The sequence below is a fragment of the Salmo trutta genome, chromosome 29 (genome assembly GCF_901001165.1).
Source record: "Salmo trutta chromosome 29, fSalTru1.1, whole genome shotgun sequence".
NCBI lineage: Eukaryota > Metazoa > Chordata > Actinopteri > Salmoniformes > Salmonidae > Salmo > Salmo trutta.
Genome location: NC_042985.1, coordinates 41,697,106 through 41,769,194, shown reverse-complemented (window position 1 = coordinate 41,769,194; position 72,089 = coordinate 41,697,106).

Genomic DNA, 72,089 nt, shown 5'->3' with positions numbered 1-72,089 from the left:
CCTTACGACAACCGTGACACATGGGCTCTGGGATTTGCAACAATTATCCTTTTTCACTCAACTCCACACTTTTCCAAAAACACACCACCTTCCATCCTCACATACTGTGCCTTCTTTTTTAAAACTTTTATTTAACATTTGATTTAACTAGGCAAGTCACTTAAGAACAAATTGTTATTGATAATGACGGCCTACCAAAAGGCAAAATGCCTCCTGCGGAGATGGGGGCTGGGATAAAAAAATATATATATATGACAAAACACACATCACGACAAGAGAGACACTACAACACTACATAAAGAGAGACCTAAGACAACAACATAGTATGGTAGCAACGCAACATGATAACAACATGGTAGCAACCCAACATGGCAACAGCACAACATGGTAGAGGCACAAAACATGGTACAAACATTATTGGGCACAGACAACAGCACAAAGGGCAAGAAGGTGGAGAGAACAATACATCATGCGAAGCAGCCACAACTGTCAGTAAGAGGGTCCATGATTGAGTCTTTGAATGAAGAGATGGAGATAATACAGTCCAGTTTGAGTGATTTTTGCAGCTCGTTCCAGTCGCAAGCTGCGGAGGAGCGACCCAGGGATGTGTGTGCTGTGGGGACCTTTAACAGAATGTGACTGGCAGAACGGGTGTTGTATGTGGAGGATGAGGGCTGCAGTAGACACCTCAGATAGGGGGGAGTGAGGCCTAAGAGGGTTTTATCAATAGGCATCAACTAGTGGGTCTTGTGATGGGTATATAGAGATGGCCAGTTTACAGAGTAGTATACAGTGCAGTGATGTGTCCTATAAGGAGCATTGGTGGCAAATCTGATGGCCGAATGGAAAACTAATATCTAGCCGCTAAAGAGCACCCTTACCTGCCGATCTATAAATTACGTCTCCGTAGTCTAGCATGTGTAGAATGGTTATCTGAATCAGGGTTAACTTGGCAGCTGGGGTGAAAGAGGAGCGATTACGTTAGAGGAAACCAAGTCTAGATTTAACCTTGGCCTGCAGCTTTGATATGTGCTGAGAGAAGGACAGAGTACCATCTAGCCATACTCCCAATTACTTGTATGAGGTGACTACCTCAAGCTCTAAACCCTTAGAGGTAGTACTCACATCGGTGGGGAGAGGGGCATTCTTCTTACCAAACCAATTACCTTTGTTTTGGAGGTGTTCAGAATAAGGTTAAGGGCAGAGAAAGCTTGTTGGACACTAAGAAAGCTTTGTTGTAGAGTGTTTAACACAAAATCCGGTTAGGGGCCAGCTGATTATAAGACCGTATCTGCAAAAAGTAAATGGATTGGAGAGCTTCCTACTGCTTGAGCTATGTTGTTGATGTAAATTGAGAAGAGCGTGGCACCTAGAATCGAGCCTTGGGGTACTCCGTTGGTGACAGGTGTTGGCTAAGACAGCAGATATTCTGACTTTATACACTGCACTCTTTGAGAGAGGTACTGTAGTTAGCAAACCAGGCCGAAGACCCCTCAGAGACAGCAATACTCCATAGCTGGCCCACAAGAATGGAATGGTCTACAGCATCAAAAGCTTTGGCCAAGTCAATAAAAATATCAGCACAACATTGCTTAGAATCAAAGGCAATGGTGACATCATTTAGGACCTTTATGGTTGCACTGACACATCCATAACCTGAGCGGAAACCAGATTGTGTAACCGAGAGAATATTATAAACGTCACTTTTGATAAACAGGGAAAAATATAAATTGCCCTATAACAGTTAGGATCAGCTTGATCTCCCCCTTTAATTAATTTTTTTTCTCCACTTCCTGTCTGAATGACGTGCCCAAAGTAAACTGCCTTTAGCTCAGGCCCTGAAGCCAGCATATACATATAATTGGTACCATTGGAAAGAAAACACTTTGAAGTTTGTGGGAATGTTAACATAATGTAGGAGAATATAACACAATAGATATGGTAGGAGAAAATCCAAAGAAAAACCAACCAGAATCTTTTCTTTGAGACCATCCTCTTAGAAAATCAAGAGAATGGTCATTTTGTAAATGAGCTCCCTGGATGCAATTCCTATGGCTTCCACTGGGTGTCAGCAGTCTATGTTCAAGGTTTCAGGCTTGCAACTTCAAAAACGAATAAGAAATATCAGTTTTAGAGGAAGAACACAGTCTTGGAAATTTGTGTTTGCGCACGCACTATGAAGACCTTACTCACCTGAAGACATTACTTTCCTATTGAACATACTTCTTTCCGTAAGAAATATTATAGTTTCATTACATTTTAGGGTATCTGAGGAGTTAATAGAAACGTATTTTGACTTGTTGAATCAAAGTTTAGGGGTAGATTTTTGGATTCCTTTCTCTGCATGTTGAACGAGTGGATTACTCAAATCGATGCCGCCAACTAAACTGACTTTTTGGGATATAAAGGAGGATTTTATCTAACAAAACGACACTACATGTTATAGCTGGGACCCTTTGGATAACAAATCAGAGGAAGATTTTCAAAAAGTAAGTGAATATTTAATAGTTATTTGTGAATGTATGAAACCTGTGCCGGTGGAAAAATATTTAGATGCTTGGCACTGTCCTCAAACAATTGCATGGCATGTTTTCCCTGTAATAGCTACTTTAAATCGGACAATGCCGTTAGATTAAAAATAATGTAAGCTTTCAGCCAATATAAGACACTTACGAGTACATAAATGTTTAAATCCATATTATTTATGATAATTTATTTGAATTGCACACCCTCCAGTTTCACCGGAAGTTGTCCCGCTAGCGGGACCCCTAGCCCTAATTAAGCATGTCCCAGTTTGTCACCTAGTAGGACAAAATCAGACTTAGTGTAAGGGACCAGGAAAGAGCTTAGGGCATTAGGCTACAGGCCGGTGCTGATGGTAGCTGATAAAACCCAGCAACAGTCAACAAAGAGTTATTTGAAAGTTGAATGTGTAAAACCAGCAAATCAAATTATTTGGGGGCAGACTTGGTGGAGACAACCCGAGCACTGAAGGTGTTCCTTGGTAAAGATTGCCACTCCACCTCCTTTTGAAGATCTGTCTTGCCGAAAAAGGCTATAACCTGAAGGGTTAACATCAGTGTTCAAAACACTCTTTCTTAACCTCTCTAGGGTCGGCGGGACGAAATTGCCCCACCTACTCAACAGCCAGTTGAATCCCATGGCGCGTTATTCAAATACCTTAGAAATGCTATTACTTCAATTTCTCAAACATATGACTATTTTACACCATTTTAAAGACAAGACTCGTTAATCTAACCACACTGTCCGATTTCAAAAAGGCTTTACAACGAAATCAAAACATTAGATTATGTCAGCAGAGTACCCAGCCAGAAATAATCAGACACCCATTTTTCAAGCTAGCATATAATGTCACATAAACCCAGAAGACAGCTAAATGCAGCACTAACCTTTGATGATCTTCATCAGATGACAACCCTAGGACATTATGTTATACAATACATGCGTGTTTTGTTCAATCAAGTTCATATTTATCAAAAACCAGCTTTTTACATTAGCATGTGATGTTCAGAACTAGCATACCCCCCGCAAACTTCCGGTGAATTTACTCAATTACTCACGATAAACGTTCACAAAAAACATAACAATTATTTTAAGAATTATAGATACAGAACTCCTCTATGCACTCGCTATGTCCGATTTTAAAATAGCTTTTCAGTGAAAGCACATTTTGCAATATTCTCAGTCGATAGCCCGGCATCACAGCACGCCTCCAACTCAATCATCAAGTTTGCAGACGACACAGTAGTGGGCTTGAATACCAACAATGATGAGACAGCCTTCTGTAACGGTTGTCGTCGGGAATGGAGGACCAAAACGCAGCAGGAATGTGGATGCTCATCTTGTTATTTATTTTAAATAAAGGTGAACACCAAAAATAACAAAAGAACGAAGAACTCACGAACAACAAAACAGTCTTGTCATGCTCACACAGGCAAAACAAGAAACAATCTCCCACAACACTACACCAAACAATTACCCATATATAGGACTCTCAATCAGAGGCAACGAGAAACACCTGCCTCCAATTGAGAGTCCAGCACCCAAACCTAAACATAGAAAACCTAAACTAGACAGAATGCAGAAATACAACCTAGAACATACTAACCTAGAACATACACCCAAAACCCAGGAACACATAAATCAAACACCCCTCTACAACACACACACACACAAAACCCCCACCATACAAAACAAACATCCCTCTGCCACGTCCTGACCAAAATACTAAACAACTACTCCCTCTGCTGGTCAGGACATGACAGTACCCCCCCCTAAAGGTGCAGACCCCGGACACCTCATAAATAATAAAAAAAAAAAAAAAAAAAAAAATTCCCCTAAACTAAAGGGAGGGAAGGGAGGGTGGCTGCCGTCACCGACGGCACTTGTGCTACACCCCCCCTCCCCAACCCACCTATACAGGAGGTGATTCTGGCTCCGGCCTACTGTCCTCCAGAATGCAGACAGACTTGCTCAGTTTCGGGCCGTAGACAGACTCCCCTCGTTCCGGATCGTAGGCAGACATCTTCCGTTCCACACTGTAGGCAGACTCATTTGATACGCAGTTAATCATATTAAGTTCCAGATCGTCAACAGACTTACTCAGTTCCGGGTTGCTGATAGACCCTCTTGGTTCCGGGTCATAGGCAGACTCACCCGGTTCCGGGTCGCAGGCAGACCCCTTCGGTTCCGGGTCATAGGCAGACCCCTTTGGTTCCAGGTCGCAGGCAGTCTCCCTCGGTTCCAGACTAGACACTGTTGCCGCATACTCTGGACTGCACACTGTTGCCGGATACTCTGGACTGCACACTGTTGCCGGATACTCTGGACTGCACACTGTTGCCGGATACTCTGGACTGCACACTGTTGCCGGATACTCTGGACTGCACACTGTTGCCGGATACTCTGGACTGCACACTGTTGCCGAACTCTCGAGGCTGGGCTGACGCACTGGAAGCCTGATGCGTGGTACTGGTACTGGATGTGCCAGTCTGGGGACACGCACCTCAGGGCTAGTGCGGGAAGCGGGAACAGGCCGAGTCGGACTGGGTTGACGCACTAGAAGCCTGATGCGTGGTGCTGGAAGTATCAGCCTGGGAACACGCACCTCAGGGCTAGTGCGGGGAGCGGGAACAGGACGAGTCGGACTGGGCTGACGCACTGGACCGTAGAGGCGTACTGGCGGTCTCGAGCACAGAACTGGCATCGCTCTTGCTGGCTGGATGCCCACTTCCCCCTGGCAAATGCGGGGCGCTGGTACTGCGCGTTCTGGCCTAAAAATACTTGGCCTCGCCACAGTACCCATTACCCCGAAGCACGTGACCTGTCCAGTCACTGGTTGCCCAAAAAAGGTACAGGGATTTGGCCTGGGGCTCACTCCTCGCCCAGCCAAACTACCCGTGTGCCCCCCCAAAAAAAAAAATCTTGGTGCTGCCTCTCGGGTTCCCTTAAATCCTCCACTGCCCTGGAAATGCCTCTCCTCAACTCTGCCCATGTCTCCTTTTCCCGACAGTCCATATCATATTCCCATCGCTCCCTTCTCTGCTGCTTGGTCCTATTGTGGTGGGAGATTCTGTAACGGTTGTCGTCGGGAATGGTGGACCAAAACGCAGCAGGAATGTGGATGCTCATCTTGTTATTTATTTTAAATAAAGGTGAACACCAAAAATAACAAAAGAACGAAGAACTCACGAACAACAAAACAGTCTTGTCATGCTCACACAGGCGAAACAATCTCCCACAACACTACACCAAACAATTACCCATATATATGACTCTCAATCAGAGGCAACGAGAAACATCTGCCTCCAATTGAGAGTCCAGCAACCAAATGTAAACATAGAAAACCTAAACTAGACAGAATGCAGAAATACAACCTAGAACATACTAACCTAGAACATACACCCAAAACCCAGGAACACATAAATCAAACACCCCTCTACAACACACACACAAAACCCCCACCATACAAAACAAACATCCCTCTGCCACGTCCTGACCAAAATACTAAACAACTACTCCCTCTGATGGTCAGGACGTGACACCTTCAGGTAGGAGGTGAGAGCTCTGGGAGTGTGGTGCCAGTAACAATAACAATAACATCTGCTAAACACATGTGTATGACCAATAACATTCATTTTGATTTAGGTGTGACACCCACTTGAGAAAAGCTTTCTCGGGAGGTAGATTCCTTGTAGAAAAACCCATGCTAGCTAGATAACGTAGCTAGCAAATCTCTGTCCACCGTATTTTCCTCGTGGAAATGGACGTTGTTAGCTAGTTATATCTTTTCAGTTTAGGGCAAATTTTCCTTTCCGACGTCCAAACAAAGTTGTCCTGTGGTTGTTTTATTTTGTAGATTTTGAAGAGGATAGCTTCTCTGCACAGATGGAGGGGGCTTCAAAGCCCTCTGCATTTGAGTAGGCGAGGGGCTGTGAAACTCTCCTGCCATTGTTAGGCTCAAGAGTTTTCACACCTCTCACTACACACTTCAGTGCTAATTACCGTCAGTTTCTTTCCGAGCAGCTTGGTAGCTTAGTAGCCTTATTTATTAAGCTTTATATAACACATTTTCCTTGAGATTGTCTTTTAATTTTTGGCTTCAGAAGTAAGTTCAGACTGAACATTACTCAGTTTTGTGTTGGATGGTATTTCCATGTTCCGCTGTGTCTCTGCAGGTTTTGGTTTGTTAGAAGTTTTTTTTCTTGATTAACCTTGGTGGTAATAGTCCATTCAGGTAAATTTGTCCAAAATCAAGGTTTTAGGTATGGAATTGTGATTTAGAAAGAAGGTTTTGATGTTGAGGTTAGTATCGTGTATAAGTCCTTGTGAAAAAAATCAAGTTCATTTAGATTTATCCAACTCTAAATCCTATATTTTTTGTTTTGCAGAAGAACTCAGTAGCCCATGCTCTTTGTGTCTGTTCGCTCTTTCGCTCTATCTATATCCTCTGTTTGCTGTGTTTTATCTCTACCATGTTGATTTAGTACTTTTGTCTTCCAGTTTCTTATATTTGAAGATGTATTATTTCGCTAATTATCCTTTCTTCTAATGCTGTCTTATCAATTTATGAAATACTATATAATGGAAAGTCTAATACTAATAATTTTCCAACATTCCCTATCTAGAATGGTATAGTCTAGTTGTAGTGTATTTATTTAACAATTGTTGTATTTTATTGCTTTTCTATATATTTTTTTATTACAATCCCTAAGATGGCTAGTATTGGGTGTTCCATTATTTGACTCCTCTATGGGAACTTTGTAATATTTAGAATAGCCATAGAGTAGTCTTTGTGTCTCGGAACATTATCAATATACCGTTTATCGACTACAAGAGCTACACGTTTCCGTTTTAATCTATTCTCCTTGAAGATTGGGTACTGAACTTTGAGCCGTTCTGCAATTTCATTTGGAAACCGATCATTCATGTCTATTTTTGTGCCAGCAAGTACTTTACCCAGGCTTTTAACCATTATTTTATCTTTAAAGAAAGCACATTTTGCAAAGATTGGGCGCTCATTTCTCTATCCCCGCTGTCCGAAACGGTGTACACATTCGAGCTGGATTTTGTCGACAGCTTCGTGTGGGATTTGAAACGCTGTAAGGAGGAAATCCCTCACTACACCCTCAGGAACTTCTCCTTCTTTCTCTTGGATACCAGTTTGTACCAGATTTTCTCTCATAGATCTAGTCTGTATGTCAAATAAGACTTTTCTCAGAAAGATGTTCTCCTTTTTCTTTAACGTCCTTTTCAATCTTATTGACTGTCCCATTTAGCTTGTTTCTTTCTTTCTCTATTGTTGCATCTTTTTCATCACTCATCTCGAGGCACTCCTTCAACTCCTTTTTATCTTTACTGACTAATTGAAGTATGCCCAGTTTGTCATTTATCAATATGAACAGATCGGTTTCCACCCTTACCATTCTCTGTGGTGAAAAGCTTAAGTCGTCTGTGTCCGTCAAGGAGTCGCGTTTTCTTTTGGAGATTGGTTCTCCTTGTTTACTCTCCATCATGTTTGGGTGTTGCTTGTTTTCATAATATTTGTTGATACATTTCTCTAGCCTTATGATTTGTTTTGTGTTGTTATCCAGATTGAAGGTTATTACCCATCAGTATGTGAAGTGCTAAGATTTAGTCTAACTTACATATATTGAGTTTTTACGTTTTTATCCTGAGGTGATTCTGCTCTGCTATGTTCGCCATCTTTGATGAGAGGCACCTGAGCTCAACATATTGTTTCTTTCCGAGCTTCCGGTTATCTTGAATGCACTGAAGTCGGAGATTTCTGATGTGCTTGTGGTAGTTTGTCTGAGTTAGTTTCGTCAGATCATCTTTAGGTCTTCAGGGACATTCTGCAATGTTTATATGTCAACATGATGTAAAACTTCATGTTAGCATTTAAATCCAGGCGTTACAGACCTCTCAACTCTCCTTGTACACAGTGCATTGAATTTGTCTGCTTATATGGCAGCATGCTGTGATTTTGTCTTGTAGTGTCACAGGTTCCAACGAGAGTGGCGCCCCTCCTCGGTCGGGCGGCGCTCGGCGGTCGTCGTCGCCGGCCTATTAGCTGCCACCGATCATTGTTTCTGTGTCGTTTAGTTTTGTCTGTCTGTTCCGCACCTGTTTTGTGTATGTCATTAGTGGGGACTTATTTAATGTGTGTTTTCAGTTGGGATTTTGTGCGGGATTGTTTATTGTCTACATTGTGTTACCGACAGTTTTGTCGAGCGATTTACCGGCTGCGCTCCTTGCGCATTGTAATTATAGTTTGTGTTTTATGGGCGCAGTTCAAAATACGTGAACTTTGTATAGCGCCCTGTGCTTTTCGGCGTTTGTGTGTGTCAGTTGTATTAAAAGACACTCACCTCCAGCACCTCTGTCTCCTGCATTTGATTCCGCCTATCCGCCAGTCCAAATCAGTCGTGACAGAATCCCGCACCAAAAAACTGATGGAGTCAGCAGGAGCAGAAGCGCCATCCATGGCTGAGCAGGTCTCCCAGCATGCCGGCCTCCTCCACCGCCTAGGCTCGGCCATGGATCAGGTGTTGGCCCGGTTGGAGAGATGGGAGAGAAGTGCCTCCCCAGCAGGACCAGTTCCGGTCCCTCACCCTGCGCCCCTACCTACATCCACTGAAGCGGGTGCCAGCGGGATCCGGATTTCACCTCCCAGGGAGTTCGATGGGACGGCCGCTGGGTGCAAGGGGTTCCTCCTCCAACTGGAACTGTACCTGGCGACCGTCCGCCCACCTCCCTCCGACGAAGAGAGGGTGAGCGTCCTCGTCTCGTGTCTCACGGGTCGAGCCCTGGAATGGGCCAATGCGGTCTGGGATGGTCCAGACTCGGCCCGGGGTGACTACCCTGAGTTCACCCGCCGCTTCCGGGCGGTTTTCGATCATCCCCCGGAGGGCAGGGCGGCGGGTGAGCTACTATTCCATTTGAGACAGGAGACGAGGACCGCTCAGGATTTCGCGTTGGAATTCCGGACTCTCGCCGCTGGATCGGGGTGGAACGAGCGGGCCCTAATAGACCACTATAGGTGCAGCCTTCGTGAGGACGTCCGCCGGGAGCTGGCATGTAGGGACAACACCTCCACTCTGGACCAACTGGTGGATTTGTCCATTAGATTGGACAACCTGCTGGCTGCCCGGGGACGTTCCAGTCGGGGCCTGTTCGTTCCACCTACCAGTCCTCCCGCTCCACAGCCCATGGAGATAGGGGGGGCTGCACCGAGGAGGACCGGAGGGGGGGGTCTCTCCTGCACCCGATGTGGACGCAGAGGACACACTGTGGACCGGTGCTGGAGAGGTCCCTCCGGGAGTTCGGAGGGCAGGCAGAGCACTGCTTCGGCCCCCCAGGTGAGTCCGCACCAACCACACCCAGAGCCCCCTGTCGACCACTTGTACACCTCCGTTTGTTTTCCTAATTTTTCCCCTCACTTCCAGTATAAGGCGCTAGTCGATTCAGGTGCAGCTGGGAGTTTTATGGACCATGGGTTAGCTGAGAGGTTAGGGATTCCCCGGGTTCAGCTGGACCACCCCTTCCCTGTGCACGCCCTAGATAGTCGACCGCTAGGGTCAGGCCAAGTAGGGGAGGTCACCGTGCCACTGGTTATGCAGACGTGGGGGGGTCATGTGGAGCGTATCAGCCTGTTCATCATTGACTCCCCAGCGTTCCCAGTGGTACTGGGAATCCCCTGGCTAGCCACACACAACCCCCAGATTTCGTGGAGACAGAGGGCTCTTACGGGGTGGTCGAGGGAGTGCTCAGGTAGGTGCATAGGAGTTTCCATCGGTGCGACTACGGTGGAGAGTCCAGAGCAAGTCTCCACCGTGCACATTCCCTCAGAGTATGCCGATTTGGCTATCGCCTTCAGTAAGACGAAGGCGACTCTATTACCACCCCATCGACGAGGGGATTGTGCGATAAACCTCCAGGCCGACGCGACCCTTCCGAGGAGTCACGTGTATCCTCTGTCTCAGGAGGAGACAGTGGCTATGGATACATACGTCACTGAGTCCTTGAGACAGGGATACATTCGGCCCTCTAAATCCCCCGTCTCCTCGAGCTTCTTTTTCGTGAAGAAGAAGGAGGGAGGTCTGCGCCCGTGCATTGACTATAGAGGTCTAAATGCTATCACAGTGGGTTTCAGTTACCCGCTACCTCTCATTGCTACGGCAGTGGAGTCATTTCACGGGGCGCGCTTCTTCACGAAATTGGATCTCAGGAGTGCGTATAACTTGGTGCGTATCCGAGATGGAGACGAGTGGAAAACCGCATTTAGTACCACATCGGGCCATTATGAGTACCTCGTCATGCCGTATGGGTTAAAGAATGCTCCCGCTGTCTTCCAATCCTTTGTGGACGAGGTCCTTAGGGACATGCTCGGGCAGGGTGTGGTGGTGTACATCGATGACATCCTGATCTGCTCCGCCACACGCGCCGAGCATGTGTCCCTGGTGCGTAAAGTGCTTGGGCGGCTGCTGGAGCATAACCTATACGTCAAGGCTGAGAAATGTGAGTTCTTCAAAAGAGCCGTCTCATTTCTAGGATATCGCATTTCCACCTCGGGGGTGGAGGTGGAGTGTGACCGCGTGACGGCTGTGCGTAATTGGCCAACCCCAGCCACTGTGAAGGAGGTGCAGCGGTTCTTGGGGTTCGCTAATTATTATCGGAGGTTTATCCGGGGTTTTGGCCAGGTAGCAGCTCCCATTACCTCACTGATGAAGGGGGGGCCGGTGCGGCTACGATGGTCAGCAGAGGCGGACAGAGCCTTCCATCGTCTGAAGGTTCTGTTCACCAATGCACCTGTCCTGGCGCATCCGGACCCCTCTTTGCCATTTATAGTGGAGGTGGACGCGTCCGAGGCTGGGGTAGGAGCTGTGCTTTCGCAGCGTTCGGGCGTTCCACCGAAGCTCCGCCCATGCGCGTTCTTTTCTAAGAAGCTGAGCCCGGCGGAGCGCAATTATGATGTGGGGGACCGGGAGCTGTTAGCCGTGGTCAGGGCTTTGACGGTGTGGAGACATTGGCTTGAGGGGGCACGTCACCCTTTTCTCATCTGGACCGACCACCGTAACCTGGAGTATATTCGGGCAGCGAGGAGGCTTAATCCCCGTCAGGCAAGGTGGGCCATGTTTTTTACGAGGTTTAACTTCACTCTCTCGTACATTCCAGGTTCCCGGAACCGGAAGGCTGACGCACTGTCGCGTCTCTACGACACCGAGGAGCGGACCATCGATCCTACTCCCATACTTCCCGCCTCCTGTCTGGTGGCACCGGTGGTATGGGAGGTGGATGCGGACATCGAGCGGGCGGGTCGGTCAGAACCTACTCCACCGCAGTGTCCCGTGGGCCTGAAATACGTTCCGCTTGGTGTTCGCGATCGCCTGATCCGATGGTCCCATACTCTACCCTCCTCGGGTCATCCTGGGGTGGAACGGACAGTGCGGGGCCTGAAGGGGAGGTACTGGTGGCCCACCTTGGCTGAGGATGTCCGGCGTTATGTCTCGTCCTGTTCAGTATGCGCTCAGTGTAAGGCTCCTAGGCACCTACCTCGAGGGAAATTACAGCCCCTCCCTGTTCCACAGCGGCCATGGACTCACCTCTCGGTGGATTTCCTTACGGATCTCCCGCCGTCTCAGGGGAACACGGCGATCCTGGTCGTTGTGGACAGGTTCTCTAAGTCCTGCCGTCTGCTCCCTTTGCCCGGTCTTCCTACGGCCCTGCAGACCGCGGAGGCCCTGTTCACTCACGTCTTCCGGCACTATGGGGTGCCCGAGGACATCGTATCTGATCGGGGTCCCCAGTTTACATCCAGGGTATGGAAATCGTTTATGGAGAGGCTGGGGGTCTCGGTCAGCCTGACCTCGGGGTTCCACCCCGAGAGTAATGGGCAGGTAGAGCGCATCAACCAGGATGTGGGCAGGTTCCTGCGGTCGTATTGCCAGGACCGGCCAGGGGAGTGGGCGCAGTTCGTGCCATGGGCTGAGATGGCCCAGAACTCTCAGCGCCACTCCTCCACTAATCTGTCACCCTTCCAGGTGGTGCTGGGTTATCAGCCGGTCCTGGTGCCATGGCAACAGAGCCAGACAGAGGCTCCTGCGGTGGAGGCATGGGTGAAGCGCTCTCAGGAGACCTGGAGCACGGTCCAGGAATGTTTAAGGAGGGCGAGCGAACGGCACAAGGAGAGCGCTGACCGCCACCGCAGTGACGCCCCCGTGTTTAACCCGGGGGATAGAGTCTGGCTCTCGACCCGGAACCTGCCTCTCCGCCTGCCCTGCCGGAAGCTGGGTCCGCGGTTTGTGGGGCCGTTCAAAGTCCTGAGGAGGATAAACGAGGTGTGTTACAGGTTACAACTTCCTTCGTATTACCGTATTAACCCCTCGTTTCATGTGTCTCTCCTCAGGCCGGTGGTAGCTGGTCCGCTGCAGGACAGTGAGGTGCTGGAGGCCCCCCCGCCCCCCCTGGACATCGGGGGGAGCCCGGCGTACACAGTCCGAGCCATCCTGGACTCCCGACGTCGGGTAGGGGGCCTGCAGTACCTCGTGGACTGGGAGGGGTACGGTCCGGAGGAGAGGTGCTGGGTTCCGGCGGCGGACGTTCTGGACCCCTCTATGCTGCTGGACTTCCACCGTTGCCGACCGGATCGGCCGGCGCCTCGCCCTCCGGGCCGTCCCCGAGGCCGGCGTCGGCGCGCGGCTGGAGCCGCGCGTCAGGGGAGGGGTACTGTCACAGGTTCCAACGAGAGTGGCGCCCCTCCTCGGTCGGGCGGCGCTCGGCGGTCGTCGTCGCCGGCCTATTAGCTGCCACCGATCATTGTTTCTGTGTCGTTTAGTTTTGTCTGTCTGTTCCGCACCTGTTTTGTGTATGTCATTAGTGGGGACTTATTTAATGTGTGTTTTCAGTTGGGATTTTGTGCGGGAATGTTTATTGTCTACATTGTGTTACCGACAGTTTTGTCGAGCGATTTACCGGCTGCGCTCCTTGCGCATTGTAATTATAGTTTGTGTTTTATGGGCGCAGTTCAAAATACGTGAACTTTGTATAGCGCCCTGTGCTTTTCGGCGTTTGTGTGTGTCAGTTGTATTAAAAGACACTCACCTCCAGCACCTCTGTCTCCTGCATTTGATTCCGCCTATCCGCCAGTCCAAATCAGTCGTGACATGTAGTATATTACTTTGCGGTATAGAGTGAAAATGAAAGTATATCGTTTTTTTTCATCCTAGCAGGTACCAATGAAAAGAATCTTGATGTATGTAATACTTCTAGTGGACAAACATTTGAGACCTTTCTGCGGCTAAAAACACAATTGAGAATGGATGTTCCCTCCTTTCAGCGCCTGAATCAGACTTTCTTTGCCTTGTTGTTTTTGCCATTAAGACTGGCTGTCCTACCTGAGGCTGCGTTCGACCTGTAAGTTAAACACAAAGCATGCTCCCTGAGAGAAGAGGAGAGCCACTTGCCATGCCGTGGCCTTTTAACTGCCTGCTGCAATCACATTCGATGCTCCTTAATTACTTCACATTTTCCTCTCCTCAACCCAGCCATGGAGACAATGCATTTGCTTACCGTGCCCCCTCCTAAGTGTTCTCCACCGCATGTAAATTAATCTTGATTCAGTTTACCCTGTCCTGCTGAGTGCTACAAATTTCCCTATAGCACCGGAACAGTACCAAGGAGAAAACCCAAATCGCTGCACTTGATACTAGGAGGCTCTCCTGCTTTATGCCAGTGCATTAGCAGTTCATAATGAATACTGTGTTCTGAAAAGCATGGAGTAGTTGGTTTTTAATGGAGCCTGTGTGTGTGTGTGTGTGTGTGTGTGTGTGTGTGTGTGTGTGTAAGCCTCCATTGGCGGAAACGTTAATGACAGAGGGCTTTCTGGATAAATATGAGTTGAGGCTTTCAGTAAAAACAACAAAACAATCTCTCCATTTGCAGGAGAATGACAAAAGTACCTGGCTTTGTTTAACACTGATTCTAATTGGCAGAGGAAAACAGGCTTTTAACACAAACACAACTGTCACTTATCCTGTGTTTGCCACTCTACACAGGCAATTGGGGAAGGTTTCCGATTTTATTTCACAGACTCTCTGGCCAGACGTACAATCACCCTACTCTTACTACAGCCACTGGTCTGTGAAGACTGAAACCACTCTCTTCTCTTTTTACTCTTCTCACCTTATACTGCATTTACTTCTTTGTTTGTTGGAGTCAACTTTAGGTTCATTATAATAAATGTACTTTAAATGTACTTTTTAAGAAAACAAGGTGCTATCCAGAACCTAAAGGGGTTATTCGGCTGTCCCCATAGGAGAATCCTTTGAAGAAATCAAATCAAAGTTTATTTGTCACGTGCGCTGAATACAACAGGTGTGTGTGTGTGTGTGTGTGTGTGTGTGTGTGTGTGTGTGTGTGTGTGTGTGCACGTGCATGCATGCGTGTGTGTAAATCAATGGCAGTGGATGGGAGGAACCCCTCTACAAACCCTCATCTTTCATCCTGAATAACCGATAGCGTAAACAGACGCTACTCATCAATCTCATCTGTGCTCCGATACTGCAATGGGCGGCAGGTCTATTTCCCTCTTTTCCTCTTTAGGCATGACATTTACAAAGTATCCCTTTGTGTGGGAGTGGGTGGGTGCGTGTGCACATGCGTGTTTGTGTATTTGTTTATACTTGTGTGTTTGAAGGAAGAATATTGTAATGTTAATGTTATTTTGATATCTTTAGTATGTGGACACGTTACACCTTAAAATGGGCATTGGTTTACAGCAGAGCTGCCCAACCCTCTTCCTGGAGAACTACTGTCCTGTAGGTTTTCAGTCCAACCCTAATTTAGCGGTTCTGATTCAGCTAGTTAAGGTCTTGTTGAGCAGCTAATTAGTAGAATCAGGTGTGTTAAATTAGGGTTGGACTGAAACCCCACAGGACGGTAGATCTCCAGGAAGAGGGTTGGGCAGCCCTGGTTTACAGTTTCTCAATCGCTTTGGCTCATTTTTGAAACAGTCTTAACATTCTAAACTTTAAGTGCATTTGTCACAACTGTTTTATGGGACATCACAACTCTATTGCATGTCTGCAAAATGTAGTAACGCACCCAAAACATTTAATTCATGCTTCAAAACCTAGTTATTGTGTCAGTAAATTGGCCAATGCCACCAAAATGAAAGGTTGTTTCCACCTCCATGCTGAAAAAAACTCTATCGTATTCAGGAATGGGGAGTATGGTGGAAGGAACTCCATTGTTATCCTTTCAACGTTGGAAGCTGACATTATCCCACACAATTACATAATTTGGCAAATTTGGTCTAGCTAAACCTCCTTCGTGTTCTGGTATTAGGTCTCTGTAAAGTGTATTTAGGAAGGCCAAGAGAAGTTGAGTGTTATAAGGCCCAATGTGTGGAATATGTGTGCTTACACCATTCTCCGAAATGGGAGCACACATTGTAATATTGCCCCCATGTTGACCCCGTGTACCAATTGTGGCTCGGTGTCCAATGAGATTACGGCCACGTCTCCTGCCTTTGGCCAGATTGAACCCAGCCTCAGCCACAAAAACAAGAATTGGTCATTTCATGTCCTTCCAGCTCCATTATTCTCAATATAGTAACACAGAAACAAAATATAAAGTTAGTTTTACATAGCCTATTCTAGAATCAGACAGTTTAGTAAAGTAGAAATGTTTTGTTCTTATGGGTATCTACAACTTCAAGAAGTATATACAGGCATCATTGAAGTATAGTAAAACTCCCTGTTCAATATACCATGTGCACACCAATGGTTTACCTGGACATACTGGTACCGCAGCTCCTTCACTCTGTCACTATTCCTCTCAAATGGCACCTTGTAGAGTTGTTTCATAGTCATTAGATTTTTTCAAAACTCTGTCTATAGTGGAAATGCTGACAGGATTGATATTTGCGAAGATATTGTCGTCATTTATGATTGCAATTTGAATCTCTCTCTTAGCCTGATGGAATTGTTGGCTATGACCATGTTGCAAATTTCTTGTTCTTGCTGATGGCTGAATACTGCTGCTCTGCCACCAGCATGAGGTCGTTGTGCAGTCCTATATATGACATGTAGAATTCACAAATAGATCATGTTACAGAGATTATATTATATTCAAATTGTGCTGTATTACTGTATATTCCTCATACATTTCTTACGATACATTGTGATTTTCAGACTTGCATTTACCTTTACAATAGTTGCTGTATTGTTGTGAATGAAGTGCTGTAACAAAAGTAAAGAACAAGTACATATTTAAATGTTTTCCCTACGGAATGTTTGCACAATTGTTGACACCTTGGACCTGTTCACATTAGGCTCTACTCTCCAACCAGCCTCTCCATTGTGAGGACATAGTTTCATCAGGGATTCTCATTCTTTACCTTCTACCTCTATTATGTCTTCCCCAAGCACCACCACCATGCATTCTTACACATCTTCTCATTTCTCTTCCACAAGCATGTAGCTGCTGTTCAGTGTTGTGATGTTCTTCCATGTTCAAAAATGGTAGTGATTGTGCTGTGGGCAAGCTCCATATATATGCTTCCAAACTTGATTGGTTGATTTGTAAGATTGTGATTCCTATTTCATTACTATGTCACCTGGCAGGTAATTTGCCAATTTATCAGACATCACAGACATTCCATGTCATAGATATTTATGGAACATACATGTATGTCTGACAGATTTTGATAATTTAATGGATCATTTTGCATGTGATGCCTCACACGATGAAAGAATGTTTAGAAGTTGTGAAGAGTATGACAATTTTACTGAGAATCAACTCATCAGGTTTGATCAGCAAGCCATGTGCATGTAGTTATTGTGCAAATTGTAGAAAATTGTACTTACTCTTTTGCACACGTGCCAAAACACGTGCAATTTGCTTAAATTAATAAGAAATTCTAATCTGGTGTGAACAAGAAACACATTTTTCTGAGATTTGAACTATTGTTTAACAACAAAAAAAATCTCATTCGAGGGTTGAGCAAAAGCAATTGACAAAAACTTTAACGTCCAGCCCACTGGGCAAAAACTGATTGAATCAATGTTGTTTCCACTTCTTTTCAACCCCCCAAAATCTTTGTGATGACATAAAACAAAGGTGGAAAACTATTTGGATTCGCAAAAAGTCATCAACACAAGGGCATTTCGTCTTTTTTTCACCCAACTTTTAACCTAAATCCAATGACATGGTGAAATGTTTTGTTGATTTCATGTTGAATACACTCTAGTTGACAACTCAACCGAATGTAAATCAAAACTAGATGTTGAACTGTCGTCTGTGCCTAGTGGAAGGTGTGTCCATGTACCACACCATCTGTTTTGCAGAACACAGAAGATATCTGATGACCTCAACTCCAAATGAATATGATGTAAGTAATGTACAAAACAGAATGTACCAGTTGCAGATATAAAAAAATATTGAGGTTGAACACAGGGTCTTAATTATTAGGGCCCACCGGAGCAAAACGTTTCGCAAAGGAAAACAAAGATGAGTGTTTCTCATAGGAAAAATTAATGTAGTCCCTCCCTCGTGCATTCGGTTTTCATCCGTTTGGTGGCTAATGAATACGACACAGCTTCATGAGTAGAGGTGGGTGAAGTCAAATCAAATAAAATGTTATTGGTCACATATACATTTTTTATTTATTTGACCTTTTTTTAACTAGGCAAGTCAGTTAAGAAAAAAATCTTATTTACAATGACGGCCTAGGAACAGTGGGTTAACTGCCTTGTTCAGGGGCAAAACAACAGAATTTCACCTTGTTAGCTCAGGGATTCGATCTAGCAACCTTTCAGTTACTGGCCCAACGCTCTAACCACTAGGCTACCTGCTGCCCCAATTATTAAGTTACCCTTAGAGGCTGATTTTGGGTCCCTACAAATGCTTAAAGTTAGGATCGGGGTAGGGGAAGCTAAACCTAGATCTGTACCTAGGAGAAACATCACCTCTGACTATCTGTATGAGCAGGAGCTGTGACATCACCTCAACCTAGAGCATAAGCGCCTGCAGTACTGTGTCTTACCACTGAGTGACAGCACTGCTGTGTCTTACTTCCTGGCTGTCTGTGTGTTCTCTGAGGGCTCAGGATTCATACAGGAAATCAACCTCGGGATAAATCAGCAACACCAGCACACATGAAAAAGAGGTCAAGATTGCGTTATGGTTAACGATGTGATCATGAGAGGAGTGTTTTTATTGTAACGAATGATAAAAGTGTGTTTTTAATGAGGAGTCATTATTACATCACAGACATTAAAGACATTATTATATTAAAGACATTTAACATGATTATGAGGTTCTTGGCTGAAACAGAACAGAATCATTTTGCAACCTTCTGTCCAGTTCCATTGAAGCTACTTTAGATGATGACCACCTTTTCTACTTCTTCTAGTTATTAAGAGTGTGTGTATGTATGTGTGTGTGTGTGTGTGTGGGGGGGGGGGGGGGGGTGTTTAACACAGTGCAAATAGTGTTAGTGTTTAGTCCTTGCCAGAGTGATCCCAGGGAATACCAATTGGCCAATAAGGCCTGATTTCAAACCCCATCTCATAATATTCAGAGAGGAGAGGAGAGGAGAGGACACAAGAGGAGAGGACACAAGAGAACAGAAGAAAGAGGATGGTCCGTTGTCTTCCATAGTACAAGATAATAATATGGTGTTTTATAGTTGTATATGGTTTTGAGTCTTCACAATTTACATACACCTAACTGTATGTCCAGACAAACAATGTAGTGTCACCTGTCTTGACTGTCAGGGCAACTATTTTAATCTATATCAAATGCCTGAAGAGTATCCCCTGGTCTCCTGGGAAAAGAACAAAGACCATGGGCTATGAATTAGTGTGCACTGTATATCTTGCTAAACAAATTAAGTACACTTCAGATTCTAAAAATAATCCATTAAAAGGCTCTGCATTTCAGGAATCACAGTAGCAAGTACAAAACTGTTAATTTATTTAGCTATTTAAACATTTTTTTAAAGAAAACTCAGTTTTTGCCATAGCCTTCACTGTTTTTTATGCAATTTAAACGTGAGCTTGTCCGAGGTGTCGGACTTGACAATAGTTGCTATCTATTGGAGCTGCAATTGGTTCTGGGGCAGGGCTTAGCAAAGAGTCAACTTCAGCAAAAGGTTACTAAAAGTTACACTTACTCACTTTCACTCAGTAGTTATTACTCAATTATAAATTATTGTACATTGTACTCAATTAGATTAAGTGTAATGGAAAGAACAAATTAGTTAGATGCAAGCTCTTTCAAGTTTGACCTTGATTATGTCTGATTTCATGCATGTTGCAATCCCAGGCAAAAACCTGAGAAGATTCCAAACAGGAAGTACCCTCTCTGACCATTCCTTGAGCTTCTTGGCTCTGTTTAAAGAAAATTTAGGATCTTTGCTGTAACGTGACACTTCCAACGGCTCCCATAGGCTCTCAGCTGAATGATGAACCTTTGATGATCTTCATCAGATGACACACCTAGGACATTATGTTATACAATACATGCATGTCTGTTCAATCAAGTTCATATTTATATCAAAAACCAGCTTTTTACATTAGCATGTGACGTTCAGAAAAAGCATACCCCCCGCAAACTTCCGGGGAATTTACTAACAGTTTGCTAAATTACTCACGATAAACGTTCACAAAAAGCATAACAATTATTTTAAGAATTATAGATACAGAACTCCTCTATGCACTCGATATGTCCGATTTTAAAATAGCTTTTCGGATGAAGCACATTTTGCAATATTCTAAGTACATAGCCCAGCCATCACGGGCTAGCTATTTAGACACCCGGCAAGATTAGCCTTCACCAAAATCATATTTCCTATAAGAAAAATGGTCTTACCTTTCCTGTTCTTCGTCAGAATGCACTCCCAGGACTTCTACTTCAATAACAAATGTAGGTTTGGTCCCAAATAATCCATCGTTATGTTCCATCAGCGACGTTTTGTTCTTGCGTTCTAGACACTCTCAGAATTGTAAATCACGGTCATGAGCATGGCGCAGAACGTGACAAAAAAATTCTAAATATTCCATTACCGTACTTCGAAGCATGTCAACCGCTGTTTAAAATCAATTTTTATGCAATTTATCTCGTAGAAAAGCGATAATATTCCGACCGGGAATCTGCAATAAGCTAAACAGCCGAATGAAAATACTCCACGGGGGCGAATCGCGCACGCGCCTAGTTCTATTGTCACCTAATGGGACACTTGGAAAAGGCGATAATGTGTTTCAGCCTGAGGCTGCCTCGTCATCGTTCAGGTTTTTCCCGGGTTCTGAGAGCCTATTGGAGCCCTAGGAATTGTCACGTTACAGCTAAGATCCTTACTCTTCAATAAAGGCAAGAAGAACGACTCCTTGTCAGACAGGCCACTTTCTGCATGAAACCTTCTCAGAATTTTGCCTGCCATAGGAGTTCTGTTATACTCACAGACACCATTCAAACAGTTTTAGAAACTTTAGGGTGTTTTCTATCCAAACCTGAACAATAATATGCATATTCTAGCTTCTGAGTTGGTGTAGGAGGCAGTTAAAAATGGGCACATATTTTTTCCAAAATTCTCAATACTGCCCCCTAGCCCCAACAGGTTAAGCTTGAAAGGGCTGGTAACTGTGACAGCATGGAATTCAAATGAGGAGATAGACAGATGGGTCAGGGGAGAAAGAGAGAATGTCCACTTGGGAGAGATGAGGATTCCAGTGCCACCACCCCGCTGGCTCGATGCTCTAGGGGTATGCGAGAATACGTGGGCAGACGAGGAGAGAGCAGTAGGAGTAGCAGTGTTATCTGTGGTAATCCATGTTTCCGTCAGCGCCAGGAAGTCTAGGGACTGGAGGGTAGCATAGGCTGAGATGAACTCAGCCTTGTTGGCCGCAGACCGGCAGTTCCAGAGGCTGCCGGAGACCTGGAACTCCACGTGGGTCGTGCGCGCTGGGACCACCAGGTTAGAGTGGCAGCGGCCACACGGTGTGAAGCGTTTGTATGGCCTGTGCAGAGGGGAGAGAACAGGGATAGACAGACACATAGTTGACAAGCTACAGAAGTGTTGTTTCTTGTATTATTGTCTCTTGTGTCTTTAGAGAACTGTTTCACTTTGATATCCTTTTTCTTCTGTCCTGATTTTCTCTTTCTTTTCTTCTGTTAACTAGATATTCTTTGTTATTCTTCGTTAGCTAGCTAGCTTCTTCCAAAAGAGTCCCTAGCAACTGCTTAGCAACCGGTAAACAATTCAGCTAGCTAAGATAACTACAATTTTATGAAAAAATAGTAACTTTTTTCAAAAGCCTATCTTCTTTGTTTGTTGCTTGTTTTTTCTCCTATTCAGTCTTGCAGTTTTCTTTTGATTTTTTCCGATGTACCTCACTCTAAAAACCATGAGGAGTACACAGGAGGCTGTGAAGGAGGATGGCTCCCTTAATTGGGGAGAACGGGCTTGTGGCAATGGCTGGAGCTCAAACAGTAGAATGGTATCAAATACATCAAACACATTCCATTAGCTCCGTTCCAGCCATTATTATGAGCCGTCCTCCCTTCAGCAGCCTCCACTGGTACTGGACAATTTACTGGTGCCTCTGCATTAGCATTATAAATGACCATATGTTCAGAGTTGAATGTATTGATCAGACATTTATATGATAATTTACAATAGGCCAGAATAGCCTAAACATTGATCAACACAAACACTCATGAGAAATAAAGGTGAGAAATAATGGTGAGACATCATTTAACATAAAACATATATATTTGTGCCGTAAGCCTAATATAGGCACCTGGCCGCCCTACAGGACTCCATTGATTTGTACAATTTGAAACACTCATCTCCTGTTCTAATGCTTGAAAAAAAACAGCCTGTCTTCACAGCATATCCTCCCATCTTTGCCTTGGGAAAGCAGCATTCCTGCTGGGGTGGTTGCCTGGGAGTATATGTTTAGTTTTCTAAAATGTCTATCATTACATTTTGATGATAGTGGAAAGAAAAGTGGAAAGTGAAATATGATTAGCCCAATGACACAAGCTACATCAACTGTAAGAAAACAACCCACACAATGGAATGGCATGATTTTCAGGGGTAAATTACAAGTACTATACATACAACAATTCCCTTTGTTGAGTACATTCCTTCATGTCAGCTGTGTGCTGGCAGTTCTCAGACTGAATGTGCTTAGGGATGGAAGAACAAAAAACATATATCTAGTGACTGTCAGGTGTGTTACAGAAAATATACCATTTACAAGTCAAAGCAGCCGCAGCCACAGCTACAGTTACAGCCTTAGCCACCGTGTCAGACTCATCAAACTTTGATACTTACTGTATATTATGGTCAGTGCTTGGAGCTGTTTTTTTGACACAAATATTATATGATTTAACATATTAGTTATACTGAATTCAATTGTGATACTGTGTTTCCAAACTTGTGAAAGTACTGCTAAATACTGTCCTATGCTGCCTGTCATTTCCAAATTTAGGTGTATGCAAAGTTCCGGTGAATCACAAACCAGAATTTGCCGAACACCTAAGCTGCGCTCGACCGTCGCATCCCTTTTTTGATAACCTTGTACCGATAGAGGGCATCGAAGACTGGGAGGACCGCTGACGACTTGATTGATATTCCGAGGTGTCATGAGCTAGGCAGGTAACATATGACAGAGGACTCACATCTTTAGGGCACTGCACTTAACGCTGGAATCAGATCTGGGTCTAACGCCAAGATCAACTACTTGTTAAACCTTTAAAGTATAATAGTATTTGAAAGGCAGCTAAGTGTTTGCCCCTAATTAAATTAAACCAAGCCCACCACTTATCAAAAGTGATTTTATGCTAAATATACAAATGTTTCTCTTTTGGATATTTTGTCAATTTTTACCAATGTAAGAATTACTGTTTATGTTCCAGGTTAGATTTGTAAGCCTATGTCATAAAATGTATTTCTGATGATTTCCACAAAAGGTGTACAACAGTTCTCCGTGATATTTCTGTGTTGCTGCATCAGGAAGTCTTAGTATTTTTCATAACATGCAAGTTACTGTAGATTTCTTGTCATTCTGGTTACTGTTGATTATTGTGTCCATTCCCAATTAACCCACCCCTAGCTCCTATACACTTGTAGTGATCTGAGAGGATTAGATGGGTGAGTATGGTGGATATATTGCTATATAACATGTCTGTGTAGTATTCTCATCTCAAGTGCACATTCAGGTGGAGGATTCTGGTGAGCCAGAGCTTGGTGATGCACCGGTCACCCTACTTACAATCGTCACTAAATCAATTCCACTACAATCCAGTTAAGATCTCTGTTGTCCTGGCGAATGAAGTTATGGTGACCGACCTCTCTAGACTGACAAACGCTTAACTGGTAATGTTCGGTCTGATCTATACTCTACATGTCAGGTACTCCAAATAACTATTGATCACTTTCGAGTTCATTCAGAAAATCCTACATGCTTAAGAAGATGGGAAACTTAAGCCAAGGATGAAGGGTCTGAAGAATGATTTGCTGATGCATGTGTAGACATTGACCAAATAACAAACACTCAAAACACCCTTTGTCCTTGTTTACAAATGTGGCTTAAAGATGGAATTGTATAGATTTTTTGAAGGGTTGGATTCAGTAAGAACTGTTATGTTGAGGTGTATCTAGAAAACAGTGCAACTTATAAAGTTGCCAAAAGTATTTGTGAAGCCATAGTCATAAATGAATGCCTACATCTATACTTTTGAGTGACTATAGGGTGGAGAGCCTCAATTGCGGTTCCTTGGCTCCTCGCGTCCTCTCTCCTTGTCTTTTTCTCAAAACTCATTGGATGAGAAGGTTAGAGGGGAGGGAGTGAGGAGTGAGGATACAATGAATCAAGGAAATCATCCAAGAAGTTAATTTGGTATTCAGAGGAGGATGGAGGATATTTCTTTGCTTTGTACCTGTTCTTTGTCAATGGGAGAATCTCAATTGCATTTCCTTGATTCCTTGTGTCCTGTCTCTTCGTGTCCTTCTCAAAGACTCCTTCTCAAAGACCATTGGAGGATGCAAGGAATGAAGGAGAGAGGATGCGAGGAATGAAGGAAATGCAATTGGGATTCTCCCAATTAATATTTTCTGTCTTCGTATTGCACAGATTCAATACGGGCCTATGTAGAACTAATCAAATCAAATATATTTATAAAGCCCTTTTTACATCAGCAGATGCAGAAACCCAGCCTAAAACCCCAAATAGCAAGCAATGCAGATGTTGAAGCATGGTGGCTAGGAAAAACTTCCTAGAAAGGCAGGGAACCTATGAAGAAACCTAGAGAGGAACCAGGCTGAGGGGTGGCCAGTCCTCTTCAGGCAGTTCCAGGTAGAGATTATAAGAGTACATGGCCAGATCATTCTTCAAGATGTTCAAACGTTAATAGATGACAAGCAGTGTCAAATAATAATCACAGTGGTTGTAGAGAGTGCAACAGGTCAGCACCTCAGGAGTAAATGTCAGTCATAGCTGAGCATTCAGAGTTCAAGACAGCAGGTGCGGTAGAGAGGGAGAGAGAAGGAGAGAGTCGAAAACGGAAGGTCCGGGACAAGGTAGCACATACAGGTCAGGGTTGAGCAGTTCAGGGTTCCATAGCCTCAGGCAGAACAGTTGAAACTGGATCAGCAGCACGACTGGGGACGGGGACAGCCAGGAGTTATCAGGCCAGGTAGTCGTGAGGCATGGTCCTAGGGCTTAGGTACTCTGGGATGGGAGAGAAAGATAGAGAGAAATGGCAAAATTAGATGGAGCATACTTAAGTTCACACAGGACACCAGATAAGACAGGATAATTACACCAGATAGGACAGACTGACCCTAGCCCCTTGGCATATAGATTATTGCAGCATAGAAACTGGAGGCTGAGATGGGGGGGTGGGGTGGGGGGGGGGGGTCGGGGGACACTGTGGCCCAGTCCGACAATACACCTGGACAAGGCCAACCAGGCAGGATATAACCATACCCACTTTGACAAAGCACAGCCCCCACACCACTAGAGCGATATCATCAGATCACCAACTTACTACCCTGAGACAAGGCTGAGAATAGCCCACGAAAGATCTCCAACACCGCACAAGCCCGAGTTGCACAAAACCAGACAGGAAGATCACGTCAGCGACTCAACCCGAGTAGAGCAAGAAAAGCCTGGCAAAACGTGACGCACCTCTCCTAGTGACTGCATGGAAGTGCACTAGTAAGCCAGTGACTCACCCCCCGTAATAGGGTCAGAGGCAAAGAATTCCAGTGGAAAGAGGGGAGCTGGCCAGGCAGAGTAGGCAAGGGTGGTTCATCTGTCCAGTGCCTTCCCGTTCACCTTCGCACTCCTGAGTCAGACTACACTCAATCATAGCACCTATTGAAGAGATGAGTCTTAAGTGAAGACTGGATAGGCAGACCATTCAATAAAAATTGAGTACTATAGGAGAAAGCCCGCCTCCAGCTGTTCGCTTAGAAATTCTAGGGACATTAAGGAGGCCTGCGTCTTGTGACCGTAGCGTACATGTACGTACATTGCCTTCAGAAAGTATTCAGACCCTTTGACTTTTTCCACATATTGTTAGGTTACAGCCTTATGCTTTTTTTCATCAATCTACACGCAATACACAATAATGAAGAAGCAAAGACAGGTTTTTAGACAGCAAAGATCCTCAGTCTTCAATAAACAGAGACAAGAAGAACAAGATCTTGTCAGAGAGGGCACTTCCTGTAAGGAATCTTCTCAGGTTTCTGCCTGCCATATGAGTTCTGTTATACTCACAGACACCATTCAAAAAGTTTTAGAAACTTTAGGGTGTTTTCTATCCAAAGCCAATAATTATATGCATATTCTAGTTACTGGGTAGGAGTAGTAACCAGATTAAATCGGTACGTTTTTTATCCGGCCGTGTAAATACTGCCCCCTAGCCCTAACAGGTTAAGCCATTTTGCCACAACTTTGGAAGTATGCTTGGGGTCATTGTCCGTTTGGAAGACCCATTTGCGACCAAGCTTTAACTTCCTGACTGATGTCTTGAGATGTTGCATCAATATATCCACATAATTTTCCTCCCTCATGATGCCATCTATTGTGTGAAGTGCAGCATTTCCTCCTGCAGCAAAGCACCCCCACAACATGATGTTGCAACCCCCATGCTTCACAGTTGGGATAGTGTTCTTCGGCTTGCAAACCTCCCCCTTTTTCCTCCAAACATAACAATGGTCATTATGGCCAAACAGTTCTATTTTTGTTTTATCAGACCAGAGGACAATTCTCCAAAAAGTATGACCTTTGTCACCATGTGCAGGCCTTGAAATATATCCACAGGTACATCTCCAATTGACTCAAATTATGTCAATTAGCCTATCAGAGGCTTTTAAAGCCATTACATAATTAACTGGAATTTTCCAAACTGTTTAGAGGCACAGTCAACTTAGTGTATGTAAACGTATGACCCACTGGAATTGTGATACAGTGAATTATAAGTGAAATAATATGTCTGTAAACAATTGTTGTAAAAATTACTTGTGTCATGCACAAAGTAGATGTCCTATTTGACTTGACAATATTATAGTTTGTTAACAAGAAATTTGTGGAGTGGTTGAAAAACAAGTTTTAAGGTCACAGTTATGAAAACTTAGGACACTAAAGAGGCCTTTCTACTGACTCTGAAAACACAAAATGAAAGACGCCCAGGGTCCCTGCTCAGCTGCGTGAACGTGCAATAAATTGCAATGTCCATACTGTGAGACGCCTAAGACAGCGTTACAGGGAGATAGGATGGACAGCTGATCATTCTCGCAGTGGCAGACCATGTGTAGCAACACCTGCACAGGATTGGTACATCCGAACATCACACTTCTGTGACAGGTACAGGATGACAACAACAACTGCCCGAGTTACACCAGGAACGCACAATCCCTCCATCTGTGCTCAGACTGTCCGCAATAGGCTGAGAGAGGCTGGACTGAGGGCTTGTAGGCCTGTTGTAAGGCAGACATCACCAGACATCACCGGCAACAACGTCGCCCATGGGCACAAACCCAGCATCGCTGGACCAGACAGGACTGGCAAAAAGTGCTCTTCACTGACGAGTCATAGCGATGGTCGGATTTGCGGTTTTCGTCGAAGGAATGAGCATTACACCGAGGCCTGTACTCTGGAGCGGGATCGATTTGGAGGTAGAGGGTCCATCATGGTCTGGGGTGGTGTGTCACAGCATCATCGGACTGAGCTTGTTGTCATTGCAGGCAATCTCCACACTGTGCGTTACAGGGAAGACATCCTCCTCCCTCATGTGGTACCCTTCCTGCAGGTTCATCCTGACATGACCTTCCAGCATGACAATGCCACCAGCCACACTGCTCGTTCTGTGCGTGATTTTCTGCAAGACAGGAATGCCAGTGTTCTGCCATGGCCAGCGAAGAGCCCGGATCTCAATCCCATTGAGCACATCTGGGACATGTTGGATCGGAGGGTGAGGGCTAGGGCCATTCCCCACATAAATGTCCAGGAACTTGCAGGTGCCTTGGTGGAAGAGTGGGGTAACAAGCAAGAACTGGCAAATCTGGTGCAGTCCACGAGGAGGAGATGCACTGCAGTAGTTAATGCAGCTGGTGACCACACCAGATACTGACTGTTACTTTTGATTTTGACCCCCCCTTTGTTCAGGGACACATTATTCAATTTATTTTAGTCACATGTCTGTGGAACTTGTTCAGTTAATGTCTCAGTTGTTGAATCTTATGTTCATACGAATATTTACACATGTTAAGTTTGCTGAAAATAAATGCAGTTGACAGTGAGAGGACGTTTCTTTGCATACTTGATCTGTGCAAACTTTAGTGAAGTGCGGTGGGCTCTCCTCGAAGAGAAAAGTTTATCTGGCTCAGTAAAGCCTCAAAAAGAAATTGTCCCTAATGCAGAAATGTGCTACTTCTATGTGAATTATTGAGGAGGCGGAACACACTTTAAATCAAACTGTTGTTAATAAATACAACTTGTTAGAAAATCATTTGAAATTGACAAGTTGTAAAAAAGCCTATAGATAATTAGCAGGCAGTGCGTGTTAACTGTCCTGAAGCATAATAATCACATTTTGGAACAGTGAGTGCATTCTGACATCACGTAAAAATCAGCATAAAACAACTCACGTTGGGGCGAACGTGAGAGATATTTGGAACTACGTGTGAATAGGTTAAAATAACATCAAATTGATCAGAAACACAGTGTAGACATTGTTATTGTTGTAAATTACTATTGTAGCTGGAAACGGCAGATTTTTATGGAATATCTACATAGGCGTACAGAGGCCCATTATCAGCAACCATCACTCCTGTGTTCCAATGGCACGTTGTGTTAGCGAATCCAAGTGAATCATTTTAAAAGGCTAATTGAGCATTAGAAAACCTTTTTGCAATTATGTTAGCACAGTTGAACATTGTTGTCCTGGTTAAAGAAGCAATAAAACTGGCCTTCTTTAGACTTGTTGAGTATCTGGAGCATCAGCATTTGTGGGTTCAATTACAGGCTCAAAATGGCCAGAAACAAATAACTTTCTTCTGAAACTTGTCAGTCTATTCTTGTCGGAACTAGAAGCACAAGCATTTCGCTACACTCACATTAACATTTGCTAACCATGTGTATGTGACAAATACAATTTGATTTGATTGTTCTGAGAAATGAAGGCTATTCCATGCGAGAAATTGCCAAGAAACTGAAGATCTCGTACAACGCTGTGTACTACTCCCTTCACAGAACAGCTCAAACTGGCTATAACCAGAATAGAAAGAGGAGTGGGAGGCCCTGGTGCACAACTGAGCAAGAGGACAAGTACATTAGAGTGTGTAGTTTGAGAAACAGACGCCTCACAAGTCCTCAACTGAAAGCATCATTACATAGTACCCACAAAACACCAGTCTCAATGTCAACAGTGAAGAGGCGACTCCGGGATGCTGGCCTTCTAGGCAGAGTTCCTTTTGCCCATCTTCATCTTTTATTTTTATTGGCCAGTCTGAGAAATGGCTTTTTCTTTGCAACTCTGCCTAGAAGGCCAGCATCCCGGAGTCGCCGCTTCACTGTAGGAGGTGGTGTGATGGTGTGGGTGTGCTTTGATGGTGACACTGTCTGTGATTTATTTTGAATTTAAGGCACACTTAACCAGCATGGCTACCACAGCATTCTGCTATTGTTATTGAGAGAGGTTATCTACATTTTTAAATACTCCCCAAATAGTTTTTTTGTATTCTTACATTGTTACAGAAGTAGGAATCGTTGTTAATGAAATAGCTCGGCTTCGTGTGGGTTTTGAAATATGTTTAGAATATTGTCATCTGGTCACATTTCGGATTATTAAAAACATATTTTTAAGTATAATATATTATACTTGGTACATTTTGAGTGAGTAATTTAGTCAAATGTACTACAATTTAAATACTCTTTAGGGCTCCTTAATGGCGCAGCGGTTTAGGGCACTGCATCTCAGTGCTAGAGGCGTCACTACAGAACCTGGTTTGATCCAGGGCTGTATCACAACCGACCATGATCGGGAGTCCCAAATGGCAGTGCACAATTAGCCCAGCTTCGTCCGCAGCATTTTAGAATTCTATCAGGGTCCAAAGTGTTAACTATTTTGTGTGTAAGTCAGCTTGACTAAAAAGGGTTATGTTCCAATAAAATTATGTATTTAAGTAAAGTTGACAACTTAATTTACGTACACTTCACTCAATTTTTCAAGTAATGTCAACATTATTTAAGTTAACTTCACTCAACAGTGTTATGTTACATGTATGTTGTTTATTCAAATCAAATCAAATTGTATTGGTGACATACACGTTTAGCAGATGTTATTGCGGGTGTAGCGAAATGCTTGTGTTTCTGGCTCCAACAGTGCAGTAATATTTAACAAGTAATATATAACATTTTCACAACAATACACACAATACACAAATCTAAGTAAAGGAATCGAATTAAGAATATCTAAATATTTGTATGAGAAATGTCAGAGCAGCATAGACTAAGATACAGTAGAATAGAATAATACAATACAGTACATTCATATGCGATGAGTAATGCAAAATATGTAAATATTATTAAAGTGACTAGTGTTCCATTATTAAAGTGGCCAGTGATTTCAAGTCTATGTATATAGGGCAGCAGCCTCTATGTGCTATTTAACAGTCTGATGGCCTTGAGATAGAAGCTGTTTATCAGTCTCTCGGTCCCAGCTTTGATGCACCTGTACTGACCTCGCCTTCTGGATGATAGAGGGGTGAACAGGCAGTGTGGCTCGGGTGGTTGTTGTCGTTCATGATCGTTTTGGCCTTCCTGTGACATCAGGTGCTGTAGGTGTCCTGGAGGGCAGGTATTTTGCCCCCGGTGATGCAGACTGCACTATCCGCTGGAGAGCCCTGCTGTTGCTGGTGGAGCAGTTACCGTACCAGGTGCTGATACAGCCCAACAGGATGTTCTCAATTGTTCATCTGTAAAGGTTTGTAAGGGTTTAAGTTGTCAAGCCAAATTTTTCAGCCTCCTAGGTTGAAGAGGTGCTGTTGCGCCTTCTTCACCACACTGTCTGTGCGGGTGGACCATTTCAGTTTGTCAGTGATATGTACGCTGAGGAACTTGAAGCTTTCCACCTTCTCAACTGCGGTCCCGTCGGTGTGGATATGGGGGGTTCTCCCTCTGCTGTTTTCTGAGGTCCACGATCATCTCCTTTGTTTTGTTGACGATGAGGGAGAGGTTGTTATTTTCCTGGCACTACTCTCCCAGGGCCCTCACCTCCTCCCTGTAGGCCATCTTGTCATTGTTGGTAATCAGGCCTACTACTGTTCTGTCATCTGCAAACTTCATGATTGAGTTTTAGGGATGCATGGCCACGCAGTCATGGGTGAACAGGGAGTACAGGAGGGGGCTGAGCACGCACCCTTGTGGGGCCCCAGTGTTGAGGATCAGCGAAGTGGAGGTGTTGTTTCCTACCTTCACCACCTGGGGACGGCCTATCAGGAAGTCCAGGACCCAGTTGCAGAGGGCGGGGTTCAGACCCAGGGCCTCAAGCTTAATGATGAGCTTGGAGGGTACTATGGCGTTGAATGCTGAGCTATAGTCAACGAACAGCATTCTTACATAGGTATTCCTCTTGTCCAGATGAATAGGGCAGTGTGCAGTGCAATGGCGATTGCAGAGATGGCTAACCCTTGAAATTCCTTTTGTCACTACACATTTCATGGTCAGTCATGGGCTCAGGAAGTAGGAAGCAGAAAGTTTGAATTTAAGACACTTATAAATGTTATGCCTTTAAAACAATTGAACATGAATTAGCATAATACAAAAATTCCCTTAAAAATGTGTCCGTTTAAGCTAGAGATATCAGTTTTTTGCATTGGATGCGTCTCAATCCACCACATCAGCTGATGTCGCACTTCCGCATCTGCGGTGAAATGTGACCGACCATGAGACATCCCAAAAATCAGCCTTCTCACAAGATCGTCTGTAGCGTCTGAAATGTTTGGCCTACAAACTGACCCCTCTATGGAAAGATGAGACTCTCCCGAACATGATGGTGTTCTCTATTTTGCTCTACGACCCCCACAAGCGTCTTGGGACTCAAAGTCGGTATAGCCGATCTGCCAACTTCTGTCTGTACTGTCCGATCAGTTTGGGCTATACACTAATATGACCCATCTGTGGAAAAGTGAAACTCTCACAAACACGTACATGTTGGTTGTTTTGCTCACAAGCCTCACAAGACTCGTCTGAAGGTCCCCCGGTACCAGTTGAAGAAATGAATGGAAGAATTGAGTATATGGAGACTGTCTAGTGCCAAAAATAAGGGGTTAAATCCTGATCTTTCTTATTTCTCTCACATATAGGACAAACACTTAAGAACAAACTTCCTTTAGATTTATTTTGGAGGGACTGTTTTTCCATGAAGTGAATATGTTATGTTTGTATGGGCTAATAGCAGTAAGGCCAACATATTTTTTGTCATCAAATAATTTTGTAATATATTTTTGGGATATTTCAAGGGGTCTTAAAATTATAAATCAAATAAATAAATGATCCTTGCTATGACCATCATAAAACAAATTCCATATAGCTTAGTAGAACACCCCCTCAGCTTAGGAATGATTTAGACTCTTATGGGTTAAGTGTTTTAGTTTAGGACAATTTTACGGTTTCCTGCAGCTAACGTTAGCAGGCTAGCCCCGGCTACCTACAACTAACTAGGTTATCTAGCTGTCACCAGGCAAAACTTATCTCAAGCCATGGTTGGGTTTTGTAGCTGGGACCTCTGTTTTGACCGGAGTACAAGCATGTTGGATTCCTCTCATCTGGATCCGGAGACGGACGGTAGCCATGAAATATGAGACCTGTGATATGTTCACCAAAGGGAAAGAGGAAGAATTTACTGACTTATACACTTGTGAAATCAAATCAAATTTTATTTTTCACACTGAGCCAGGTGTAGACCTTAGTGAAATGCTTACTTACAAGCCCTTAACCAACAATGCAGTTCTAAGAAAAATAAGTGTTAGATACTGTAAGTAAAACATTTAAATTACAAATAACAAATAATTAAAGAGTTAAATAACAGTAGCGAGGCTATACACAGAAGGTACCGGTACAGAGTCAATGTGCAGGGGCACAGGTTAGTCGAGGTAATTGAGGTAATATGTATATGTAGGTGAAATGGCCGTCTGAAGGAGTAGACCAAGGCGCAGCATGGTTAGTGCTCATCATGTATTTATTTGAGCTGAACACTGAAACAACGAAACAAAAAAACGACAGCGAAACAGTTCTGTCAGGTAAGAAATACAAAACAGAAATTACCCACCCACAAAACACAATGAGAAAACCCCTACATAAATATGGTCTCTAATCTGAGGCAATGAGATACAGCTGCCTCCAATTAGAGACCAACCCCAAACAATTCCAACATAGAAACAGAAAAACTAGATATTTAAACATAGAAATAGAATAACATAGATCAACCCAAAAACCCCAAAACACACAAAACAAACACCCCCTGCCACGCCCTGACCAACCTATCATAACAAAATGACCCCTTACTGGTCAGGACGTGACAGTAGGTAGAGTTAAAGTGACTATGCATAGACAATAAACAGAGTAGCAGCAGCGTGACAGACGAGAGGTGGGGACAATGCAAATAGTCTGGGAAGCCATTTGATAGGCTGTTCAGTAGTCTTATGGCTTGGGGTAGAAGTTGTTAAAAAGCCTTTTGGACTAAGACTTGGCGCTCTGGTACTGCTTGCAGTCCAGTAGCAGACAGAACAGTCTATGACTAGGGTGGCAGGAGTCATTGACAATTTTTATGGCCTCCTCTGACACCACCTGGTATAGAGGTCCTGGATGGCAGGAAGCTTGGCCCCAATGATGTACTGGGCCGTATGCACTACCATCTGTAGTGCCTTGCGGTCGGAGGCTGAGCAGTTGCCATACCAGGCAATGATGAAACCAGTCAGGATGCTTTTGATGGTGCAGCTGTTGAATGTTTTGAGGATCTGAGGACCCATGCCAAATCTTTTCAGTCTCCTTGGGAGGAATAGGCTTTGTCGTGCCCTCTTCACGACTGTCTTGGTATGTTTGGAAATTGATAGTTTGTTGGTGATGTGGACACCAAGGAACTTGAAGCTCTCAACCTGCTCCACTACAGCCCCGTCGATGAGAATGGGGGCGTGCTTGGTCCTCCTTTTCCTGTAGTCCACAATCATCTCCTTTGTCTTGATCACGTTGAGGGAGAGGTTGTTATCCTGGCACCACACATTCAGGTCTCTGACCTCCTCCCTATAGGCTGTCTCATTGTTGACTAGTGTAAACAACTCATTGCCTCGAAAGACCGGATCATTGACCTACTACAGGAAAACATGGTGATAAAATGAGGTGATAATCCAGGGTGCTTTACAAGATTGGTCTCCTCTGCAGTAGCAACTGAGGACACTACTTTCCCGTATTGACATATCCCACGACGAGAACCGGAGGACTACTGCGTCTTGCTCTAAACATCATTGGAGGCAAAGAGGAATTGGGTTGGAGGTAAAACAGGAGGAACATTCCAACGTATCCTCCCTCTGCCCTCTCTAACCATGTAATGGCTCTGAGCTGCCTGACCTCCCCGAGGACCTCCGACGAGGCCCTCTTCTGCTCCTCCTGTCCTTCCCACTCTACTTCAGCACCCAGCTCCTCTCTAACCATTTTACAGCTTTGAGGCTGGGGACCTCTGACGAGATCCCCAGCCTCAGCCAACCAAACAAGCTCCTCTGGATCTGGTCCTGGTTTACTAAGCAGGCCATCCCCTGGATCAGCCCGTATAGCACCTCCCACAGGCTCACAGTGACCCCCTTGTCGTCCTCCAGTGGTGGTTGTTATAGGGAGCTCCATAGTTAGCAATGTGGTGGTAGTGGAAGTAAGGACCCACTGCATCCCTGGAGCCCTGTGACAGAGAAGCACTTGAATACTCAAACAGTAGTCATTAATTTAGCTACAAATGACATCAATCTATATAAATCTGAGCAATGAAACTGACTTCAGGGACAAGCTAAAGGAGAGAGGTGAGTGGGTTCTCATTTCCGGGCCTCTACCAAAAATAGGTTACGGAGTAGAATTCTGAACTCGTCTCTTCTGGCTACACTACTGGATTAAATCCTATTGCCCCTCGATGGATTTGGAGTACACTGAAAATTTTGAACACTTTTGGGAGAGGCCCCAGTTTTACGAGGAGGTTCTTCATTGGCTCCCCACCTGCAAAATCCCTTCCCAACTATTTTGCCATTTATATGGCACAGCTGTCCATTTTTGGTCCTTAAATGAAACTGGTATATGTTTTTATTTACCAAAGTTTTCTTTAACCTGTTTGGGATAGGGGGCAGTATTGAGAATTTTGGAAAAAATATGTGCCCATTTTTAACTGCCTCCTACACCAACTCAGAAGCTAGAATATGCATATTATTGTTCAGGTTTGGATAGAAAACACTCTGAATTTTCTAAAACTGTTTGAATGGTGTCTGTGAGTATAACAGAACTCCTATGGCAGGCAAAAACCTGACAAGGTTTCATGCAGGAAGTACCCTGTCTGACAAGGAGTCGTGCGTCTTGCATCTGTTTATTGAAAAGTAAGGATCTTAGCTGTAACGTGACAATTCCCAGGGCTCCGATAGGCTCTCAGAACCCGGGAAATACCTGAAGGTTGACGAGGCAGCCTCAGGCTGAAACACATTATCGCCTTTGGTAAGTGGCGGATCAGAGGACCTTTGAATGAGGCGCGTGCACTATTCACTCCTGAGGAGAAATTTAATTCGGCTGTTTAGGCTCAATGCATATTCCCGGTCGGAATATTATCGCTTTTCTACGAGATAAATGGCATAAAAATTGGTTTTAAACAGCGGTTGACATGCTTCGAAGTACGGTAATGGAATATTTAGAATTTTTTTGTCACGCCAATGCGCCATGCGCAAGACCGTGATGTAGCATTCTGATAGTGTCTAGAACTCACGAACAAAACGTCGCTGTTTGGATATAACGATGGATTATTTGGGACCAAACCAACATTTGTTATTGAAGCAGAAGTCCTGGCAGTGTATTCTGACGAAGAACAAGCAAGGTAAGAACATTTTTCTTATAGGAAATGTGATTTTGGTGGAGGCTGACCTGGGTGGGTGTCTAAATAGCTAGCCCTGTGATGCCGGGCTATGTATTTAGATTATTGCAAAATGTGCTTCATCCGAAAAGCTATTTTAAAATCGGACATATCGAGTGCATAGAGGAGTAATGTATCTATAATTCTTAAAATAATTGTTATGCTTTTTGTGAACGTTTATCGTGAGTAATTTAGCAAACTGTTAGTAAATTCCCCGGAAGTTTGCGGGGGTTATGCTTTTTCTGAACGTCACATGCTAATGTAAAAAGCTGTTTTTTGATATAAATATGAACTTGATTGAACAGACATGCATGTATTGTATAACACAATGTCCTAGGTGTGTCATCTGATGAAGATCATAAAAGGTTAGTGCTGCATTTAGCTGTGGTTTGGGTTTATGTGACATGACATGCTTGCTTGAAAAATGGGTGTCTGATTATTTCTGGCTGGGCACTCTGCTGACATAATCTAATGTTTTGCTTTCGTTGTAAAGCCTTTTTGAAATCGGACAGTGGGGTTAGATTAACGAGATTCTTGTCTTTAAATAGCTGTAAAATAGTCATATGTTTGAGAAATTGAAGTAATAGTATTTCTAACGATTCAAAAATCGCGCCACTGGATTTCAGTGGCTGTTACGTAGGTGGGACAAGTTCGTCCCACATGCGCCAGAGAGGTTAACCATTTATGTTCTTTAATACAGGGCCGACGGACAAGTTCCTTACTTTTTTCCCCTTCTACTTGCCTCTTCCATTTTGTGGTAATGCTGCAATTAGTTGGTTGTAATTATGGGTAGAGCAGACATTTCCACATGTCTGTGTTAGCTGCATGTGTGACATAACTCCACCAGTCCTATTTATGATATTATTCACTAAAATCATACCTTTTTTAAACATTTCATCAAAAAATGTTTTTTTTATCAATTACTATATTTGAGTTTAACCACAATATTTGTTGTATTATTTGTTCTGTCTTTTCAGGTGGATTACAATGAAATTGCAACCAACTTTCTAAGGCTTCTTTAAAAAATAACAATATTTGAGATAATTTCCTTTTCAAACAACCGAAAGTGTGCAGTTGTTTGCTGAATAAAGGGAAAAAGGCCATTCTTGAACATGGGGTAAGACATGCCTACCAATTTCATGGAGAACCAGTTTGGATTTAAGTATAACTTTTGTATGACTGATGACTTTAGTGAGAGGTCTAATGCTTTAATATTGAATCATTTCTTCCCTCCGAATTCATATTCGTTATATAATTTTGTCTGCCTTGAAATTCCAAATAAAATGTAATATTTTTGTTCATATAATTTAAAAAGCAGGTAGGTCACTAGGTGTAGGCAAAACCATAAGCAAATAGGGTAAACTGTGATATGACTAAAGAGTTAATCAGGGTGATTTTTCCACAAATAGACAGCTATTTTCCTTTCCATGGTAGCAGGATCTTATTTATTTTTGCTAACTTTCTATAAAAATGTATTGGAGTGAGATCATTTCTTTCTTTTGGGATTTGTATACCAAGTGTGTCCACATCCCGTCAGACCACTTTATTGGTAAACTACACGGTAATGTAACATTTGCATATTTTAGTGATCCAATACATAAAACCATAATTTGGTTTTAATCCAGAGAGGTTAGCAAAAGTATCTAGATCCTCTATGAGGCCGTGGAGGGATTCTAATTGTGGTTTTAAAAGAAAACATGAATCATCAGCGTACAATAACACCTTTGTTTTTAAGCCATGGATTTATAATCCCTTAATATTATTGTTGGATTTAATTTTAACAGCTAACATTTCGATGGCAATAATAAATAGATATGCCGATAGTGGACAACCTTGTTTTACTCCTCTAGACAGTTTAAATCTTTCTGAGATGTAGCCATTATTTACTATTTTACACCTAGAGTTACTATACATAACTTTAACCCATTTTATAAGAGAGTCTCCAAAATTGAAATATTCTAGACATTTATATATCAACTCCAGTCGTACTTTTCTAAAGCCTTTTCATAATCAGCTATGAAAACCAGGCCTGGTGTCCCCGATATTTCGTAGTATTTTATTGTTTCCAGTACTTGTCTTATATCCAATGTATCGTCCATGTAAAAAAACCTGTCTGATTAGGATGAATAATATCTGACAATACTTTTTTAATTCTATGCGCCAAGCATTTAGCCAGGATTTTTGCATCACAACACTGAAGTGTAAGAGGCCTCCAATTTTTTAAAAGGACTGGAACTTTATATATATAACACTTGGGACTGTTTCAGTAATAATGATATCAGACCTTCTTGTTGCATGTCCGATAATCTACCATTTATATAGTAGCGGTTAAAACATGCTCATAATGGTCCTCTGAGTATATCAAAAAAGTTTGGTATACTTCCACTGGTATGCCATCCAGCCCTGGAGTTTTCCCAGCCGTAAAGGCTTTAATTGCATCAAGAAGTTCCTCCTCTGTAATTTGGCCTTCACATGAGTCTTTCTGTACAGATGTTAATTTTACATTATTATTAGGAAATAAATCCACACAATTAGCTTCGGTTAGTGGAAATGGAGAAGACTGAAACGAAAACATATTCTTAAAGTACTTTACTTCCTCTTTCAAAATATCATTTGGTGAAGAATGCATGACTCCATCATTTATAACAAGTTTCAATAAAACATTTTGGTAGCATTTCTATATTGAAGATTGAAAAATTATTTGGTGCATTTTTCCTCATATTCCATCCAGTTCGGCTTTATTTTTATAATATATTTCACTGGCTCTTTCTTGAATAAGTTCCTCCATTTCTTTCTGTTTTTCCTCTAACTTATTCTGTTCCTCTATGGTACAGTTTTTATTGCTATCTAACTGTACTGTTAGTCCTTCAATATCCTTTGTTAATATGGACTCTTTTGATCTAAATTGCTTTTGTTTTACATTTACATTTACATTTAAGTAATTTAGCAGACGCTCTTATCCAGAGCGACTTACAAGTTATAGATTACTGAATTGCATGGCCTCTAAAGGTACATTTAAAAGTGTCCCATACAATAAGGGCATATGCTGTACCTGTGTTATGTCTGAAAAAGTCAGTTATAAATTATTCTGTCCTAGTTACAAACAATTTATCATCTAGTAGGCTTTGATTACATTTCCAATATCCTTGCCCACATGGCAATTCTGTAAGAGTAATATATATGTCTCATCCTGACCATAGAGGCTTTTATTTTTTATGGTAGAGTAGGTCAGGGCGTGACGAGGTTGTGTCTAGTTTAGATTTTCTATGTTGTCATGTTCTTGTTTCTGTATTTCTATGTTGTTTTTTGGGGGGTGATCTCCAATTAGAGGCAGCTGGTCATCGTTGTCTCTAATTGGAGATCATACTTAAGTAGTTGTTTTCCCCACCTGGGTTTGTGGGAGATTGTATTTTGAGTAAGTGTATGTTGCACCTCTTCGTCACGGTTTGTTGTTTTGTTCATTAGTTTATTTGTATGTCTTGCATAGTTTCACAGTTATAATAAAATGTGGAACGACACACACGCTGCGCTTTGGTTCCATTCTTCAGACAGCCGTGACAGAATCTCCCAACCACCAAAGGACCAAGCAGCGTGGTCAGGACAAATGGACAAGGGAGGAAATCCTGGACGGGAAAGGACCCTGGAGGGAGGCCGGGGAGTATCGCCATCCAAAGGAGGAGATTAAAGCAGCGAGAGCAGAGCGGCGACGATACGAGGAACTAGCACGGCAACGACGGAAACACGAGAGGCAGCCCCAATAAAAACAGTTTGGTGGGGGGGCACACGGATTGGTCGGCAAAGCTGAGGGGTGTGTCTGAGAGCGAAGAGGAGTACTGTGAGATAGTGGAGGGGGGTGATGAGAGAGAGCTGTTGGTTTGGCGTAGTATGTACGGCAATTTCCCTGAGGAGCATGTTAGCCATCAGATACCACCTGAGTCAGCTCCCCGTACTCATCCCAAGAAGTGTGTTAAAGTTCCGGTACAAATGAGGCCGGCTATACGCACCATATCTCCAGTGCGCATTCACAGCCCAGTGTGTCCTGTGCCAACTCTCCGTAATCACCGTGGGGAGCGTGTGACCTGTCAGGCACCATGTTTTGCGGTGATATGCACGGTGTCTCCAGTGCGCATTCACAGCCCAGTGCGTCCTGTGCCAGTGCCCCGCACTTGCCGGGCTAAAGTGAGCATCCAGCCAGGACGGATTGTACCAGCCCTACGCTCCAGACCTCCAGTGTGCCTCCACAGCCCAGTACGCCCTGTTCCTGCTCCTTGCACTCGCCCTGAAGTGTGTGTCACCAGTCTGGGGCCACCTGTCCCGGCTTCACGCACTAGGCCTTCAGTGAGTCTCTCCAGTACGGTGTGTCCTGTTCCTGCTCCCCGCACTCGCCCTGAGGTGCGTGTTACCAGTCTGGCGCCACCTGTGCCAGCCCCACGCATCAGGCCTCCAGTGCGCCTGCCCAGTCCGGGTGTCCTGTTCCTGCTCCCCGTACTCGCCCTGAGGTGCGTGTTACCAGTCTGGCGCCCACCTGTGCCAGCCCCACGCATCAGGCCTCCAGTGCACATTCCCAGTCCAGAGCTTCCGGCGACAGTTCCCAGTCCAGAGCTTCCAGCGACAGTTCCCTGTCCAGAGCTTCCGGTGACAGTTCCCTGTCTGGAACCTCCTGAGAGGGCCCGCAGTCCGGAACCTCCTGAGAGGGCCCGCAGTCCGGAACCTCCTGAGAGGGCCCGCAGTCCGGAACCTCCTGAGAGGGCCCGCAGTCCGGAACCTCCTGAGAGGGCCCGCAGTCCGGAACCTCCTGAGAGGGCCCGCAGTCCGGAACCTCCAGCGACGGTCCGCAGTCCGGAGCCTCCAGCGGCAGTCCGCAGTCTCCAGCGGTGGTCTGTAGTCCAGAGCCTCTGGCGATGAACCACGGTTCGGTTCCTCCGCCGACGATCCACAGTCCGGTGACACAAAAGCGGAGGGATCAGCGGGAGAAGCGGGGGCTACGCCCCGAACCGGAGCCGCCTCCTATGATACTGGATTCGCAGGAGGAGAAGGTTCGTCGTCCTGCACCCAAGCCGCCTCCTATACTGGCAGATAAGCAGGATGAGAGGGTTCTTTGTCCCGCACCAGAACCGCCTCCGATACAGGAGGATCCGCGGGAGGAGAAGGTTCTTCGTCCTGCACCAGAGCCGCCACCGACATTAGACACCCACCCTAACCCTCCCTTTTTTGTTTACATTTTTTGTTAGATGTTTTGTCGTTCGGAGTCCGCACCTTTGGGGGGGGGGGGATACTGTCACATCCTGACCATAGAAGCTTTTATTTTCTATGGTAGAGTAGTTCAGGGCGTGACAGGGTTGTGTTTAGTTTAGATTTTCTATTTTGTCATGTTCTTGTTTCTGTATTTCTGTTGTTTTTGGGGGGATGATCTCCAATTAGAGGCAGCTGGTCATCGTTGTCTCTAATTGGAGATCATACTTAAGTAGTTGTTTTTCCCACCTGGGTTTGTGGGAGATTGTATTTTGAGTAAGTGTATGTTGCACCTCTTCGTCACGGTTTGTTTTGTTCATTAGTTTATTTTTATGTCTTGCATAGTTTCACAGTTATAATAAAATGTGGAACGATACACACGCTCTGCTTTGGTCCTATTCTTCAGACAGCTGTGACAATATATGTCAATTATGTGATGATCTGACTGCATTCTGTCCCCTATCAATTTTTTTTCTTACTTTTGGTGCCAGAGAGAATGACATAAGAAAGTAATCAAGATGACTAGCTTGATTAAGCTTCCGCCATGTATATATCACTAGGTCAGGGTATTTAAGCCTCCATATATCCACTAATTCCAATATATCTATGACATTCATGATTTCCTTAAGTGCCTGAGTGTGATAGTCAGTAGTGTGATTTCCTTACGGTCCATAGAAGTATTTAAGACTGTATTAAAATCTCCCACCATAACAATAGAGTGTAACATTTCTTGTAGAGTTGATAAATTCTTATATATATATATATATATATATATATATACATATATATGAGGTAGGTAGTTGGTTGGATGGGCCATTTACAGATGGGCTGTGTACGGTCGGTAAGCTGCTCTGACAGCTGACGCTTAAAGTTAGTGAGGGAGATATGTCTCCAACTTCAGAGATTTTTGCAATTCGTTCCAGTCATTGGCAGCAAAGAACTGGAAGGAAAGGCGGCAAAGCAGGTGTTGGCATTTGGGGATGACCAGTGAAATATACCTGCTGGAGCGCGTGCTACAGGTGGGTGTTGCTATGGTGACCAGTGAGCTGAGATAAGGCGGAGCTTTACCTAGCAAAGACTTATAGTTGACCTGGAGCCAGTGGGTTTGGTGATGAATATGTAGCGACGACCAGCCAACGAGAGCATACATGTCGCAGTGGTGGGTAGTATATGGGGCTTTGGTGACAAAATGGTTGGCACTGTGATAGACTGCATCCAATTTGCTGAGTAGCGTGTTGGAGGCTATTTTGTAAATTACATCGCCGAAGTCAAGGATTGGTAGGATAGTCAGTTTTATGAGAGTATGTTTGGCAGCATGAGTGATGAAGGCTTTGTTGCGAAATAGGAAGCCGATTCTAGATTTAACTTTGGATTGGGGATGCTTAATGTGAGTCTGGAAGTAGAGTTTACAGTCTAGCCAGACACCTAGGTATTTATAGTTGTCCACATATTCTAAGTCAGAACTGTCCAGAGTAGTGATGCTAGTCGGGAGTGCGTGTGCGTGCAGCGATTGGTCTAAGAGCATGCATTTCCTTTTACTAGCATTTAAGAGCAGTTGGAGGCCACGGAAGGAGTGTTGTATGGTGTTGAAGCTCTTTTGAAGGTTTGTTAACACAGTGTCCAAAGAAGGTCCAGATGTATTCAGAATGGTGTCATCTGCGTAGAGGTGGATCAAAGAATCACCCGCAGCAAGAACAAAATCATTGATATATACAGAGAAAAGCATTGGCCCGAGAATTTAACCCTGTGGCACCCCCATAGAGACTGCCAGAGGTCCGGACAACAGGCCCTCCGATTTGACACACTGAACTCTATCTGAGCAGTAGTTAGTGAACCAGGCGAAGCAGTCATTTGAGAAACCAAGGCTGTTGAGTCTGCCGATTAGAATACGGTGATTGACAGAGTCAAAAGCCTTGGCCAGGTTGATGAAGACGGCTGCACAGTACTGTCTTTTATCGATGGCGGTTATGATATCGTTTAGGACATTGATAGTCGCTGAGGTGCACCCGTGACCAGCTCGGAAACCAGATTGCATAGTGGAGAAGGTACGGTGGGATTCGAAATAGTCGGTGATCTGTTTGTTCACTTGGCTTTCGCGGCCACTTTTCAATCTTTAGGAATCTCAGACGATACGAAAGAGAGGTTGATACGTAATAGGGGATGCAACAATTTCGGCAGATATTTTTAGGAAGAGAGGGTCCAGATTGTCTAGCCCAGCTGATTTGTAGGGATCCAAATTTTGCAGCTCTTTCAGAACCTGTCTGGATTTGGGTGAAGGACCTGCGGTGGGTGCAGAGCTGTTGGCCAGGGTTGGGGTAGCCAGGGGGAAAGCATGACCAGTCATAGAGAAATGCTTTTTGAAATTAACGATTATTGTGCATTTATCAGTGGTGACAGTGTTTCCTAGTCTCAGTGCAGTGAGCAGCTGGGAGGAGGTGCTCTTATTCTCCATGGACTTTACAGTGTCCCAAAACTTTTTGGAATTAGTTTTCCAGGATGCAAATTTCTGTTTGAAAAAGCTTGCCTTCGCTTTCCTAACTGACTGTGTATGTATTGGTTCCTGACTTCCCTGAAAATTTGCATATCACGGGGACTATTCGAAGCTAGTGCCACAGGGTGTTTTTGTGCTGGTCAAGGGCAGTCAAGTCTGGAGTGAACCAAGGGCTATATCTGTTCTTAGTTCTACATTTTTTGAATGGGGCATGCTTATTTAGGACAAATGTAGCCTGCATTTTCCGGTTTGGATGATTGTGTTATGCTGTAGCTACTTCTGTGAATGTCTTTACATTGCATCCAAAAATAAACTGGTCACATTCTAGACATAACTTTGTAAGGACTGTGTTTGTGCAAAATGTTTCTGTGAAAAAAATGTGGCCAGCTCAAATGCTGATTGTTGCGTCAATCGAAAATGGATGTTCTAAATAAGCATTCTAATCAAGCATTCTAATCACACCGGTTTGATCGTACGCAACCGGGACCACTATAGAACGATCACACCCGTTTGTTGGTACGGGTGAAAAGGTTAAATAAAAGTTAAATTAAATTTATACAAATGATCAAACTTTGACTCAAAAACAGCCCAACCCCTGCTCAGGTAACTCATCCCATTTCCACCTTTTCACAGCTTTATCGTTGTACCTATGGGAAGGCAGCTCCCGCTCTGCCCAGTCCATGCTCTTCTCTGTCCTGGACCCCAATGGAGGAACCAGCTTCACCCTGACGCTAGGACAGCAGAGTCCCTGCCCATCTTCCTAAAGACATCTGAAACTCTACCTCTTCAAAGAGTATCTTAAATAATCCCACAGCACCACCCCTTGCCCCACATCCTCACCCCCCCCAACCCCCAATTTAACACTCACAATTGACTTGCTAGTGTTAGCAATTTGTTACTCTTCAATAACAGAAACCCCAAAGCATATCAGGGGGAGGAAAATAGGTCTATTCAAAGAGGACAAATCATACAGGGAGGTAGATGGTCATTCTTCCCTGTCCTCAGTGATGCTCTCTCAGTGATTCTCTCCTGTGATTCTCTCTCTAGTGCAGGGGTGTCAAACTCATTTTAGCTCAGGGGCCACATGGAGGAAAATCTATTCCCAAGTGGGCCGGACCTGTAAAATCATGGTATATACATAACTTAAAAACAACAACTTCAGATTGTTTTCTTTGTTTTAATACGATCAACATAAAACATAAAGCTGGAGCCTGAGGACACAATAGTACAAGCACAACATCACTATTAATCATAAAACACCTCAAGTTTATTTGAAAATTCTAAAGAAAAAGAACACACAAACACACAATACCTCAGTGATTCACAGAAGTATATCACAGATCACAGAACTATATCAGGGTGTCTCATGCAGCACTTTAAGTTGGGTTGCATAGTTTATTTGACTCCTGATACCTGGCATCTTTTAGCTTTCACCAGCACATCAATATCAGGCGTCACATCCTGAGTGGCAGCCAACTTCAGGATGTGATTCAAGTGCTTGTGCGTGAGCCTTGAGCGCAGCTTTGTTTTATTTATGCTCATTACAGAGAAAACTTGCTCACAAAGACATGTGGTTCCAAACATGCACAACAGTTTTGCAGCGAGGGCTGTCAAGTTGGTGTAACCTGGCAAGAGATTCTGATAAAATGTGTCCAAGCCAGCTGCGGCAAATTTGCCCTTCATATCCGAGTCACACTGCAAGTCTATTATTTCAAGTTGGATGCTGACGGGCAGATCAGAGGGATTCACGGTGAATGGCGAGCAAAAAACGTTGAAGTCTTTCTCCAGTTCACCAAAAATCTGAAAAGCGTTGCTCAAACTCCCGTAACAGTCCCGTTATTATATCTTTGAACCGCTTCATGTCTGCCACATGTTGGGTCGCGCACACATTTTTCAGACAGGGGAAGTGAGCTGCATCACCACCGGCGAGTTGCGTCTCCCACAATGACAGCTTCAACTTGAAAGAACGTATGCTGTCATAATACTGCGTGACGACTTTGTTGCGCCCTTGCAGCTGTTTGTTCAAGTTATTCAGGTGCTCTGTAACATCCACCATAAATGCAAGGTCCTGCATCCATGACGTTATCCATCTTTAATGACTTGCAACACAAAGCCTCCTGGTGCAAAATACAATGAAAAGTCCAAAAATCACTCCATTTGCAGATTGCACTTTCTCTCTGAACTTTGTCACAACGCCTGCTTTTTTCCCGATCATTGAGGGCGCACCATCTGTAGCCAGGCTGACAGCGCGGGACCAGTCCACTCAGACCCTGTCCAGCGCGCCAACAAGTGCGGTGAAAATATCAGCTGCTGTCGTTGTATCTGTCATCGGCACCAACTCCACGAACTCCTCGGTGACGGTCAATGTGGCATCAACTCCGTGGATGAAAATGGCCAGTTGTGCAACATCTGTAATGTCCGTGCTTTCATCAATTGCAACTGAAAACCCAATAAATGACTTTACTTTTTGCTTCAACTGGCTGTCCAAATCCACTGAAAGATCGGAAATCCTGTCTGCAACTGTGTTTCTTGTCAGGCTGATATTTGCAAAAGCCTGGCGCTTTTCAGGGCACACAATCTCCGCTGCCTTCATCATGCATGCTTTTACAAATTCACCCTCGACAAATGGTTTTGAAGGCACTGCGATTTCATTAGCAATGAGGTAGCTAGCTTTCACTGCAGCGTCACTGATGTCTCGGCTGTGAGTAAACACAGACTGCTGTTTCTTCAGACCCGCCAACAGTTCATTCACCTTCTCTCTTCTCCGCTGTCCTTGAAAGTTGTCATATTTGTCGGCATGAAGACTCACATAGTGGCGACGAAGGTTATACTCTTTCAGCACTGCAACATGCTGTGAACACACCAAACATACAGCTTTCCCATTCAATTCCGTGAATAAATAGGAGGTTGACCATTTTTCTTGGAACACTCTGCGTCCACTTTTCTCTTTTTTGACAGAGACATATTGGGGCAATGAGGGTGCCAAAGCACATAATGTTAAAAGTAGAAGCTGTAATAAATATCGCGGGCAAAACAAAGTAGCTCATCCTGACTGGCTGCACTTGCTTGACCTACTTGCTCTGCTCCGGTATAAACAGTTTGCTTGCTTAACACAATTGCTATTGCGCCATCCAGTGGACGCAATTGGAACAGCAGTTTCTTTTATTGAAAAATTGCAGCTCATTTTTATACTTTACAAAATCAACTCGCGGGCCGGATTAAACCCCTTTGCGGGCCTGATCCGGCCCGCGGGCCGGACGTTTGACACCCCTGCTCTAGTGATTCTCTCTCCACAGAACAAATGAACAGCATGTAGTTTTATAACCCAGCCCTAGCCTGTGGTTGACCAATTAGAATTCCTTGCAATAAAACTCAGCCAATGGCCAAATAACAGGTACCCTATTTCAGAAGACATATTCCTCTCATGTCTCTGAACCATTGATCAATAATTCCCTATTACAGAGAAAACACTATTTCCATTGATCGTTAGTTCTATTCTCGTACTATGTCTCTAGGTTGTGTATTTTTCTTCAAAATATTATTACACTAGTGTAATGGAATTGTAATGTTTGTGCTTTTATTATAACTCATTTCTGTGCCCTATTTATGTGCTGTTCTATAAACCAATTTCTGTGTTCATACAAGTGGCTGACTGAACAAATCCTCATTATTGGTAGCTGCAATTTGGCAGTACGCCTAGACCTTGTTTTGAAAACAAACAAAAGATATCTCAGTTTCAAGGTCTCAGCTTAGAGAGAAGAAGCCTCGTGAGGTATTGGTCTGTCACATGTTAGGAAACAAAATGGTAATGTTTAATGAATTATGAAAAATTATGCAAATATAACTTGTCTGTTTATAGCCGTGTATATGACAACTGCTGGGACTGCCCAGGAAGAGCTCCTGAATGACGTGTACTATGGTGCATTGAGTTGGTTGGAACCTCTCCAGCATGCTGACAAATAAAGGATGATTCATTTAAGATTGACTTCTGAGTGTCCATGTGTGAGAGTTTCCACAACACTATGGCCTTTCTGATAGCTACTTTTTTTAGGAAAAATGTACTTACTATGACTGATATGTAGTTGTCTCACCTAGCTATCTTAAAATGAATGCACTAACTGTATGTCGCTCTGTGTAAGAGCGTCTGCTAAATGATAAACATTTTCAAAAGTACTGCTACATATTCCCAGGGGTATTGCCAGTAATAATCTTGTGACCATAAAGTTGACTTCCTCTGTTAGCCCTTTTAATGTTAGCCCAGTTGGGAAGCCCACTGTGGTAAGCTCATCCAGTGCTATTATTTTAAATACCACAAATATGGATACCCCTGCTGTTTTAAAATCACATAGAGGGCGTGGGCTGTCATATTTCAACATACAAAGTTCAATGTCAAAGGTGGACCTTCTTGATATCTGGGTGCATGACACAGATATTTTGGTTCTCACAGAGACTTGGCTAAATGGCTCGATCCCGGAAAAGGACATTGATATTGCTTATTATAACATCTTTAGGTGTCACAGACTGAAAAAAGGGGGAGGAGTGGCTATATATTTTAAATGAACTATTGTGGCATCATGCTCTGTTATTTTTACCAACCCCAATTTCTTTTTAGCTTTTGGTTATAGATGTGGCCATAAGCCAAGATATACATTGATCTGTTGTAGGGATTTATCTTAGATGGCTTACCCCAGCCTCGACCATTTTAAGAATATTTGTCTTGACTTTAATTTGACTCAACTGATTGCAAAACCCACATGGATTAATGTTAAACATCGAGCACAAATAGCCTCCACAAGTACTTGTCTAATGGTGTCTTTGCCAATTATCTCAGTAATGACTGAGTAAGATACTAATGCATGTATTAGAGATACCAAACAGATTAACACTGATCCTCATATGAAACAGTGGAGAGTAGGGTCAGTACGGCGCCGAAGGGGATGGCTGCCGTTTTACGTCCTCCTAACAAACTGTGCTATTTTTTTCGTGTTGTTTAACTTATTTTTTTACTTATTTTGCACATAATATCACAAAACGTCTCGAAGTCCGTAACAAAAAGGGAGTCAAAGTGGAGAAAAGGAATAACAAAAATATATTTATTAATTGAAGTAACGTAAATACAATTAACAATGATGTGTGTAGTCAGTAATCAGTAGTGTAAGTGAGTGGTTGCGTGCATTGATGTGATAATGAGGGGTGTTGAAAGGTGCCAAAGCAAACAAACAAAACGGCCACAAAAATGCCACAACCAAAATCTAACAGTGTGTCTGCATGGAGAGAGTCTCCTCAATGAATGGGGAAAAGGTGTATTTATTCCGGGACACACCCGAGCCCAGGTGTGTCTCATTTTGCTGATGACCCTCCCAGCTCCACCCACCAACATCCTATTAAGGAAAACAAGAGCAAAGAGAAATCATTTGGCAGACAGAGTGGGAGGGTCGCCACAATAATGTTGCTGCTACCGTCACTTATGTCCAAAACTAACTTCTGGACATCAGACCAGCGATTACTCACCTCGAACTGGACGAAGATGCAAAAGATATACAGCTTTCTCGGGAATGGCCCAATCCCTGTCATTTGCGTGAAGAAAAAATGGAGAAAAAGGTGGCGGAGGTCGGGCTGTCTTCTCAGAATTCATAGACGAGTGAGTAAACCTTCTCTACCATCAGTCCTATTAGCCAATGTGCAATCATTGGATAACAAAATAGATTAGCTCCAATCAAGTATATCCTACCAACGGGACATTAAAAACTGGAATATCTAATATTTCACAAAGTCGTGGCTAAACGACGACATGGATAACATATAGCTGGCTGGGTTTTCGGTCCGTCGGCAAGACAGAACAGCTGCCTCCGGTAAGATAAGGGGTGGCGGTCTGTGTCTATTTGTAAATGACAGCTGGTGCACTAAATCTAATATTAAGGAAGTCTCAAGGCTTTGCTTGTCTGAGGTAGAGTATCTCATGATAAGCTGTAGACCAACTATTTACCAAGAGAGTTTATCTATATTTTTTGTAGCTGTCTAGTTACCACCACAACCGATGCTGGCACAAAGACGGCATTCAACAAGCTGTGTAGGGCCATAAGCAAACAGGAACATGCTCATCCAAGGTGACACTGCTAATGGATGGGGACTTTAATGCAGGGAAACTTAAATCTGTTATACCTCATTTCTACCAGCATGTAAAATGTGCTACCAGAGGAGTAAAACTCTAGACCACCTTTACTCCGCACAGAGAGACGCATACAAAGTTCTCCCTCACACTCCATTTGGCAAATCTGACCATAACTCTAACCTCCTGATTCCTGCTTACAAGCAAAAATTAAAGCAGGAAGTACCAGTGACTCGTTCAATAAGGAAGAGGTCAGAGGATGCAGATGCTATGCTACAGGATGGTTTTGCTAGCACAGACTGGAATTTGTTCCAGGTTCTTCCAATAGCATTGAGGAGTACACCACATCAGTCACTGGCTTCATCAATAAGTGCTTCGATGACGTCATCCCCACAGTGAGCGTACGTACATAGCCCAACCAGAAGCTATGGATTACAGGCAACATCCGCACTGAGCTAAAGGGTAGAGCTGCCGCTTTCAAGGAACGGGACTATAACCCGGACACTTATAAGAAATCACTTTATGCCCTCCGACGAACCATCAACAGGCAAAGCATCAATACAGGACTAAGATTGAATTGTACAACACCGGCTCCGAAGCTCGTCGGATGTGGTAGGGCTTGCAATCTATTACGGACTACAAAGGGAAGCACAGCCACGAGCTGCCCAGTGACACGAGCATACCAGATGAGCTAAATAACTTCTATGCTCGCTTCAAGGCAAGCAACACTGAAGCATGCATGAGGGCATCAGCTGTTCCAGACGACTGTGTAATCACACTCTCTTTAGCAGATGTGAGTAAGACCTTTAACCTGTTTGGGATAGGGGGCAGTATTTTCACGGCCGGATAAAAAACATACCCGATTTAATCTGGTTATTACTCCTGCCCAGAAACTAGAATATGCATATAATTAGTGGATTTGGATAGAAAACACGCTAAAGTTTCTAAAACTGTTTGAATGATGTCTGTGAGTATAATAGAACTCATATGGCAGGCCAAAACCCGAGAAGATTCTATATGGGAAGTGCCCTGTCTGACCATTTCTTGGCCTTCTGTAGCCTCTTTATCAAAAATACAGGATCTCTGCTGTAACGTGACATTTTCTAAGGCTTTCATTGGCTCTCAAAAGGTGCCAGAACGTGGAATGATAACTCTGCAGTTTCTGGGCGAAAAACAGCAGGGGTTTTGGAGAGTGGTACTTCTGAGAACAATGACACTGGTGCGCGCGTGCATGTGATGACTCCATTTTCTACTTTCAGTGTTTGAACGGATACGTCTCCTGGTTGGAATATTATCGCTATTTTACGAGAAAAATCGTATAAAAATTGATTTTAAACAGCGTTTGACATGCTTCGAAGTACGGTAATGGAATATTTTGACATTTTTTGTCACGAAATGCGCCGGCGCATCACCCTTCGGATAGTGATTTGAACGCACAACAAAACGGAGCTATTTGGATATAACTATGGATTATTTGGAACCAAAACAACATTGGGTGTTGAAGTAGAAGTCCTGGGAGTGCATTCTGACGAAGAACAGCAAAGGTCATCCAATTTTTCTTATAGTAAATCTGAGTTTGGTGAGTGCCAAACTTGGTGGGTGTCTAAATAGCTAGCCATGATGGCCGGGCTATCTACTCAGAATATTGCAAAATGTGCTTTCACCGAAAAGCTATTTTAAAATCGGAGACCGCGATTGCATAAAGGAAACCTGTATCTATAATTCTTTAAATAATTGTTATGTTTTTTGTCAACGTTTATCGTGAGTAATTTAGTAAATTCGCCGGAAGTTTTCGGTGGGTATGCTAGTTCTGAACAAAACATGCTAATGTAAAGCTGTTTTTGATATAAATATGAACTTGATTGAACAAAACATGCATGTATTGTATAACATAATGTCCTAGGATTGTCATCTGATGAAGATCATCAAAGGTTAGTGCTGCATTTAGCTGTGGTTTTGGTTTTTGTGACATATATGCTAGCTTGAAAAATGGGTGTGTGATTATTTCTGGCTGGGTACTCTACTGACATAATCTAATGTTTTGCTTTCGTTGTAAAGCCTTTTTGAAATCGGACAATGTGGTTAGATAAAGGAGAGTCTTGTCTTTAAAATGGTGTAAAATAGTCATATGTTTGAAAAATTTAAGTTTTTGCATTTGAGGTATTTGTAATTCGCGCCACTCTATACCATTGGATATTGGTGAGGCGTTCCGCAACATTCACAAGGCCGCAGGGACAGATGGATTACCAGGACGTGTACTCCGAGCATGCACTGACAAACTGGCAAGTGTCTACACTGATATTTTCAACCTGTCCCTGACAGAGTCTGTAATACCAACATGTTTCAAGCAGACCACCATAGTCCCTGTGCCCAAGAACACCAAGGTAACCTGCCTAAATTACTACCGACCCGTAGCACTCACGTCTGTAGCCATGAAGTGCTTTGAAAGGCTGGTCATGGCTCACATCAACACCATTATCCCAGAAACCCTAGACCCATTCCAATCTGCATACCGTCCCAACAGATACACAGGTGATGCAGTCTATATTGCACTCCATACTGCCCTTTCCTACCTGGACAAAAGGAACATCTACGTGAGAATGCTATTCATTGACTATAGCTCAGCGTTCAACACCATAGTTCCCTCAAAGCTCATCACTAAGCTTAGGCCCCTGGGACTAAACACCTCCCTCTGCAACTGGATCCTGGACTTCATGACGGGCCACCCCCAGGTGGTAAGGGTAGGTAACAACACATCTGCCACACTGTTCCTCAACACATGTGCCCCTCAGGGGTGAGTGCTCAGTCCCCTCCTGTGCTCCCTGTTCATCCATGACTGCACGGCCAGGCACAACTCCAACACCGTCATTAAGTTTGCCGACGACACAACAGTGGTAGGCCTGATCACTGACAATGATGAGACAGCCTACAGGGAGGAAGTCAGAGACCTGGCAGTGTGGTGCCAGGATAACAACCTCTCCCTCACTGTGATCAAGACAAAGGATATGATTGTGGACGACAGAAAAAGTGGACTGAGCACGCCCCCACGCCCCGGGGCAGTAATGGAGCAGGTTGAGAGCTTCAAGTTCATTGCAGTCAACATCACCAAAAAACTACCATGGTCCAAACACACCAAGACACTCACAAAGAGGGCATGACAACTTCTATTCCCCCTCAGGAGACTGAAAAGATTTGGCATGGGTCCTCATATCCACAAAAAGTTCTACAGCTGCACCATCGAGAGCATCCTGACTGGTTGCATCACCGCCTGTTATGGCAACTGCTTGGCCTCCTACTGCAAGGCACTAATGAGGGTAGTGCGTACAGCCCAGTAGATCACTGGGGCCAAGCCTCCTGCCATCCAGGACCTCTATACCAGGGAGTGTTAGAGGAAGACCCCAAAAAATGCCAAGGTCTCCGGCTGTAACAGGGTTGGTTATGTTATGTTTCCGCCTCTAATGTTCGAGCATTTTTATTGGTTGGTTCAATTTCGATGACAATAAGGCGTGTTGTTATTGGCCCCGCTTGCAGATAGGGGGAGATCGCAAACATCAGGTCTCCCCAGTATGAAAATGTGATGAAAAGGGTAGGTCACGTTCTGAATACTGTACTCTATTTTTATATTTTAGTGTGTACAAGTTTGAGTTTGAGTTTATTTTATTTTTATAGGGACAGTGCACATTAACCTGTTGGGGCTAGGGGGCAGTATTTGCACGGCCGGATAAAAAACGTACCCGATTTAATCTGGTTACTACTCCTGCCCAGTAACTACAATATGCATATAATTATTGGCGTTGGATAGAAAACACCCTAAAGTTTCTAAAACTGTTTGAATGGTGTCTGTGAGTATAACAGAACTCATTTGGCAGGCCAAAACCTGAGAAGATTCCTTACAGGAAGTGGCCTGTCTGACCATTTCTTGCCCTCCTTGATCATCTCTAACAAAAACAGGGGATCTCTTTCATGACGTGACACTTCCTACGGCTCCCATAGGCTCTCAGAACCCGGGAAAAAGCTGAATGACGTAATTCCAAGCCCATCATTAAGCCCTGCCAACTAACGTGATGTTTCCTATTTAACTACAGGTATTTACACGTTATATTTTGTATTGTATTTTTGTATATTGTTTATGCCCAGTATGAAAATGTGATTCAAGGGATTTTACCATCAATAAGCCCTGCACAACTAACATTCTGTTTCCTATTTAACTGCAGATAATAAATCATGCTCAACTTGGACCACTGGCTGGGGTGATTGCTTTGAACAAAACACAACACAAGGAGAGTGTGATTAACATCTGTTACACTGGTGCCAAGACTCGTCTTCTTGTCTTCGCTGGACATCACGTGGTGGGATCAGCGAGCTGGCTTCAAGAAGTACCGTGGTTGCTGATGCACACCGGAGGCCTAGAGTGCGCATATGAACGGGTTCGCATTCTGCACGATTAGAATTCTCAGGACGCTACTGGTAGCATGAGTGAGTGGGGGATATATAATATACTGTTTATTACTTGTATGTGGTGATAGTATGATTATATAGTGATGTAATTGTGCCATTAAGCTAGTAACTTTCCAACGCCAACTTCAATTACCTCGACTATTGACTCTGTACCGGAACAACCTGTATATAGCCTCGCTACTGTTATTTTATTGTTTCTCCTTAATTATTTGTTATATTTCTATATATTTTTATTTTATTTTTTTTCTTCTGAAAACTGCATTGATGTTTAAGGGCTTGTAAGTAAGATTTTCACTGTAAGGTGTTGTATTCGGCACATGTGACAAATACAATTTGATTTGATTATGAAGATGAATGTTAAACATTTTTCCCCACAAGCTTTTCTTCATGGTGTGTATTACTCTGACTTTTCCTCTATCAGCTGCATGCCTGACCCTGAATTAGCTAATCTATTTTTATCTCACTGGTAGACAAACACGCTTCCTTTAAATGCATTAGAGCATTAGAACAATTCTTTGGTTCTCTGTAGAACTTTCAGATCATGTTATGATGAGAAATCAGGCCTGGGCCAAGGCTATAAAAATGGACTCTATCTGATTGGCAGCTTTTCAGGCTATTGAGAAATAGATGCACTTCCTCACTCAAGAAAGCTAAATCTAGCTAATTTCTCGTTTCTATCTCAGACTCTGCTGGTAATTTGTCAAAATTTTTGAAAACCGTTAATGCACTGAAGCGTGAAAATTCCTTTCCTTCCCTGGCTAAGCAAGTTGTGTTAGACTCTGTCATCATTACTGAGAAAAATTAGATAAGTGATGATTTGATTCAGCATTATATCTCGGCGGGCTTTTTATTTAAAATATATGGTGGTTTAATTGACCCTGGTCTGCCAGTCGACTGCCGATCTCCCAACTTGATGGAAATTCCGTCAAATTCTATTCGCAATTCAGACAATCAAGGTTTATAGAGGGAAAGCAAGCAAATTCGCGGACACCAACACCTCGCTCCCGGACAAGCTAAAGACCTTCTTGACTCGCTTCAAGGAAAACACTGAGCCGCCGACACGGGTCACCGCCGCTCATAAGGATTGTGAGTTCTTGTTCTCCGTGGCCAATGTGAGTAAGACATTTAAACGTGTTAACCCTCATAAGGCTACTGGACCAGATGGCATCCCGAGCCGCGTTCCTCAGAGCATGTGCAGACCAGCTGACTGGAATGTTTACGGACATATTACATTTCTCCTTATCCAAGTCTGTTGTCCCCACCTGCTTCAAGATGTTCACCATTGTTCCTGTACCCAAGAATACCCCATAATAACAAAGCGAAAACACTTTATTTTTTATTTTTGCAAAAAACAGAAATACATTATTTACATAAGTATTCAGACCCTTTGCTATGAGACTTGCATTTGAGCTCAGGTGCATCCTGTTTCCATTGGTCATTAAAATTGTCCATAGAGCTCTGAGACAGGACTATATCGAGGCACATATCTGGGGACAGGTACAAAACCTTTGTTCAGCATTAAAGGTCCCCAAGAACACAGTGGCTGCCATCATTCTTATATGGAAGAAGTTTGGAACCATCAAGACTCTTCCTAGAGCTGACCGCCCGGCCAAACTGAGCAATTGGGCGAGAAGGGATTTGGTCAGGGAGGTGACAGAGAACGCGATTCATTGAACTTAATTTGGAAAGGCACACACCTGTCTATATCAAGTCCCACAGTTGACAGCGCATGTCAGAGCAAAAAACCAAGCCTTGAGTTTGAAGAAATTGTCCGCAGAGCTCCAAGACAAGATTGTGTCGAGGCAGAGATCTGGGGAAGGGTACCAAAACCTTTCTGCAGCTTTGAAGGTCCCCAAGAACACAATGGCCTCCATCATTCTTAGATGGAAGAAGTTTGGAACCACCAAGACTCTTGCTAGAACCCAATGGTTACTCTGACAGAGCTCCAGAGTTCCTCTGTGGAGATGGGAGAAACTTCCAGAAGGACAACCATCTCTGCAGCACTCCACCCATCGGTCCTTTATGGTAGAGTGGCCAGACAGAAGCCACTCCTCACTAAAGTGCACATGACAGCCCGCTTGGAGTTTGCCAAAATGCACCTAAAGGACTCTCGGACCATGAATAACAAGATTCTCTGGTCTTATGAAATCAAGATTGAACTCTGAATGCCAAGTGTCATGTCTGGAGGAAACCTTGCACCATCCCTATGGTGAAGCATGGTGGTGGCAGCATGGTGGATGCTTTTCAGTGGCAGGGACTGGGAGACTAGTCAGGATTGAGAGAAAGATTAACAGAGCAAAGTACACACAGATCCTTGATGAAAACCTGCTTCAGAGTGCTCAGGACCTCAGACTGGGGCAAAGGTTCACCTTCCAACAGGACAACAACCCTAAGCATACAGCCAAGACAACGCAGGAGTGGCTTAGGGACAAGTGTCTAAATAGCCTTAGGTGGTCCAGCCAGAGCTCGGATTTGAACCTGATCGAACATCTCTAGAGAGACCTGAAAATAGCTCTGCAGCAACGCTCCCCATCCAACCTGACAGAGATTGAGAGGATCTGCAGAGAACAATGAGAGAAACTCCCCAAATACAGGTGTGCTAAGCTTGTAGCGTCAAACCGAAGAAGACTTGAGGCTGTAATCACTGCCAAAGCAGCTTCAACAAAGTACTGAGTAAAAGGTCTGAATACTTATGTAAATGTGATATTTCAGTTGTTGTTTTTTTATACATTTGCAAAAATGTCTAAAAACCTGGTTTTGCTTTGTCATTACGGGGTATTTTGTGTAGACTGGTGAGGAATAAATCCATTTTAGAATAAAGCTGTAATGTAACAAAATGTGAAAAAAGTGAAAGGGTCTGAATACTTTCCGAATCCACTGTATATTTAGGTAAAACGGTTTGTTGTTTCTTCGCACCTCCCTTATGGAAATGTCTTCATAATACTCTCCTTCATTTGGATGCATTTGTGCCTTTCAAACAATTTAGACTGTTGGTAGAGGACCTCTTCACTGAGGAATGTGTTTTTTGTTCATGATCATTTGTTTTGTTTTTTCTTTGTTTTTCCCATAGTCCTGCCTTGACTGTAGTATCTGTGTAACTTTTATTGTGTGATTGCTTGGTCTTTTCATGAAAGGCTCCCTTGAAAAATTGGACTGAATGGGTCTCCCCTGACTAAATTTTCAGTAAAAAATAATATAAAAATGGTGTGTGTGTGGACACAACATTCATGTTGAGTGTTGTAAAGCAGTAGCCTCTGGGCTGGATAATAATAACAGTATAAATAACAGATAAAAGATGTAAATCAATTAATAACTGACACCCATCAAGCAGATAGGGTAATCCCCTCTTATAGGTAAAGATTTCTCTAACAAAGACCTTCTGGTGTTTGTGTGTGTGTGTGTGTGTCAAATCAATTTAAATGTTATTTGTCACATGCTTGCTTATTAACACTTCCCAGCAATGCAGAGTTTAAAAATAAAATAGTAACAAGAGGAATGAAATAAAATACAGAAGAATGGAAGTACCAGTACAGGGAGTACCGGTACCAGATCAATGTGCAGAGGTACGAGGACGAGCTTCAATGCCATACAACTCTCCTTCCGTGGCCTCCAACTGCTCTTAAATACAAGTAAAACTAAATGCATGCTCTTCAACCGATCACTGCCCGCACCTGCCCGCCCGTCCAGCATCACTACTCTGGACGGTTCTGACTTAGAATATGTGGACAACTACAAATACCTAGGTGTCTGGTTAGACTGTAAGCTCTACTTCCAGACTCACATCAAACATTTCCAATCCAAAGTTAAATCTAGAATTGGCTTCCTATTTCGCAACAAAGCATCCTTCACTCATGCTGCCCAACATACCCTCGTAACACTGACCATCCTACCGATCCTCGACTTCGGCGATGTCATTTACAAAATAGCCTCCAATACCCTACTCAATAAACTGGATGCAGTCTATCACAGTGCCATCCGTTTTGTCACCAAAGCCCCATATACTACCCACCACTGCGACCTGTACGCTCTCGTTGGCTGGCCCTCGCTTCATACTCGTCGCCAAACCCACTGGCTCCAGGTCAACTACAAGACCCTGCTAGTAAAGTTATCTCAGCTCACTGGTCACCATAGCAGCACCCACCTGTAGCACGCGCTCCAGCAGGTATATCTCTCTGGTCACCCCCAAAGCCAATTCCTCCTTTGGCCGTCTCTCCTTCCAGTTCTCTGCTGCCAATGACTAGACCGAACTACAAAAATCTCTGAAACTCGAAACACTTATCTCCCTCACTATCTTTAAGCACCAGTTGTCAGAGCAGCTCACAGATCACTGCACCTGTACATAGCCCATCTATAATTTAGCCCAAACAACTACCCTCTTCCCCGACTGTATTTATTTATTTATTTATTTTGCTCCTTTGCACCCCATTATTTCTATTTCTACTTTGCACTTTCTTCCACTACAAATCTACCATTCCAGTGTTTAACTTGCTATATTGTATTTACTTCGCCACCATGGCCTTTTTTGCCTTTACCTCCCTTATCTCACCTCATTTGCTCACATTATTTTTCTACTGTATTATTGACTGTATGTTTGTTTTACTCCATGTGTAACTCTGTGTTGTTGTATGTGTCGAACTGCTTTGCTGTATCTTGGCCAGGTCGCAATTGTAAACGAGAACTTGTCTCAACTTGCCTACCTGGTTAAATAAAGGTTAAATAAATAACGGTGGTGCAGCCAGTCAATATGCTCTCGATGGTGCAGCTGTATATATTTTGAGTTTCTGAGGGCACATGCCAAATATTTTCAACCTCTTGAGGTGGGAAGAGGCGCTGCCTTGCCCTCTTCACAGCAATGCGGGTGTGTGTGGACCATGTTAAGTCCTTAGCGATGTGAACTCCAAGGAATTTAAAAGCTCTCGAATCGCTCCAAACAGCCCCGTCGAAGTCAATGGGGGCGTGCTCTCCCCTCTTTCTCCTATAGTCCACGACCAGTTCCTTGGTCTTACTGACGTTGAGGGAGAGGTTGTTGTCCTGGCACCACACTGCTAAGTTTCTGACCTCCTCCCTGTAGGCTGACTCATTGCCATCATTGATCAGGCCTACCACGGTCATGTCATCAGCAAACTTGATGATGGTGTTGGAGTTGTGAGTGGCCACACAGTTGGTGTTGTTGATGAGCTGTAGTCAATGAAAATAATTCTCACATAGTTATTTCCCCTCTTGTCCAGCTGGGAGAGGGCAGTGAGAAGAGCAATTGAGATTGTGTCATCTGTGGATCTGTTGGGGCGGTATGCGAATTGGAGTGGGTCTCGTGTGTCTGGGATGATGGTGTTGATGTGTGTCATTACCATCCTTTCAAGGCACTTCTTAATTACAGATGTGAGTGCTACTGGGCAATAGTCATTTAGGCAGGTTACCTTGGAACTCTTGGGAACAGGGACAATGGCGGTCAGCTTAAAACATATTGGGATTACAGACTGGGACAAGGATAGATTTCAAATGTCTGTGAAGACACTTTCCAGCTGGTCTGCGCATGCTTAGAGAACGTGCCCTGGTATTCCGTCTGGCCCTGTGATTGTTAACCTGTTTAAACGTTTTAATCACATCGGCGAGCGAGATCAAGCAGTCTTCTGGAAAAACAGGGGCTTTCATGCAAGGTACAGTGTTATATTCCTCGAAGCGAGCATAAAAGGCATTTAGCTCGTTTGGGAGTTCTGCATCCCTGGGAAACTCATGGTTGGGTTTCCCTTTATAATCTGTTCTTGTCTGCAAGCCCTGCCACATACGACGAAAGTTGGAGCCGGTTTAATATGATTCCACCGTCCACCTATAGGGTCCTTTTGGGTGTTTGATGTCTTGTCGGAGGTCGTAGCAGGTTTTCTTGTATGCGTCCATGTCCTGTTCCTTCTAAGCAGTAGCTCTAGCGTTTAACCCAGCGCGGATATTTCCTGTAATCCATGGTTTTTGGTTTGTATATGTTCTTATAGTCACTGTGGGGACAACATTGTCTATGCACTTATTGATGAAGCCCATGACTGTTGTGGTAAACTCCTCAATGCTATCGGTTGAATCCCGGAACATATCCCAGTCTGTTCAAGCAAGTCTTGTAGCCTCACTTCTTCTTTTTCCGACCACTTCTGTATTGAGCGCATCACTAGTACTTCCTGTTTGAGTTTTTATTTGTTAACAGGAAGCAAGAGAATAGAGTCATAGTCAGATTTGCCTAAAGGAAGATGGGGGAGGCCCTTGTATGCATTTCTGTGTGTAAAATAAAAGTACAGTTTTAGCACCCTTAGTGGCACATGAGACGTGATGGTAAAAGTGAGGTAGGACAGTTTTAAGTCTCCCCACATTAAAGTCTTGTTTGTTTATTGCCCCATACAGTTCGTTGAGTGCTAGCCTTGGGGAGAGATGTAGACAACAGGGATAATTACGGAGGAGAACTCTCTTGGTATATAAACGGTTCTGCAGCTTCCCATGAGGTATTCCATATCAGGTGAACAAAAGCTAGAGATTTCCTTCACACTTGAAGCAGCACACCATTTGATATTTATGAAAAAGCACACTCCACCTCCTTTCAACTTCTCCAAAGCCGCTGTACGATCCTGCCACTGCATGGAGAATCCACTGCATGGAGAATCCACTGAGCACTACATACATAGCGTCAACAACCAGCCACGTTTCAGTAAGACATATAATATGCAGCTTTTTATGTCTCTCTGATAGGAGACTCTCGAACAAAGCTTATCCATCTTATTCTCGAGTGACTGGACATTTGCCAATAGAACGGAGGGGAGCACCACTCGGTTTTCTCTTTGCCTCAATTTCACCAGGACTCCACCTTGTCTCCCGCGTCTACGCCTGCAGTGTATTGGTAGCCCCTGAAACAAAATAATAGGGAATGAACAGTGGAACAGTTGAGTCGAAGTCTAAGTCATATTTGAAGTCAAAATCGAGCGGTCATATGTTATAGCAGCCCAGCTTGCCCTCTGGTGGTCCTTCCACATAGCACAAAAAAGTAAAGATAAATACGATAAAAGTCTACATAGTACTACATAGCAAAGTTGGTTTGGAACTCGTAAGATGTTGCCCTTGTGTGTGTGGGCATGTGTGGGTGCGTGCATGCCTTAATGTGTATCTTCTTTCTCTAGATCAAAAATATTTAATATAATTAAAGTATTATAATACTTGTTTGAGAATAACCAAAAACATTTTCTATTGACTTAAGCTTAGTTTTTGTATTTCAAAGAGCAGGACTTAGAAGATGTTAGAAGAAAATGTAATTGTTATTGACATGTTTAGAGTTTATTTTGAGCTCAATCAAATGTTGGTTCACCAACAGTTCCTCAAACTAATACTAAAAAAAGTTACCAGTCGCAGAAATGACAAATGGTGCCATTCCAATTAGATATCATTATTGTATAATTAATCCTCAAACCAATCATTAAATACTAATTTCCAAAGAAAAGAGGGAGAGAGGGGAACATGTATGTATTATCCTAATTAAGGAATGATTGACATGAGGGACTGCAAGGGTGTGGGTGCTGCTGATGGCTCTTTTGTCAGAGCTAACAGGGTGCCCTGTGGGACCCCAAATACAGGCAGATGGCCCAGACTCACACACCTGGCTTTAACTGTGAAGGTGTGTGTGTGTAAAAGGATGATGGACACAATGGATGAGGGACAACAATGGGTGGACACTGGAGGATTAAGGTGAGGAGGTACCGGTGAAGGTACCATACCGGAAATGCCGCACTATGTCTAACAATTTTTTATATTTACTATAGAGACAGTCTATTATCAGAGGTATAAAGAAAAGCATTTAGGGATGGATAGGACACACTAAACTGTCAAGCAGTCCCACGGGGGAGACGAGGAGTGATAGTTACGGTGGAGTTAAACCAGTTGGGAGGGTGTAGTGTGAGTGTGAGTGTGTGTGTGTGTGTGTGTGTGTGTGTGTGTGTGTGTGTGTGTGTGTGTGTATGTATGTATGTATGTATGTATGTATGTATGTATGTATGTATGTATGTATGTATGTATGTATGTATGTATGTATGTATGTATGTATGTATGTATGTATGTATGTATGTGTGTGTGTGTGTGTGTGTGTGTGTGTGTGTGTGTGTGTGTGTGTGTGTGTGTGAGATCACAAGTCCGTTTGGATCTGGTTAGAGTTTGAATGGAGCCATGTGGTGCTGGGTCACACCCCCAGTGCTGTTGCTGGGATACACGACTCTGAAACTCCGAGAGGGGCGGGAACTTAATACTCCATCTTCCTCACCCTTCCTCTACCCTTCCCCCACTTCACCCTCTCCTATTACTCCTCGTCTCCCCCGTGGGACTGCTTGAAGGTTTAATATGTCCTATCCATCCCTAAATACTTTTCTATATACCTCTGATAATAGACTGTCTGCTATCTCTACACTCTCTCTCTGTCTGTCTCTAGCTCTACACTGTAAAACTTATCCCTGTAAATTTACAGCATTATACTTGCACCACAGTGGCCAGCTTAATGCTGTAATTTTAGTTTACAGCAGAGATGCTGTCATATGTTTCACAAAACTATTTTACTTACTGTAAAGACATATTACAGCATCCTTGCTGTACATTTACAGGATGCAGTAATGTTTTACAGTAAGGAAAATAGTACTGTAAAGCAAATTACAGTATTAAGCTGGCAACTGTGGTGCCAGGATAATGCTGAAAATATACAGTGAAATTCTACCTGAAATCTAAATGTAACGAAAAACAATATGTTTGTACATAAAATAAATTTATTCAAATTGGTAACAACATTAAAAACGAATTTACTGTCATGCCCTGACCTTAGAGATCCTTATTATTTCTCTATGTTTGGTTAGGTCAGGGTGTGACTCGGGTGGGAAAGTCTATGTTTTCTATTTCTTTGTTTTTGGCCGAGTGTGGTTCTGTAACGCCCTGGCCATAGAGAGGGTTTTTTGTTCTCTATTTTTGGTTAGGCCAGGGTGTGACATGGGTGGGAGTTCTATGTTCCGTTTTCTATGTTGGTGTATTACTTTGTTTCGGCCGTGTATGGCTCTCAATCAGAAACAGCTGTAGATCGTTGTTGCTGATTGAGAGTCATACATAGGCAGCCAGTTTTTCCTTTGGGGTTTGAATATTTTCCTGTTTAGTTTTGTTAAACCTGACAGTACTGTTGCTGGTCGTTTTTGGTTTATTTTTGTAAAGTGTTCATTCGGTCCATTAAAATCATTCATGATGAACACATCCTCCGCTGCACCTTGGTCTCATTTTGACGACGGCCGTTACAGGTTCCCAATCAGAGGCAGCTGTCTATCGTTGTCTCTGATTGGGGATCATATATAAGTTGTGATTTTCCTTTTGGGTTTTGTGGGATCTTATTTTCTGTTTAGTGTCTGTGCCTGACAGAACTGTTTGCTTTCGTTTTGTTGCTGTAGTTATTTTGTTTTAGTGTTTCTTGAATAAACGAATCATGAACACTTACCACGCTGCGCCTTGGTCTACTTCTACCACCAACGAGAGCCGTTACATTAACAACATAATTAACAATAGAAGTAATTAGAAGTTAACACATATGTAACCAAATTAGAGAATCATTACAACACTAATGTAAAAACTATATTGTATGCCTGTGCGTGTGGGCTGTGGGGGAGAGAGAGAGAGGGAGACGGAGTTAAAATTGTGATTGGGTACAATCTTAGATTTTCCGATTCAGAGCTCCAACTTACAGGAGTAAGTGAAATAAAACAATGGGAATGGTAATAAGAAAAATAGAAATAGAACTATATACATAATAACAACTGTAGCAGTGATGAATAAATAAATGTCCATAGGGGTGGACATTGACCATAGGTGGAGCAGCAGGCAGACTAAATTGCCATTGAGGGTTGTGGAGACAAAGTGAAATAAAACAATACAAATAATAACACAAAAATAGGTAGTGGTGGCAATTCAGTAGCCTGATGGTCTAGGGGTATAACTAATTGGCAAGTCTTCCAGTTTTCACCGTAATGCTCCTATGCCAAACGTGTCTGAGTAATGGAAACGGGGAGAAGATGGCTCGGATGGCTGAGGTCCCTGATGTTCTTCTTGGCCTTCCTGTGACACCTGGTGTTGTAGGTGTCCTGGAGGGCAGGCAGTGTGTGCCCAACGGTGCGTTCGGCAACGTGTATCACCCTCTGAAGCAGTTTGCGGTCCGCGTCGGTGGAGTTGCCATACCAGGCTGTGATGGACCGGAGAGCATCCAGGAGAGAGAAGTCATCGCAGCATCAGGTGTTCCTCATGGGGCTCCGTAACAAACCTCCTCAATTCTGATTTGTCAGCTCTTCTCACCACGAGGACAAGCATAGAAAAAGAAAGAATAGAATGAGAGACAGAGAGCACCAGGGCTGTTACTCTGTTGGTAAAAAAGACAGGGCACAAGCTGGTGTCGTGTGTATGTGTACTTACCAAACTAGAGGTATTCATTCAAACTCAGGGAGCTCTTGGAAGGATTGAGCAAGGTAGGGCTTGAGAACAAACAGCTGGCTTCCTCTGGGCCACCTTGTCATGCACTTTGTTTCAGCTTCAGGATTCCTCATGTTTGGTTGATTCGAAGCTACCCCTTGACTTTATTCACATTTTGCTACATTACTGCCTTATTCTAAAATGGACAACATTTAAAAAACATAGTCAGCAATCTACACTCAATACCCCATAATGACAAAGTGAAAACAGGTATTTTTTACATTTTAGCAAATTTCTCAAATATAAAAAATATATATATATATTATTTACATATATTTGAAGTCAGAAGTTTACATACACCTTAGCCAAATACATTTGAAATCAATTTTCACAATTCCTGACATTTAATCCTAGTAAAAATTCCCTGTCTGAGGTCAGTTAGGATCACCACTTTTTGTAAGAATGTGAAATGTCAGAATAATAGTAGAGAGAATTATTTATTTCAGCTTTTATTTCTTTCATCACATTCCCAGTTGGTCAGAAGTTTACATACACTCAATTAGTATTTGGTAGCATTGCCTTTAAATTGTATAACTTGGGTCAAATGTTTTGGGTAGCCTTCCACAAGCTTCCCACAAAAGGTTGGGTGAATTTTGGCCTATTCCTCCTGACAGAGCTGGTGTAACTGAGTCAGGTTTGTAGGCCTCCTTGTTCGCAGTTCTGCCCACAATTTTTCTATGGGACTGAGGTCAGGGCTTTGTGATGGCCACTCCAATACCTTGACTTTGTTGTCCTTAAGCCATTTTGCCACAACTTTGGAAGTATGCTTGGGGTCATTGTCCATTTGGAAGACCCATTTGCGAACCAAGCTTTAACTTCCTGACTGAAGTCTTGATGTTGCTTCAATACATCCACATAATTTTCCTCCCTCATGATGCCATCTATTTTGTGAAGTGCACCAGTCCCTCCTGCAGCAAAGCACCCCCACAACATGATGCTGCCAACCCGTGCATCACGGTTGGGATGGTCATTGGATGGTCACAGTAACGATGGTCATTATGGACAAATAGTGCTATTTTGTTTCATCAGACCAGAGGACATTTCTCCAATAAGTACGATCTTTGTCCCCATGTGCAGTTGCAAACTGTAGTCTGGCTTTTTTATGGAGGTTTTGGAGCAGTGGCTTCTTCCTTGCTGAGCGGCCTTTCAGGTTATGCTGATATTGGACTCGTTTTATTGTGGATGTAGATACTTTTGTACCTGTTTCCTCCAGCATCTTCACAAGGTCCTTTGCTGTTGTTCTGGGACTGATTTGCACTTTTCGCACCAAAGTATGTTCATCTCCAGGAGATAGAACACGTCTCCTTGCTGAGCGGTATGGCGGCTGTGTGGTCCCATGGTGTTTGTACTTGTGTCTATTGTTTGTACAGATGAACGTGGTACCTTCAGGCATTTGGAAATTGCTCCCAAGGATGAACCAGACTTGTGGAGGTCTACAATTTTCTTCTGAGGTCTTAGCTGATTTCTTTTGATTTTCCCATGATGTCAAGCAAAGACACACTGAGTTTGAAGGTAGGCCTTGAAATACATCCACAGGTACACCTCCAATTGACTCAAATTATGTCAATTAGCCTATCAGAAGCTTCTAAAGCCATGACATCATTTCCTGGAATTTTCCAAGCTGTTTAAAGGCACAGTCAACTTAGTCTAAGTAAACGCCTGAACCACTGAAATTGTGATACAGTGAATTATAAGTGAAATAATCTGTCTGTAAACAATTGTTGGACAAATGACTTGTGTCATGCACAAAGTAGATGTTCTAACTGACTTGCCAAAACTATAGTTTGTTAATAAGAAATTTGTGGAGAGGTTGAAAAACGAGTTTTAATGACTCCAGCGTAAATGTATGTAAACTTCCGACTTCAACTGTAAGTATTAAGACCCTTTGCTATGAGACTCAAAATTGTGCTCAGGTGCATCCTGTTTCCATTGATCATCCCTGAGATGTTTCTACAACTTGATTGGAGACTGCCTGTAGTAAATTATATTAATTGGACATGATTTGGAAAGACACACACCAGTCTATATAAGGTCTCACAGTAGACAGTGCATGTCAGAGCAAAATGTTTAATGATGTCTAAGAAATTGTCCATAGAGCTCTGAGACAGGATTGTGTATATTCACAGATCTGGGGAAGGGTACCAAAACATCTCTGCAGCATTGAAGATCCCCAAGAACACAGTGGCCTCCATCATTCTGAAATGGAAGAAGTTTGGAACCACCTAGACTCTTCCTGGAGCTGGCCGCCCGGCCAATCTGAGCAATCGGGGGAGAAGGGCCTTGGTCAGGGAGGAGACCAAGAACCCGATGGTCACTCTGGCAGAGCTCTAGAGTTCCTCTGTGGAGATGGGAGAACCTTCCAGAAGGACAACCATCTTTGCAGCACTCCACCAATCAGACCTTTATGATTGTGTTCAGACAGCAAACAAGAATGAGACACAAGATTTTCTGGTCTGATGAAACCAAGATTGAACTCTTTGGTGTGAATGCCAAGTGTCATGCCTGGAGAAAACCTGGCACCATTCCTTCGGTGAAGCATGGTGGTGGCAGCATCATGCTGTGCGGGTGTTTTTCAGCGGTAGGGACTGAGAGACTAGTCAGGTTGAGGCGAAGATGAATGGAGCAAAGTACAGAGAGATCCTTGATGAAAAACTGCTCCAGAACGCTCAGGACCTCAAACTTGGGTGAAGGTTCCCCTTCCAACAGGACAACGACCATAACACACGGCCAAGAAAACACAGGAGTGGCTTCGGGACAAGTCTCTAAATAGCCTTGAGTGGCCCAGCCAGAACCCGGACTTGAACCTGATCTAACATCTCTGGAGAGACCTGAAAATAGCTGTGCAACAACGCTCCCCATCCAACCTGACAGGATCTTCAGAGAAGAATGGGGGAAACTCCCCAAATACAGCTGTGCCAAGCTTGTAGCGTCATACCCAAGAAGACTCGAGGCTGTAATTGCTGCCAAAGGTGCTTCAACAAAGTACTGAGTAAAGGGTCTAAATTCTTAAGTACAGATTTATTTTTTTATACATTTGCAAAAATGTCTATAAACCAGTTTTTGCTTTGCCATTATGGATGACAGTATGGATTGATGAACAAAAAAAACATTTAATCAATTTTTGAATAAGGCTGTAACCTAACAAAATGTGGAAAAAGTCAAGGGGTCTGAATACTTTCTGATGGCACTGTATATCCAATATAGTTTATGAAATCAGTTAAGGCATTGAACAAATACAAATAAGACAGATAGATACACCTACTTCAAACCCTAGCAAACTAATACGTCATTGCTATAGCCTACACAGATTATTTTACCAGACTCACAACATTTTCCTTTCTTGCTGGTCCATCAAATGTTTGCGAACTACTGGTAAAGCAAACAGGTTTAGCTAATACTGTAACATTATGGAACAATGTTTTTTTTTATTAAACAAATGCTTAGCGGGAAAGGCAATATGGACAATCATGGCCAACAAAACTATTATTTATGTCGCGCAGATGATAGCCAAGTGAACCTAATCACACAGGGTTGTGACAGCTAAGGAGGATACTTTGTCAGTGTTTTTGTCATTTATGCTCTTCCCATTGAGTAGAATATATCACGGTGACATCTAGATGGCTAACAATATTAGTTATTACCTGTGTAGACTGCTATCTTACTTGAAATACTGTACAATCCTGGGAGGGGAAAATTTGCCACGTTACAAGTTTCCACCGCCGACACTGTGTTAGGCTACAGCTGATCAGTGGCACAGCAACTTAGGTCGGCAGGCACCTTGATACAATATGATGCACTGGTCACTCGCATCAGCTTTAGCGGCTCGCGAGTACGACCCACAATGCGGTTTCTGTGTAACATGCAACCCGTCATTTTGAAAAAATATTGGTCATCTTTTGAACTGCTCGAAACAAGCCATTTTCTCTGTAGTAAGAGTGGAAACATAACGTTCACAAATCTGCACTCAGTGTATTCTCTATGGCACTCAGAGGCTTGCGATACAGCCTATAATCACAATATTCTCTGTGTGATGTTTTTCTAGGTCTCACAGTTAGATATTTACGAGCAATTTAGAGCAGACCAAATGGCTTTTGTCAATTTGAGCTAGCTAGCTAGCAAACATTAGCTATCTATCTAGGAAACATGCAGTAATTCAACGTTGGCTAGCCATAAATATGCTTATAAACAAGCCAAGGTACCTACCCAGCAGCTGCTGAAAATATTCTTCCACTTCACAGCTGCTTCAGGAAGACATTACCTAAAATAGTCTGAGCTTCATGTGTCACACCCGACAGCATGAGGTTGGCGCCTGAAACGGATCATTTGAATCTACAGTAGGCTAGTGGAGGTTCCTCAGAGGAGGAAGGGGAGGACCATCCTCCTAACTGAATTTCATAAAAATTGAAATCGTTTTTTTTGCCCGGTCACAGACAGCAGGTGTGTTCCACAAGCGAAGGGAAAAGGTGAGAGGAGGCGAGCATGTGGATAGTGGATAGCAAATTATAGCAAAGTCAGCATGCTGTTTTTACATGGCTGCTACAAATGTGAACTGTGCGTGTGATCAGGGGTGTATTCATTCTGCCAATTCTGTTGAAAAACGTTTCTTATACGGAAACAAATGGAACGAAACGGGGATAAACATACCTGAATTTGTGAAATGGAAACTTTCATTTGCAACTGTTGGACTAATAATAACAACTTAGATCAGCTAGATGCAGGCAAGAGTGTGCAAGGTGGAATTGAATGTGTAAATGTCTATCACTTTGATTACTCAATTTTCTCAACCTGTGCACCTACGTTATATGATGGGTACAGGGAAAGTTTGAGTATCATGTAGTAGCATAAACATATCGATGTTACATTGAGCTAGGTGAATGGAATAGGAATGACAGTCATCCAATATGCTGTAATAGAAATAAGGCCATGCTTATTAAAAAAAAAATCATTCTCCCTCACTTTAAATGGCACCGACCGCCACTGCAGTAGGCATAAGCTGTTACTGTAAATAAATACAGTATGTTAAACTAAGTTTTACAGGAGGCTTCCAAATTACAGTTAATAACAGTGTTTTTCAGCATTTTATCCATAATGCAGTGCAATGCTGTTAAACACAGATATGGTATTATACTGTGCATCCTACAGTGTTTTACTGTTGAAATTACAGAAAAGTCTTACAGTGTATCTCTCTTGTGTGCTTCTGTTTTGTGACTGTTTGATCATTGTTATTTTGTGTTGCCAGGACTGTGTTATGATGTTATTTTGTGTTGCCAAGGCCTTGATGTTGTGTTTGAGTGTATGTCCTAAGGCCTGTGTGCCGGGGGTTTGAAGCCAGACCACTGCTTATTACTGACCTCTTCAGTTCGTTCTCATTGTCTGAAGGTTGCAACCCATGTAGCTTGTAATGAGAGATATACTCCTGATTGATGTGCACTTTCATGTTTAGTTAGTGGTCATGGCTAGGGAGGGTCATTGTCATGGCTGGGACTGAAGGACTCTGTTTGTCCTGGGTTTAGGACCAATTACACTAATGAATAGGAGACTATAAGATCTACAGATTCCTAGAATTTGTTTTTTTTAAATGACGAAAGATGAAAACACCAAAAGCATTTCTCAGGAGAAGTGGACACACATCTGGACATTTAGACTAATTTAGTACATTACGACTACCATCTGCTGTTGCTGCCGCTCAGGGGTGTAAAATACTTAATTAAAAATACTTTAAAGTACTACTTAAGTAGTTTTTGGGGTATCTGTACTTTCCTTTACTATTTATGTTTTGCCAACTTTTCCTTTTACTCCACTACATTCCTAAAGAAAAGAATGTACTTTCTACTCCATACATTTTCCCTGACACCCAAAAGTACTCGTTACATTTTAATGCTTAGCAGCACAGGAAAGTGGTCTAATTCACGCACTAAATTATGTGTTGGAGTGTGCCCTTGGCTGTCCATAAATTTAAAAAAACAGAAAATGATGCCATTTAGTTTGCTTAATATAAGGAATTTGAAATGATTTATACTTTTACTTTTGATAATTAAGTATATTTTAGCAATTACATTTACTTTCTATACTTAAGTATATTTAAAACCATGAGGAGCAAATGGCATGAGGAGGTATGGCAATAAATAGGCCATAGTAGCAAGTAATTACAATGATGAGCAGATGGTGAGTGAGTGAGTGAGTGAGTGAGTGAGTGAGTGAGTGAGAATTCTAAAATGTATTTAAAAAATAAATGCCGTCATCAATTGACACACAATACTCCATAATGACAAAGCCATTATTAAAAATAAAAAACAGAAATACCTAATTTACATAAGTATTAAGACCCTTTGCTATGAGACTCAAAATTGAGCTCAGGTGCATCCTGTTTACATTGATCATCCTTGAGATGTTTCTACAACTTGATTGGAGTCCATCTTTGGTAAATTAAATTGATTGGACGTGATTTGGAAAGGCACACACCTGTCTATATAAAGTCCTACAGTTGACGGTACATGTCAGAGCAAAAACCAAGCCATGAGGTCAAAGGAATTGGCCATAGAGCTCTGTGACAGGATTGTATCGAGGCACAAAATGTCTGCAGTATTGATGGTCCCCAAGAATACAGTGGCCTCCTTTCTTAAATGCTCCAGAGCGCTCAGGACCTCAGACTGGGGCGACGATTCACCTTCCAACAGGACAACGACCCGAAACACACAGCCAAGATAACGCAGGAGTGGCTTCTGGACAAGTCTCTGAATGTCCTTGAGTCGCTCAGCCAGAGCTCGGACTTGAAAGCGATCGAACATCTCTAGAGAGACCTGAAAATACCTGTGCAGCAACGCTCCCCAACCAACCTGACAGAGTTTGATAGGATCTGCAGAGTAGAATAGTTGAAACTCCCCAAATACAGGTGTGCCAAGCTTGGGGGCTCTCGAGTGGCGCAGCAGTCTAAGGCACTGCATCTCAGTGCTAGAGGCATCACTACAGACCCTGGGTAATTTCCAGGCTGTATCACAACAGGCTGTGATTGGGAGTCCAATAGGGCGACGCATAATTGGCCCAGCGTCATCAGGGTTTGGCCGGGGTAGGCGGTCATTGTAAATAAGAATTTATTCTCAACTT